Genomic DNA, 72089 nt, shown 5'->3' with positions numbered 1-72089 from the left:
TAGAGTTAATTATAGTATATCACCATATTTATGATAAGCCCATTTTTTAATAATTGCCTGGGAACCCTCCTTAAATTTATGATAGAATTATTAATTTTTGCAGTAGTATAAGCTATAGTGTCCAGATAACTAAGTGGTTAGAGCATAAGGCTACCGTGCGGAAGGTCGCTGTTCAAATCTCACTGGTGGCAGTGGGATTTGTATCGTGATTTGACTTCGAATACCAGTCGACTCAGCTGTGAATGAGTACCTGAGTCAAATCGGGATAATAATCTCGGGCGAGAGCAATGCTGACCACATTGTCTCCTACAGTATACTGTAGCGTACCGTTTCGGTCTTGAATGAAGTGCTCTAACACAATTCAAGGCCCTGATCCAATATGGATTGTTGTGCCAACGATTATTATTATATAGGCTATACTATAGAGCACGATATTATATGTTACTAAGAAATTTGGTGGAAATCGAACTATTACTAACACAGTTGAAATATGTCAAAGTTGTCTGTTTTGTGAAAATTTCTTGCTTTCTAAGACTAGGATCTCAAATCAAGGGGTTTTCTGGTCCTGGTGTCTGATGCTGGTTGGGATGGGACGCAAGTCTCACATTTTTCCTTGGATGTCAGTTTGGTTTTGGCGGCTGAACTTTTTGCCGTGCTTCCGACCATCAAGATAGCTACCAGGATGGGTGAGGAGAAGGTTGCTATCATTTCAGACTCTCTCCAAACTTGTAAATTACTCAAACAACCATCGCGTCATCGCGTCACCTAGTCTGCAAAAGACATTGTGCCCAGCGCACGCGGGGCACCCATTAAATGAACTCTCTCATGTAGAGGCCTGTAGGGCTCTGCGCTCTAGTCCCGCAAGTTTGGTCGGACCCACCCTGTAGATGTTCTAAAGGTAATTCAGGAACACTCCCATAGAAAGTGGGAGGATGACTTTTTGGCGATACCATGTACCAAAGGACCATTTTTCTCTAACATTCACGCTGCCTTTACTCATAATCGACCGCAGCTACACGTACGCTTATAGCTTCCGAAGAAAAATTACTGAATCGTCTTCAGACCAATCACATATATACAAAGTTTTCCTCAAAAAGTTTGGAAACATAGATTCGGACAAATTTAACACTTGCATAGTTAGGGAAACTAAAGAACACATAATCTTCGATTGTAAGGATTATACCCGGTATCGGGTTAAGTGATGATATAATAACTTTTTTAACTTCCAATTGAGAAGAGATCTTTGCATGATTGATGACCTTCTATATTTCTGTAAGAAGGCTAGTGTCAGATTATAATACATTTAGTTTCAGTTTCTTCGATGCACGGCATTTTTTGCCATCACCGTTCTTTTTCCTTGCATTTGTCTACCATTACCCTTGGGCGCTCCAATGATTCGCAACGTTTAGTCGAGTTGCGGAGAAGTATCTGATCCGCACAGTGTATATAACTTCAAACTACCGAACAGCCTCTATGTGTTCGTGCGTCGAGTTGCTGCCGGTTTTGTAGTATACGTTGGGGGTTTTTCGTATGGAGGATGCACACAGCCTTTTATTTCACTCGAAGGAATACTGAATCTTGGTTTTCTTTCCGCAACCACCCTCGAATCCTGTTTTTCCCGGAACTCATTTCTTTGTATACCAAAATTTATAATGGATCCTGGTCATCTATGATAATGACTAAAAAGCACTAACATGCATCATCATGTGAATACATTTTTTCAACGTAATTGAGTTCGGCTAAACATTTATAACCCAAAAACATTAATAACAATTACCTGTCAAGTTTGCAACACATATCCAGTCTGTTCGGGTAGGGTTTGACACTTATGTTTAACTTGGCTAATTAAAACAAGTCACGAAACGGGAAGCTGGACGCTTTAGGTATGAAAGTTGTTGTGCATTTATATTTTAGTGTGCATTTTCCCCTTTAATACGTAGCACGTAATATATGCATAGATTATGTGAGAATATCCACTTTCGGGTAATAATAACATTGAAAGTCTTGAATTTGCAAAGAAGCGGTAATTTTGACCTATTATAAGTTTGTTATGTAATAGAGCGATTTTCACCAAACCTAGTAAGAGCGACTTCGAAAAGTATCCAATCACTCATTTTATCAATACACTCACCTTCTCCGAGAAAAATGCGTGTGGCAGACAGACGGAGGGACAGACAAACAGACAGTAAATAAGGTTTTGTTTGTCAGTTTCACACTAAAGTGGAAGGTCTGATATACTAAATGCATAACCACATGGGACAAATGCCGCCCCTCCCCCCCCCCCCCCCCCACATGCCCGATCAGTGTACGTAACACCGCCCTCAGGTGCGTAATCATTCCTAGATCAAGTTGGTAAATTTCAAGTTAAAGTCGGAAAAGTATTGACCCGGTAAATTATGCAAGTGTTTGAGACCAAGAGATCCTTGATTTTAGTCGATGAACTTTCTTCCCAATGCAACAAATTTCTTCAGTTTGATAACGCAATGTCTTCTTAAGGTTGTCGCGAAAACTCTCCGCTCCCCCTTCTCTGTATTAATTTAGTTTCAGCATCAAAAAACCTTTTTTTCTGTTCATCTGATATGGATGCTCTAATTGCCCAATTGCTCCAGCTCATTACTGGCCTTGACTTTTCAGAAAATCCTCCCCTAAGACTCCATGGATCTCTTTGTCTTTTTTGCTTTCCTTATTGGCTTTGTTTAAGAGAAATTACGATATACTTTTATTTCTACCGATATTACCGCTACGTTAAGCATACTAAACGGAAATTTCTACCTGTTCAGTTTGCAAAGGTAACAATGTTTTCTTTCTCTTCATGATTTGCTGGTATCTCAAATGTCCACTTCTTCCTTGTCACAGTAGTGCAGTTTCCCAATACTGAGGTATCATGATATTTAAATATTGATGGTCGGAAACCCACTTGTCCACCCTCCACCAGTACTGGATTTTCAATATCCTTCGTAATAACCTCCTTATTTTCCTCCTGCTGAGTCATAAAATTAAATTAAGTTGGTGCAAACAACCTCAACCTTTGTGTGATAGCTGAGTGAGAATCTGCAGAACATTCGAGGACCAATGCCGACGTAACGACCGAACCACACCGGTATTATGGAGGTGCTACTTTGGAGAGCAATACATTAGGTAACACCACATAATTAATTAATTTCGGATCCTGCCTCTTGCGTTTTATACTCCACATGATTATATGCCGCGAAAAGAAATTATAAACCCCTCCCCTATTGCATGTATTGGTACATTGGTAATTACATTTACGAGGGAACGTGAACTAGGATTTAAGTAATTCAATCATTATATTAAAAGAGGAAAGAAATGTCAGCTTCCATGGAAAAATCAGACTGCCTTTTCCCGTTTTGTGCAATGTGACAGCGAAACCGCAAATCATAGAGCTATTTAACTGTTTCCAACCCTATAATCGTCCCCCCTCTCCCTCAGCTAAGCTAGTTTCTTTGGAGTCCCTGGCGATAATTCTAAGAAATTTATTTGAACATCCAATGAAAGCATCTAGAGAAATTACCTTCTATATCATCCATTTTTCCTTTGGAATGACAACTTGACCGACAGGAATCATATGACTTTGTCTTTCGCTAACGATTAAACGGAAATTTTCGGAAAACTTTGCACGAATGGTGCAACAAATTTCACATATGGATTACTTCACCATTCATAGCAAGCTTCCAAGGGGAAGTACTTGAATTGTTCACTACTGTGTCCATTGTATAGTAACTTAATAGAGACGGCTATCCATTTACGATACCGGTGGTATGTCTTGAAGTTGAAATAATTCTTAGGATATTGAAAGATAAACATTTTCTGATAAGACTTATTCAGTGGAGTCTGATCATGTAACTCTCAGAAGTTTTGTAAAAATATCCATTAGTTTACTTCATATTGATTAACTTGCAAATTATATTAATATCAAGTGACTTAAACTTGATGCATCCATCATATATGCAGAACGAGTTTGGCAATATGGAAATCCACTAACCAAATAAGCAATCAGTTAGCGTCCATAGCACAAGCACATAAATCAACTTTGTTAGCCTACATAAAATAGATTGGAACGTTCTTACTGCCACAATTTGAATAAAAAGATCCATACTACTCCAGCCGCTTCTCTATTATGACGGTATTTATTGTGGGTGGCAGCTGGTAGTAGCAATAATTTTAAGTATCTACATTTATTTATCTCTGAGCTAAAAAATGTTCGAAATCTTTTAAAGCAGTTTCCATAATCAATCAAGCATCATAACGACTCGAACAAATGGGTCCGATCAACTCGACGTGCCAAGTTTTTTTTTCTGGAAGTGATTTTCATTGGCTTGGTTGATTGATTGATGAACAATGGAAAAATCTGGCTAAATTAACATCTATCTTTTATTTATTAACACTAGAGAATTGCATTCTGTCAATGAACTGGAGTTAAGTTGATCTGGACTATTGCTAATCAAGTTTCTCGCTTAAATCATTTGTTTTCAATAACAAGTTTCTCGCTTGAGTCTTTCGTTTTGCAATTGAAATAAAATACCCCGGTTTGATTATCAACTAACATTCAGTGAACATTCCAAGAGCCAGTATGTAAAGTATTATTAAAGCTTTTTGAAACCTGTTAATTAAAATTCTGGAATTTGTTGTAAACTACATCCTTCACATATAAAGGTATGGTTAAAGCCAGGCATAAACAAAATAATGACCCGTTGCTGTACTAACGGATCGAGTGCAGATTATTCCCATAAATAACTTTCAATAAATTAAAAATAAAAACAACTCGACCACATAAAAGTCTTCCCGACAGGCAATCTGCCATGATATTCCCTAAAATGCCTCCACACATATGCGTAAAGTAACTCATGCAAGCCCACTACACCTCGTGATTGATTGATTGATTGATAACAGGAGAAACAGAACTCTTTTAGTTTCTTTTTTCTAAGAAAAAGTAACAAAAAGGCTGAACTAACTGTTGATAGAATGCGGTCACAACATGTTTCGGAAGTGGAGTAGGTACCTAAACCGTTCTCGCTAGGTAGCTACATACCTGTATGTTTTTATAATATTATAACACAGATGAAACATCTGCAGACATATACTATTTATTTAATATAGTATAAATTAAAGTATTGCACATTATTGATTGCTAGATACCTTGCTAAATTTAATATCTGTTTGACAGCACAAGTTTCGACCAATTTATAGCCGCTATCATTCATTATAAATAAAAAATTTTAGCAGTAACAAACCTGTAAAATACCTCTGACATAATATATAGTGGCTTTTCTGTGGAAAACTAGCATTTTAGAAGACCAGCCAAGTCTGTCGACACTCACTGCAAAGAGAAATAAAAATTTGCGTTTAATTGTAATCGTCATGAAACTTATTTGTAAAGTATTTATCAGACAAAATCAAAACCAGTGTATGAATTATTTTTTCACTATACATAGATTAAACAATTACTAAAGGCGGATTTATCATGGATTTTCTTAATCTCCTTCTTCAACAGAGATCTTTTAACATACGAGTCAGAATAGCTCTCTGAGACGACACGCTGCAGCTGAATTCCCGCAGAATATACCTTTGACGCTGTTATTTGTTGGACCCCCTTTGGGAGTTTGATTGTGGTTGTGATTATGTTCATATCAGGGCCAGAATTACTGTGGGATCTATGGGGTGAATTGCGCTTTACAACTCGGGAGTAAATATAAGAGACAAAATGGATGAATGAACCATATTAAAGGGAACACACTTGCTTAGGTTTTTCCTTCTGTTTTTAGTTAGTCTAGACAAGAGCATTCTGAAGATTTTGAATATTGGCACTGATTGCTTAATAGTCGTACCCTTATCCAAAAAAAATTATGATGACATATTACGACTCTGCCTTTTTGTTAGTGCTTAACAATAATGGTACCATCTTTATCATATCTTCGTACTTTTTTGCAACTTGTAAAGAGATTTTACTACATCAGAGACCGAGAAGCCAAATGAAGGGTTCTTCTCAATAGAACAAATAACAACAAATTATTTGCAGCTCCACTGAAATATCCCATCGACACGTGTTTACAATCCTCTGTTCTAAGTTTTCACCTATCTTTTGATCCTACATGTAGAACTGGACTAGGACCCAAATATGAAAAAGGATATCGGGTAAAGTTGAACCGTAAAGGGCGCAAATCTGAAAATGAAAAAAAACTGCGATTGCGCACGTAGAGCCGGACACGTTACCACTGAGTGAGACGATCGATATCCCTTTGGACTCAGATTCTCAGCAGACACGGTCTTGTGAGGTTTTCACCCTTTCTTGGCATCCAACGCACAACGCGCCTAATAAGCTGTTAGTTGACAAAACGGACGCTTACCATATATTATTGATGTTATTATCCCCTGTAATAGCAATCACCATCTTACCGCCTCTTCTTGCGCCATAGATTCATCGACCTTTTTTACAATACGCTCAAGTAACTGTGCAGCAGGTTGCAGCCCAGTACCGTTTTATTACTGGCTGCGACAAAATCCCAGCCGTCATCGGGTATGGGTTGTGTTGCTCGCGGTGGGCGCATGCAAATCAGCATTGGTAACGTCAGCAGAAAGGTCAAAAATAAAAAATCCATTTTACTAAATTTTGGAGAATTTTGGGGAAATTGCCGGGAATTAGGTTCAAAAAGACATAAACAGTTGAACAGCTCAAAGAACTAAAGGGGCTCTGGTCTAGGTGCACATAGCATAAACGTCAGCGCCAGTAGAATCTCGATCCCGTCCTCACTGCATGGATAACCTACCTTCTCCCCAAAAAGGAACACACTGCATGGTCCCGCAGACACAAGACCGATTACTTGCTTACAAACCGGAGTCCTACATCTGCATAGCATCGATCTCAAACTTATGACGCTTTTGGCGACAGCCATTGAAGGGTGGCCACCACTTCAGAATCCATCCGAAAACGGAGAGACATCTTCTAAACAGATTCATTGAGTCCTCTTTAATTTTGTATGGCTTGTGAATGATGCTAGAGGGCATGGTTTCCAATAAAATATTTCCTTCGTGCTAAGTGCGTGCTAGGACACTTAGATGACATCAAGTTGTATGCTGATACTGTGATCACCTTAGGATTCTGTCGAATAGTGGACATGTTCAAATCTGATATTCCGATGGAATTTGATTCAGACAAATATGGAATCCAGACCATCCGCAAAGGTCATCAGGAGCCGCAGGCTGGACATAGCATTGGTGGCCTCTATATCCAAGCTACGACTGAAGTAGATTTCAAACACCTATGAATTCTGCAAGGAACCCCCCCATAAGTTGGTGGTTCGAAAGATGCTTTTCTGTTCAAATTCCTACGACATGTGAAGCCGGTACGAAAGCCGTACCTCTTGGGGAAGAATAAAATAAGGGCTCTAAAGGTTTTCACTGCCTCTAGCAGCCGTTTGTCAACCTTCTTGTGTCGAAGAGATGGCTATGTGCTAGGGAGTTCTATGCTGAGACGAAGGGATTTGATTGTATGTCATTCAAGATAGCGCGCGCATGCCACCCGAGTCATAATAAAGGAACAGGTGAAGAACGAGCAGTGCAAAATGTTTTGTTCGGTGTTGGGAACATTGGATCATCTCATTTCTGACAGTACATGGAGCAACATAATGCTGCATACAGCCTTATATTCAAGCATAGACTGACAACGGAAGTATTTCCGGTTTACCGATATGAAACGCAAGTAGTAGTCGATAGTTCTGCTTATAGCATATATTGGCATAGATGTAACTGATGGGGGTATACACGCACAACAAGCCGAACTTGCTATTAGTTGATAAGACAGGCCACTTCTCGTATATTGTTTATATTGCTATCCCCCAGGTAAATGAAATAAATTCTACATCTCGCGAGTTTCATTGCAGTTCCTATAACATTGTCAGCTACAAGTATTGTACCTAAATCCTACACTGCTTCCCTTATTATCAAAAGAAAGTTTAGCATTTGCCGAGGTATCGCAGAACAATTCTAAAAAAAAGAAAAGAGTAAAAGTCCAAATTCGTCGAAATTCTCTTAATAAATTATTTCACGAAATCACTTCTGAAATCCTCGACAATTTTCTATCAACAGAAATATTACCCAATTGTTACCACTCAACATGGGCATGTTATATGGCGTGGCTATGCATACGGGGAAAGTAACAAATGAACAAGTTGATGATCGTTTCTGGTATTTGAAAATTTATGCATTGTCATTAAATAATGGTTTTACATAAAAGCTACCAAGTGAAATTAAAATTACCATTTCTGAATAAGTATTTAAGTATTGAATAAGTATTTAAAAACAGTTCCGCTCGTAACGTCTCACCATAGGGTCAAAGCTCTTACTGTACAAGACAATGATCTTGCCAGTCCTTGGGTTCTTAGCAAGAAAAATTGCGAGCTCTTGGCCGCATTCGAGAGAAGAATCCTCCGAAGAATTTTTAGCCCCCTACATGAGGATGGACGATTCCGCACACGAAATCTATGAGCGATTCCATGACCGTCCGGTTGTGGATAAAATCCGGCTCAATAGGTTACGGTGGGCGGGTCACTCAATCCGTATGGATGAGGATGATCCCACCCGGAAGGTCTATAAGGGCAATATCTATGATAGAAAAAAACGTGCCTAAGATGGAGCAATGGCGTAGGCCAGGACGCTAGACAACTTTTAGGGATATCGAATTGGTGGACCTCGGCGCAAAACCGGGATGTCTGGAGTTCCTTATTAAGGCAGGCCTAGACCGCATACCAGTTGTTGCGCCGTTGATGATGATGATGATTTGAAATACATTCATATTGAACAAGTCGCAGTGCTAACAAAGGAAAACAAAAATACTGCATGTAAGCGAATCAATCTATTCAACCGCTCCGTGTAAAACAAAAACGAAACGAAAGAATCAACATGCCGCAAAATAGCAGATACTACAGGGCAGCTGGCACTCCAGACGTTATCGAGAAAATATAACTGAATACCAAAATCGACGCGGCTACTACCAGGGAGCGAAACTGTGCTCTAACATGCTGGAAGACCCTGATCCTGATTTCTGATGGATTATCGCACCAACAATTATTATTATTATTTATAGATTTTGAATATGTCAAATTTGTCATTTCATAACTTTGATTGTGATCTATTTCAAACCTGTATATAATAATATTCTATACAGTTGAATTTCCACCAAACTTTCCAGTATCGCGCCTCATATTACGACTAGAATTGCTGACAAATTGTGTAATTCTGCGACGAAAGATTCCAATAGGAAAACATGATAATACTTCTTTGGAATGCTTAAAGTCTATCGCCTATATTTCATATGTTTGTAGAGGAACCGCATTGAGTTTAGAAGTTTATTTTGCTTTGAGTCCACATTTTTCGCTCCCTGCTTCCTCTCCGCGGCGGTCAACGTTAAAATCAGGACTTGCTTCACAAAATACTGAAAACTTCCACTTGGAGATCATATGACTATAATCATAGAATGAATGCTCTTCCATCGCAAATGATGTCATTCACTGCATCCGTGAAATCTCAAATGGAATGAAAATGATTTTTATGTGACCGGCAACCAGACAAAAAGTAATCATTTATTTAGCACCTATACCTTAGTCAGTGCAAATATAGACTGGATTTTATGCATTAAATGGAACACTTTATAACTATGGGCATACCTTTGTCTGGACCAATTTCTTAAATGCCTCCAGAGAGCGCCATCTTGACGTACCTCTTAGATCCCCTTCTGGACGTGATTACCTAAACTTTCAGGGCCGTCTAACTGTTCAAGTGAAGACACTAACTAAATTTGAATTTTTTACTCCATAAGAAATGTAACACCACCCCAATCAAGAGCCAACCACATCTTATATCTCAAATGATAAAAACTAACCATTTTGGTATTATGATAGTTGACGTTCAAGCACAGCTACAACCATCACTTATAACACCATAGATAACTATGGTGGCGAAGTGGCAGTCGATACCAATTTTACAGTCTAGTCGTCGTTGCCTTCCCCATGCTTAATATTCAAAATGCCTTTTTATGACTTTGATCCGAATGTACTCGATGTACAATGACCCGAACATCTGCTACTGGACGATATCGAATATCTGTCTGGGACCAGTCGGTACTCATTCAACCAATTTTAGATCATAGTCGCTGGTTTTTTCATCCATTTATATCATAAAGCTTGTCGGCGATGACAATATTCACTTCACTGGAAAGGAACCTTGTATTCATAATTGCATACAGAGATTTTCCTGTATGTATGTACAACCATATGTAGTCTGCGCTCACCTGAGTCACTAAATGCTCATATAAAAGTGGACATAGCTGCTCTGGGAATTCGCAAAAATCAAGTGATTGCACACGTCTCCTCAAATGTAAAACACGTTCCTAATGGCGTTGCATAAAGAATTAATTTCGTCCTATTTTTTGCATCTTAATAAATAAATTCATCAAATTTCCATCCAATCTGATTAGAAATTTCAACATCTGTTTTACTGCAAATAAAAAAACTAAAGACCTCATTCCGGAATTGAGCACAAAGTTCTCCTGCTCACACTATCTTTTATCTTGCTAACTCCTAATAAAATTTTACATGCAAAAATCCGATCAGAAAAATAAATTCTGAATACTGGGAACCGCTAGCGTTGACTACAAGACGCGGTCAGTGAATAATGAACCACCTGAATGGACGGAAAAGAAAGAGTTTCGAATCCAGTAATGATCTATGATATGCAAGACTAACGGTCGATTAAAGATATTTTAACATTTTAATTGGTTCTCTTTCAAGAAGAGAATTCAAAGGCAGATGTGCGATGGTGCCCAGAGTGAAATCGGTCAATTAGATGCGATATTATTTATTGTGTGGACTGTGAGGCTGTTCGGCATTATATTAGAAAATTTGCTTTGTAGTTCAAACAATACTTCCAAAACTGCAGGTTTTCGTGAGAATAAGGTTAAAGGTTTTTCGCTTCAAAATAATGTCACTCTGTAGCTTAGAATTTCGATTTCTTTTGGAAAATATTGGTATCATTTCACAAAATACGAATAGGTCAAAGTAGATGATGACCTGATAACACCTTGGCGACGAAATCTTCCATATTATTCATTTTGAATAGAAAGGAATTATCCATAGTAAATAAGTAGCAGATAATTTAAAACCATCCACAACGAGCGAAGGTGCTTCATCATAGAGGTGGAATGAAGTAATGAAGAGATGATGAGAATAATCCAAGCAAAGTACTCACTACTAACGATTAAAATTACCACCAACAAAGGCTATTGTAAAGAATGACCCACCACGGTAAAAACCACAAATGGTAATGGCCATGGTTTATTCTCTTTATTTTTACGATTATGGTGTAGAAACTAAAGCTTATTTGTAGATAAGCCACAAGACCAAACCAATTTTGAACATAAGCAGTGTTCCCTAAATCTATGTGTTTCTAATTTGAGATCAAGAACAGGACGAAACATATAAAAAATCATTCTGATGTTTGCTTAAAACTACTTTATTTTGTTGTATGTATATTTACGTTCGTCGTTTTATCAAGTATTGGTATTCATATTAGAAACTTACTCAATGGATCTGGCAAATTTATACATTTTCCAATATGCTTATCGCATCTAGCTAAAACCAAAGTTCTAGTAACCTGAAATAATATTCGAGCCTTTCGATATGAAACTTAAACAAATCATGACAATCATGTGTAATATAAAGTCCGCTAAAGGCGATCCCAAGCCTAGTTCATCTAAGATAAGAGATTTCTGGCCTAGCAACGTAAAAATCTAAAATGCAAGATCGAGATGCTTTGGATGCAGCTTACATACTCCGAAGGTAGAATGATTTCTCGGTCACATGATTATGATTGGATTCTAAAATATGCGATATCGAGATTCCGCACCACCCCCACTTGCTCCAATTCGAGTAATACAAGTTGACTTTCTGAGGTTAACTGAGTTAAAATGGTGGGTCTCGGGGGAGCACTTGTCTCCCTCGGGCGTCGTTGGCAAGTCCGCTGGAAGTCAATAATCTAGAGCCAATGCAAGGTCGTCAAATCATAGTAAGGATCACGCTGAAGCACGGCTAGCACAAATCCTGTGAGACATCTCCGGCATAACATCCACAGCTTTACAATCGAGTCCTACCTCCACCAATACGCGATGTCCACTGGGTGTTTTACCATCAAAACTTTACCAGCAGCAAAGAGCGAGGAAATAGAGAATTCGGTGTGACTTTAGTCATTAAAAGCACATTTGGACAACTGTAACTGATTTCAAACCGATTAATGGATGAATCTACTTAATCTGTTTGAAGATGAAGTTTTTTAATGTGTGTTATATCAACTGTCATGCACCAACGGAGGACAAAGAAGATATCATTAAAGACGAATTTTACACCCGACTGGAGAGAATTTCAAATGTTTTGTCCTCCAATGGCATCAAAGCATTATTGGAAGAATTCAACGCCAAAATTGTCAACGAATTGTTCCATAGAGACACAACTTCCTCGTCGGAAACAGAGCTGCCTCAAACATATTGGATGTGGGGACACTACGGGTGCTGACGCTTGGGCGCTTCACTTCCAAAATCATTGTAGAAAAGTAGAAAGACGACAATTGGTTTATATATTCACAATCAAAGCACCTTTCAACGCACAACCTCATGCTGGTCCTGAGCAAAGTAGTGACGAAATATAGTGAAAAATTATTGATGGTATCCAGAGCACAGCTAAAAACAATCTTGGGCATGTCGAACGAATGGTTCAATGATTACTGACAGCAACCGATTAACAAGAAAAAGGTAGCTTCCCGACTACTAATCGAAAGACGAACTAGAGCCAGAGAAGGCAATACGCTAAGATGATCTGCAGACGAGAACAACGAAAGTTCAATAACAACAAAATTTTAACACTTAATGACAGTAAAACTCCAAAATAAACTGACAAAAAGCTTTCTTGTAGTGGACTTAAGCAAGAAGATTGTCTCACCCCCACCCTCTTTAACTTGGTGCTCGAATATATCTTCAAGAAGGTGGCTTCAGTTGTTGTCAGAGGTATGTTAATGGAACAATCCGCGCAACTAGTGACGTACACAGACGACGTGGATATTCTTGCCCACTTGATGATTCGTACGAAGAAAATGTTTAAACTGTTCGCAGCATAATTTCCAATAGGTGGACTAATTCGCCTACCCCTACTCTCAAAGGGTGAAAACGATAAACACGAAATCCAAAGGCGGATTACTACTGCTCATAAAACATGTTATGCGGCCCTCCCCATAATGGGATAGAGAAAAGCACACAGGTGTGAATAACAATGCATCTACAAGACCCTAAACAAACAACCTGCCTATTACCGAATACTGTATATATCCATGCACGTTTATAAATTGATCGTACCTAAATTTCCGGTTTACTTAATGAACAAAAGTGTACATATGCACATATATTTTCAATATACGTATATTGAATACAGCTGGTATAATGTTCAAACATTTATCTGTCTCGATTAACTACCCACAAACTTCATTAGCACGCATATATACCTACATACACACATGTCTGTCTGGAGTAATAGATATTGGTATACAAACGACCCGAAAGCTTAAAATAAAATGTTTCTTTGTGATCCCCTATTCATATCAGCTGACTTTGTTGTGGTATTGACGAATTGATATGGGATGATGTAGACAAAGTTTCATCCTCTACAACTTTGTTAATAATAGTTGCATTTTCTTCAAACTTGACCAAATTGTGCCTTATGTCATCCTTTACACAAATGCAATTTTGTAGTTCCAGTATGAACTTAAAGGAGGTTTCGGGCTAAATCTGTAAAATATGCTCATATACAGGGTGCGGCAGCATAACTTCCTTTTTTCAAAACTCAATAAAAACTATTGTATGCATCGGAAAATATTTATTTATTTTTTATAATGTAGGTATATGTCTAAAGTTTTTATTTACATTGTTTTGAAGACCAAATCTGTTAGGTGATGTCCCCCAATCTCCATACATTGCGTAAACCGATTTCTGGCGTTTGTCATGACTCTTGTTAGCATAGCAGGTGTTATGTTGGCAATTTCTTCTTGGATGTTGGTCTTCAAATCTTGTAGGGTTCTTTGACGGTTCACATAAACACGGGATTTCAAAAACCTCATAGAAAAAAATCACAAGGGGACAGATCGGGAGAGCGTGCCGGCCATTTCAAATCGCCTCTAATTGAGATAAGGCGCTCTGGAAAGTGTTCCCTCAAAACAGCCATCGATGCTCTTGAAGTGTGTGCTGTTGCATCGTCTTGTTGGAACCAAGTGTCCCCCAAATCCAAATTTTCTAGCCATGAGAAAAAAAATTTTGTAGCATGTTTACATACCGGTCCGAATTCACTGTCACTGTAACCTCATTTTCCTCAAAAAACCAGGGACCAATAATTCCAGCTGAGGAAATTGCACACCACACTGTAACTTTGGGTGAATGCAAAGGCTTTTGATGCAATTCTCAAGGGTGGGTGTCAGCCCAGTAGCGCATGTTTTGTTTGTTAACCGGCCCACACAAATGAAAATGGGCTTCATCGCCAAAAAAACAATAGCACCCTCGGGGACGACATCAAGAAGAAGCTCACACGCGTTCATCCGAGAATTGAAGTCACATTCTGAAAGTTCCTGCACTATCGCCATCTTATAGGGATGAAAATGAAGATCATCACGAAGAATTCTTCGCACAGAACGGTCGGATAGTCCAAGGGCAGATGCGTGTTTGCGCGCAGAACGCCGTGGCGATCGCAACATTGACGCTCTCACTGCTTCAACGTTCTCAGGTGATCTAACGGACCGAGGGACTCCAGTTCTTCCTTTTGTCGCACTTGCAGTTTGTCTGAATGTAGTGACCCATGTAACAATTGATTTGCGGTCTGGGACGGGAGTAAACGGGGCTAAATTAAAGCGATTCCGAAATGCACGCTGTGTTGCAATAACCGAACATCCGCTTAAAAAGTAAACCTCAACGGCAAAGGCACGCTCCTCACTATTCCAACGCACGATGGCGACTGAACCGTGTCGGGACAAAACTTTACAGTATCCCCTCTTGAACGAGACCACTAGCGCTCCGCTATGACATCAACTAACTGAGTGGCTCGCATTTTAAAAAAGGAAGTTATGCTGCCGCACCCTGTACAATCATTAACTTTATTTATGCAGACATCGGAACCGGATGTATTTTGAAGCCTAGATTTCGTAGAGAAGGACTACTGTGATTTTTTAAGATTTTTCGGTTAGATAGCTTCTAAGAACGAGACCTGTTATACTTTTTGATGGTTATATTTTGAGCCCTCATTCCCCTATGTTTCAACCGACATCAAATATGCAACCTGTTCCGAAAAGTATTAATTAAGACCTTTCCTTTTATCACATTTTATGAAAAAAAATTGTACCCTCCATTCCCCTCCCTCCCCTAAACTTAAGAGAGTCTTTCCGTGTGTCGGGTTGGAGAAATGGATTTTTTGCAAGAATTGTATCTATATATAGTGGAGAATATGTGGGCAAAGTCATTTTTCGATATTCAGAGTCGTTCAGAAATTCCAGTGTTAAACAGGTAAGGAGTTTGCAGCCGCGGCTAGAGTACTCGATGAGAAAGAGCATCGAATCTTTTTTACCTGAGCCTTATAAATTCGAACACAGGTATAAATATAAAAGGATGGAAAACCAATCAATTGTCTAAACTCATTTGCTGTTTGGAATAAAAAGGATAATCCAGTCTAAAGTGAGCACTGAAAGGCTTTCAAGCTATACTCAATTATATTTTGTTGTAAGTATTGTGCTGTTTGTGTGTACACTGATTTTTTTGAATGGATCGTACGAAGGGAGATCCCTTTAACGTTCAACGTCATGCTCGCACTAAAAAAGGAGTATTTCATGGGAATCGATACTTATCAGAGAAGAAAAAGGACTTCGCTTCAACATCAGCAAAGAAACTTTTAGCAAGCATGAACATGGATGTTCCAATTGCGACAAGTGTTGTATATTGTATATTGGATTTTGCTGGAGTTTTCTCTGGTATTTCTGCAAGTTTCTGCAAATAATAAAATATACGTAGTAGTAAAAAAGGAATGCGTACGACATGTCGAGAAAAGAATGGGAACGCGGCTTAGAAATGCAAAGAAAAATCACAAAGGCTTTGGTGGAAAAGGGGCTGGAAAACTTATTGATTAGGTTATTAACGACCTCATTACATTTTTTGGGCTAGCTGTTCGTCGACAGGCAAATTCGATAGAAGGAATGAAGCAAGAAATTTGGGCAACTTTCTTCCATAAATGTTCTACAGACGAAAATCCTCAGAATCAAAATTGTCCAGCAGGCGAGGACAGTTGTTGCCAATGGCGCAAAGCGGAAGCTAAAGGAGAACTGGATAGTTTCCGCCACGAGAAGGCACCTTTGACTGAAGAAGTTCAAACAGTCATCAAACCAATCTACGAAGATTTGTCACGAGATGATCTCTTGAACAGATGTTTAGGAGCAGAGACCCAGAATAACAATGAGTCGTTAAATGCATTGATCTAGACTTTCGCTCCTAAACACCTTCATTCTGGGGCCAAGGTCGTAGAAATAGCCACTTTTCTGGCTGTAATTATCTTCAATGAAGAATTCAATGGCATTCTCAAAGTCCTTGTAACAATGGAATGTCAAGTTGGTCACATATGTCAGGTTTATGCCAACCGCCGTAATGAAGCGCGAATTTGGCGGTCCGAACGACGATCGACTGAACTCGCTAAAAGAGCCAGAATTGAAACCAGAGAGCAACAATCAGCCTTACAAGACTTTTTTGAAGAAACGGAGGGTGCTCTCTATTGGCCAGGTATAGCAGTTAATGGTGAGTTAAAATTTTACTGTTGATAATCACGTTTAAATTTTCAAATGTGTTTTTCTCGAAACTGCATCTTGAAAATCGGCTGCCACCATAGCTCAAAATCTATCCAACCAAATACTTTGAAATTTTTACGACTTCTTTAATACATATTTCTACGGTCTGCAAACTAGGATAATTTCAATCGGACGGATCGTTTTTTTTTTATTCATAAAAAAAGCCGTAAAAAACACCAAAATCCAAAAAATTAAGTTTAAAAGCCCACCAAAAGTTTGCCTTTTAATATTTTCTAATTATCCTAGTTTGCGGACCGTTTTTCCTCAGATCAACACAGCGCCCTCCAGTGTGGCAGCAGAAAAACATCTTTTTTTGGAGATGGGTGCATAAATTGACACGTATTCCGAAAACTAGCTACGATTTCAAGCTGAAAAAGTTATCACATATACTAGAGACATCAATAAATATATGGTGAAAACATCACGTTTCTATCTTTATCCAGTCTTCCAAAATAATTTTTCAAAAAAAGGCAAAAAACAGGGCCTTCACACAGGATGACCCCCTTAACACAAAATGGCTTCCCGTGCTGCATGTAAAGGGAACAACAGATCACATGCTCTTACCAATTTTCGTGACAATCGGTCTAGCCGTTTCCGAATAAATCGGGTGTGAGAGACAGACAGACAAGCAGACATCAACTCGATTCTAATAGTTTTTTGTGGTTACAGTGTGTGGTTGTGGTTTCAGAGAAACATTGGCAGGTCTCAGTGCGAGCAGATTGCGGACCAATTCTAAGAGTTTCTAATTGAAGGGCTCTGTGTTTTGATGGGTATAATTGGAGGCGATGCATTCGGGAGGCCTAGGCTTAGTTTGGGCTGTAGCGCTTCGAAAAAGAACTGCACAGAACGCTCTCAAAATGAGGCAGTATCAAACAGAATATCAACTACGAGATAAGGATAAGGAATAAAAGGGGCATTGACATGGGTCTTAAACAAGATAATCCCTTAATGATGGTTGCTTTTCCTTGCTCATTAGGTCCGTATTCAATCACAAGGGTAAAGAGCCTTAACGACCAAAGATCAACTTAGTCCGCTTCGTAATCTAACTGCTGTTCCTTCTGACCAGAGGGCAGGCAATTTAAAACGCTCGACGAGGCCTGTCGCATATTGTGCTATGGTGGGTGCTTTTTTCTCTGGTGCAAGTGAAGCTATTGACTGCATTCCAAAAAGATCTGGGTAGCTAATGAAACTCAGAACGAAAAGACGAGCGTAAGCGACTGAAGAACTGCGAATATGAAGTACCTTTACGAATAAAAATGAAATAATCTCGGCCATCAATAGATTCAAGCGGCGTATGCTCGCTGGAGTTGACAGGCTGCTACGGAGCAGAGGAGCCATTCGTGTTTGCCCCGGCAGGACCGCAACTCTCACTCAACATTTTCCATTTATAGAAAAATTTACCCAGTATCAAGAAAAGATGTCCTTATTGAACGGAATTGATCCGATCCGGTTTTCAGTCACTTTCTGGAATATCTTTAAAATAGATTGGAAAAGATTAATATTTTTGAATAACTTTCAAAAGATTAATAAATGAATTATAGTTTGGATTGCCAACTTTTATGATAGGGATGACTTTCACTATTTTCCAGTATTTGGAAAAATATCTTAATCCTATGCAAGCATTAAAAATTTGAGTTAGGTGCAAGCTTGCTTTCACCCTTAGGCCTTTATATGCAAAAAAGTACAACTCCCGACTTTTTAGTCTTCTGTTTCAACTAATATTGCAAAAAAAGTGGAAATTCTGCTTAATTCGCTTGTTTGAAATAGCTAATAATTTTTTCTCACATCTTACGATTTGATTATGCGATCGCATCAATCATTTCATAAAAATCGATCGTAGGAAGTTCCAGAATCCCGTGCCTAATTGCAGTCAGTTGACTTCACCTAGGGAGTGGTGCATGTGAATCTAATAACTACACATGAAACACACAGATAATTTGAAGAAAATTCGCCAAAAAATTTCAGAGACTACGGTTGTAAAATTGCCTATTTGAGTATTGAACGCATAATAAGTCAGTTCATAAGTGAAAAAATAAAGGAATATATTTGTTTCAATCTAATGTGGTCTTAATTTTGCTGAAGGTTTCATGTCCTGATTGGGGCATAGAGCGCCTAGGCGTCATCTTGCACGATTTGCTGAAATTTATTTCAGTTCAGTTCAGGACCTTGGAATTTCGCACTTTTAGCACGACCTACTCGTCGTCCATCTTGGTGTAATAGATTCGATTGTATAGCATAGTCGATAACAGATTTGCAACCCTTCCTTCAAATACAACCTTACCGCTGCCACTGCAGCTCTCACATCCTAATATATGAATATCCTGTCCATGTGTAAACAAAAGTTGCATTCGAAATTAAGTCACGTCAGAATTTCCGACGACACGATGCAGATACCTGTGGACGAAGTCTTGGTCAGTGGAGGTTACTTTTCATGTGCTATTACCATATAACAATACCGAAACTAGCAATGGACAGTCTTAAATTGATGTTGGTGTTGAAATAATTGCATTTTCATATTTTAGACAGAAGAGCGAAAGGGAACCTGACGCTGCTAATTCGTCGGGCGACATCCAGTTCAGTGCCATAGCCGAGAAAACAGCTCTTCCGAGACATAAGAATTTATAAACGCCTTCAATATTCTATTCATTAATGCAGTCTCCGACTCTACTTACCTCTTTCTCCAAGTCCATCCTTTTGACCAAGACTAGGGATTTCATTCGCGGGAGGCACGTCACGGGATGTGGTACAGTTGAGAATCGTAGTAAAGCACTTCTTTCACTTCTTCAAGTGCCCATCATCCTGAATGAGCAGTCAACCATTAATGGCCCCCTTTAGACCATGGAAAGCTTTGCAACAACATGCCAATTCTCGCGTGATGCTCTCGCACTGCTCTGCTCGCTCTGTGGCAGTCTGCTTCTCTTACTAACACAATTATAAACAGCCTCTTGTCTTGGCCAGGTCCGTATCGCAGTTAAATTATGACACATTCGCCATCAATGGCGGCGATCAGTAGAACCTTCATGCCTCTTTCTTGCTTCGATCCCTGGCAACGACCTGAGCAGTGTCGAGAAAGGTGAATTTTAATGGCGGCCCAATGCTCGTGAATATTGTCAAGCGAAGTACTCAAGGCGCCTGCTATCCTCGAAAAGACTGCTCTCTCACTGTTGAACGAGATCTGGATCATATGATGATTAGAGGATAACCACTTTTAAGGCCAACGTCAACATCCCTCCCGTAAACCACTATTATTAGGGTCCTCAAGGCCGAAAGAAAAGATTCCGTATCACATGTGTTGTCAGAATCCACCTTGACACTTTGACACAATTCGAAGCCTTCCTGGACTCTCATAATAAGCCTCCTTCTTCTCTGTATTGAAAGTCCCTATTGGTAGATACTAAGGTGCCTGGTTGTTACTAAAAATTTTAATTCAGCACTGAAGAAAGAAATACTCTCTAGACTCCCACCCGTTAATCTTGCTTAAATGTAGAATGCCAAGTTTGTAACGTTGGAACCCTCGTTCAAGTTAGAATAAGTGGGCACTATGGGGGCTTATACGTTGCAGCGTGCAATGTCGTCAGACTACGTGAGTCCGGATGCTGGGCACAACCACATGCTAGAATGAACTTTACGAGAAACTTTGCTGTGGATTTTCCAACCAGGGCAAAGTGGAACACCGGCTCGGCATACCCTACAATTCGCATTGCCGAAGCTGCGGAGAAGGAAAGGAAACCCTGATGCACCTTCTCTGCGATTGCCAAGCTTTAGCTGGAGTCAGGTTACGGAGATTTCTAGCTGCAGGGTGGAAGAGCTGCTTTCCTTCATGAGTATTACGGGCTGGCTCTGAAGATGCGAGCCGACTAGACACCTCCCAGCCCCCATAACAGCAGTCATGGTCTTAGAAGTTCGTGGCATCAAAACGGCGCACCACAGCGCTAATTGGGCTCCCCGGAGCGGTCGCTGATACCTACCTACCTACCTAGGGGCTTACGTAATATTTCGATAGCCGAAAGCTGTTGCCGGTGATCCATCTGGAGTTCATCCTTAACCGAGGCTCGAATAAATTTTCGAATTTTGCAAGCAGTTCAAATCCAAGCACGATAAGTAGGAAATGCTTTGAGTGATTTCTTACTCACCTCACTATCTCCGGGGGGTAATAGATTAATAAAAAATAATAAGACGAAGAGCTATTAAAAAGAAGTGTGATACTGGTTTGTGACCATCTTGGAAAATAGGCCACCAACAGACTTCAATGTCCATTTCAATATCAATAATGAAGTTTTCTATAACTTCTAATTGAGGTCTCAACTAAACTAAACTAACTAACTTAAACTAATAGACCTAAGCATCCCCTGGGTTTTCTATCTCTCAGAATGTTAAGTTTTATAACCTTTGCAAAAGGATTTTATGTACAGTTTTAACCATGCCTCTGTTATAATAGCTATTTGAGAAGATTCTTTAGAAATAAAATTAAATAATTCGTTTTTTTAGACTTGAGCAACGAGCATTCTACAGGAGGTCATCTATTTTTCTTCAGTCACAGACGTAATTGATTGTAATAATTGTCTTCCTTTGTTGTGCAGATTTTTAATTGCGTAATAAGCTCTTGAGTTATGATTAGCAGATCGTCATCCATGCTAAGCAACTGGAGGCAACGATAATGGATTTATTCAAGGACGGCTAAGAAAGCCAGCCGAGTTAAATTGGTGTACTCGATTTGACCGCTTTTTGATTAGGAAGATATTGCCATTTTTCTCTTCAGTTGCAAATATTCTCCGTATACGCTTGGATGGATGGATTATTAGCATCGTAGCTTCCGAAGCAATCCATGTATGGAATTTTGTGAGATTCACATAAGAATTCTTCTTTTTTAGCATCACACTTTAAGATGACATGACAAGGGATTGGCCATGGTCAAACATTTGGCATTTTTAGCACTACGTAATCGACTGCTCTCTTTTATTGAATACCTCACGCTTTACTATTATATTACATTGTATATTGTCTTTGCCTTCCTCAATTTATTCAGTTTAACTGCCCCTATTTCGAAAATCGAGATAATTCAGTAAGAATGCAAAACGAAGTTTTTTAGGCAGGAAAATCAGAGAGCATAATTTCTATCGACATTTCCAATTTCCGACCAAACGTGAAAGATCTATATTCTTAGATGCTTAATAATATCAAACACATTCCGCTATAAAATAACATAATCCCAATTGACATAAATTGTTATGATATCCACTGACTTTTATCGCTTTCAGAAATATTTCAATAGTACTTTTTTATATTTTTTAGGAATTTGGGAATCTTAAGCCCGCATCCACTTGATGCCTGACCGGACCAAATGGAGAGCAACTTGCCCCACTCTTTATGGTCCTGAGTTTAACACCCAAGGTTCAAAAAGTAAAGGAGGGACGTAGACGGTTACGGCTTCATATCAGGGCAGGGGCAACTCACCAGACGCTGCCTCATCTCTGCCCTGGAAGCAGCGTAACCCTTTTATAATTCGCAAAACATGCCAAGAGTGCGAATTTTATTCAACGTAAATCCGGCCACAGTTCGGACTAAAGCTTGATCCACTATATTCTCATAAGACGTCGATTTTACCAACGTCACTGATTGAAAATCCGTTCCCTATGAGATCATCGCACCTTAATATCGGCCGTTTATTGCTGTCTTGTGAATTAAGCTATCGATAAAACACCGTGAGGAACACACAGGCCTGCCACCCATTGTATGGTAGCGATTTCGTGAGAAGAAATAATCTTATTTATGTGATTATCTATCATTATGAATCTGGCAGAATCCTATAAGGAAATTGGAGACATAATCCACAAAGCAGCCTGTGCAACCCACGGGGTCACCAAACCAGGTAAGCCATTCATCAACTGAGATACTTGGCTTTGAATAACGGTGTTCAAGTGATGGTCCCTGAAAAGAAACGCATTTACCACAAGTTTTTCAACGATAAAACGCTAGCAAATTGGCAAATTTATAAGAATACCGAACTGGAACCAAAGAAAGATCTTTATGATAAACTGGACCCTCGAGATGGTGAGAGGGATGTGTACCAAAAGTCCACACGAACGCACACAGGATATAGTACACTTCTGTTGCGTTTACGACAAAGCGGTACTTTGCTTACCGACCATCGAGCCGTAACGCATAGATAGGAGAATGATAAAATTACCGTCCGATTCGGTTACTTTGAATGAAGATTTTTGAACACATTCTTGACATATTCATGAAATCATTCAAATAACGGTGGATCAAGACGAATTTGTCAAGAACTTTGTAACTACTGACGTAAAACACGCTGCGCGGCTACTCATAGAGATATACCGTCCGAAGCGTGGCTCCGTTTACATTGCCTTTCCGGATTTAGAGAAACCGTTTGACAATGTGCCACATGAACTCATCTGGTATAATCTACGAATCACTTAGTGCCAAAAGAACCCGTGCGCTGAATTAAATCGTTCTACTTGGTTCCGAAAATTGAACTTCGAAGCGAGACGTATGTACCAAGGAAGTGCCCTCTCGCAACCCCTCTTTGTTTTTGTTATAGACACTGTCATACGGGGCATCAAAGCCCAGCGCCCTATTCACTGCTTTATGCAAACAAGGGTTTCCTAGCATCTCATAACAAAAATGATCTCCAAGCAACTTGCCCAAAAATGAAAAAATAAATGACGATCCCTGTGAAACAGGCAGCATCACTGTCAGTGGTAGTGACCTGCCCAGAACTGAGCCATTTAAATATCTCGAGTCAATGCTGAAATTGCTTGACGCATTAGCACAACCTGGATGAAGTAGCATTCCACAACTGGTATTCTTTGTGGTCGGCGTACCAACGACCATTTCAAATATATAAATTTATTATTTGTCGTCAAACCTCTATGGTTAAGTGTTGGCCGACTATAAAAGACGATGAACAGTGTCTTGCGGTAATTGATCTCCTCAGAAAGTCAAGCTGTTTTGCTACAAACAGCTTATCCGTCCCCTCCTCATTTTCGGCTTCATCTTCTAGTCCGATGCTTCCCCTCACCAAATCGAACGAATCCGCTGCAAAGAACGCAGAATCCTCCGCCACTGCACCAACATATACAAGAACGAAGACCGCTCCAAATACATCTCCAACCAGATCCTCTACGACTCCTCTCAACCGCCCCGCATTGACGCCGTCCTACCCCGTCACGCCCTCAAATTCCTGGAAAAATCCATATCCCACCCAAATCTACTTATCTCCCAAGCCATGCAGATCGAGATCGTCGAAGAGAATCTTATCTCTCCAGTCCCGTAACCTCCTTTTCGACCCCCGCGGTAGAGTAATCTTCTACAACGGTATCTACTCCTCATCCCAGTTTTCAAAACCTACCCATCCTTAGCGCCACTCCTAGCTTCCTTTCCCAAACCTCTCCCGCATGCCTCCCATCCCAACCCACATCCTAGTTCCTTCCCCGCCCGCCCGTTTTTATAATAACATCAATGAGTGGAGGTTTTTTTCGACTTTTCCTCCAGAGAACATGTTATGTTTTTTTCCATTTATTCTTTAGTGATAAGTTAGTTTAAGCCATAGTTTGCACCTTAGATTAAGCTATGCTGTTAAGGTAGTACATAAATTAGGTTAATTTAGTCGTGTAATTTTATAGGTAGAATAAAAATGTTTGTTTTCGAAAATGTTTGTTTTCTTGCGGTAATCGAGACGCATCCAGAGTTGGACTAGTGATGTGACACGTTTTGATCACATCCGAAATGATATCCGTGATCAATTACAAGAATTCACTTGCTAAGATTGATCTGAACATCGAAGTCGATAGTAAGCGATCAAACGGCGGCCTAAACAACGGTGCAACGGTGGCTTGTTACGCTGGATGGGGATTTGAAAGCCTCGCGATTGCATCCAAATCTGACCTTTGATAAAATAAAATGGCGGAATCGACTGCGGTGAGTCGATCCCGCTTACGAACGGGACGGGCTAAAGAAAAAAAAGGATAGACAAGTAAACTTTTGTTGACTTGTTAATTTTTATTTTTGTGAATATTGGTGTTTTTCATCTCATCCCTACACCCCATTTGGGACATTCGATCTTTTGGCCTAATTTGAGGGGAATGTCGTCCCAGTTTATTTATATGAGAAAAAACTAAAGAAAGTTTGGATGGCATTTGTGCTGGAAAAAAGAAACACTTGAGACACTCCCACCATCTCAGTACCAACCTCAAACCATTGAATGAACGAATCTATTCGATTTTTGTTGTGTGTAGTTAATCAATTACCATGCGAAAGAGGCATCTTCGATGGTATGGTCACGTAATTTGCACTAACGAGAATTAACTTGCAAAAATTGGTCTGAACATTGAAGTAAGTGGTAAGCGACCAAAAGGCCGGCCAAAGCAACGATGGCTTGATACACTGGATGGGGATTTATAAGCCTCTCGGTTGCATCCAGTCAAGCATTTGATAGAACCAAATGGCGAAACCGATCGCTTGTGAACCGGACAAAGGCTGAAAAAAAGAAGAAGGTTCAATTACCATGCACCAATGGAAAGAGAAGAGGCGGAATCAAGGACGACTTTTATAATAGTCTCTTCGTCTATGGAGCTACATGTTGCAAATCTTACTTGAAACAACAGTGTCAATTTCGGCTATACACTCTGGGCCTAAACAAACTGAGGTGGTGAGAATCCTCCTCTTCTACTTCTCCCACCTACACGCCTGACAGTAGTACAATACTTTCGCTGGTAATTACTACAAAGCGTAATATTATGGCTTGAGGGTCGGTTTCTGATAAAATCTTAACTGCGAAATTCCGGGTCCGGTTAAGGAGTCATCATACGAGAGAACGATGCTTCCCACGAGCAACTGCGCGTAGATCAGGAAAGAAAGGTGATATTGAATTTGTTGTGCGATGAATTAGAAAATGTTCTTCCCGTTTTGACCCAAAAAAGAAAAAACTTTCTGTAGTTTGGAATACTGGTTACTCCACCATTGCAATTCAAAATTACGAACATTACCTTATTCAGGCTTATGATGGGGAGGTTGGAATTATTCATTGTAACTGCCGAACATTTGTAGCTTTTTGCAATATCTCATATTCGCTCTGCTGCTATATTGTTCAAGCACAGGGAGTGCCATTAGAGCAGTTGTGTTTCAACTGACGGGCTATCAGATCGATCATGTCGCGGTCGGCGTTAGCCTGAAGATTGTCCTTGTGATTATACATAAAGAGAGAAAGAGAAAACAATCTGATGGTGGCCTAGTTCTAAATACTACTAAGTGATATTTCATTTAATGATCATCCATATAATTTGCCTAAAATATTTGTTTTCAAACTCTGTCTATTAATTACTTACAAAGTCTGATGTCGGAGCATGTAAATAACAAAACAGGACACAATCATACTCACTAGGTAGACGTCAGCGAGAACTGAATTTATTAAATTTCTCGGTATTTTGTTTATAATTAAAATGATGAAATTTCGCTAAAGGAACGCATTATTTATCTAAGATCTTCGGGGCCCCCCGGATGTTACACGGTCGAAACATATTTACACTTCTTAGTCCCCAAAATATAATTCAACGGACTGTGGTTTAGCTCTTTTGCCTCTCTCCATTTTACTTATATTAAAAATGGAATAAACGGCTTACCCACATACAAAATTAAACTAGATTAATTTAATAATTGGTGGCACCCCCAAAGGATACTATCTCCGCTGAAACTAGAGATTCCCAGTATGACGTTTTCGTCAAAACTAGATGATAATTTGAATAGATTTGAGGTCTATTCTATAATCCTGCCAGGCTTCGACGCTGTAGTCGTTGCAATGGCTCACAGCGTGGGTCCCGCGAATATTCAACTGGCAATATTTTGCGGAACTATGGAAGATCTTCATGCTTCGTAATCAACAAATCTGTTAGTAAACTAGTTTAAGAATGGAGCTCTAAACAATATATACGTAATCCCCTATTTGTCGTTGCTACCTCTCCTTCACAAATTACAGCTGCGTCTTTCCTACCTAGCAGAAGTCTAGATACTCCTATCTCTACATATATCCGCTTTCCATTCCTCTGCCGTTCATGTGAATCGGTATCACTGCTCTTGGGTTTGATCCTATTAAATTACATTTTGCTTCAATTCACATCTACGTGAATGAATTTTTAATTTCCTTTTCCATGATAACCCGATACTGAACGCCAGCCGCGTGCATTTCTAAGGTTTTACTGGATGAATTAGTCAATGAGAAGTGAAAAATTAAGTTCGTGGCTTCAATTTTCCCAGCACCATTCAGTCGTTATAGAAAGACGCATTGCTTTGGTCAATTTATCTTGAGAAAGTGATGGGGTGTCAGGATTATGTTGCATCGAAACCATTTCAATTCTCAAAGTATCTGAGTGAAAGTCAAGGCACATTGCAGTAGGTGTAAGCCTAAAAATGCTGCCCTCAAAAGACCAGCTTGTGAATACTCTTCCTCCGTTTTCTACATACACGTTCCTGCAAATGTCCGTACAAATTGCTTACTGTTACTCTTCCCACGACATTTCTTTTGTTGACTTGATAGGAAAGCATAACTTATCATGAAATTAACTTGAAAGGGCTCAACCCCAATCTAAAAACCTATAATTCATCTTTTTAGAACCCGACGGCTCGTTTCCAGCACTGATGATCCGCCGCGAGCCGTGCTCATTGCGAAACATAAAAGTCATTTAATTACTTTCAAAGTAATGACCTCGTATGTGATTATTTCAATCAATCTCGTAACTGCATAAGATGCTGCTATTCTTCTCCCGTTGTCTGATTGCAATCCGGCAAAATTTAATTTCCGCTTCGACACCAAAACCAACTAACTAACTTGGCGAACATAGAACGACGTACGCAGGCCCCGACTCCGCCGTCTTGACGCAAAAGTCTGTAAAATGAAAAAGCGCAGGAACCTTCTTTCTGGCGAAATAAGAAGACATATCTAATCTCCGTGCGCGATATCTTCTAACAGTTCCCATTAATACATGTGCATCTGAATATCGAGATGCATCGGGTGATACGAGGAAGTGCCGGGATTAGAGTGAGATTCAGAGAAACCTAAATACGTGGATGGCATGATGAGTTAGTGGTCGTCAGTCGCAACAACCTGGAGGTACCGCAATAAAGAAATATTTATTACGTTTTAATTGTTAGCTACGTAGCACAAAAGTACGGATGCTTTCCTCAATGATAAGGGATTTCTGTGTGGGGCGTAAGAATGTGTTGATGTGCATTCCTTGAAAAACATTCGTAATTACGCAGAGTTAAACTACCAAAACTGCCCTCATTAGTTGCCAAAAGAATGTCATGTCGCACGCAAACCTTTCATACTGCGACGCTCCCCATAAATTAGTTCCCAGAAAAAAAATGCTAAAATTGATTTGTTTATCATTCACGGCTGTCGCCATTAAGACGTAAAATTAAATTTAAATGAGTTTTTAGAGAATTACTCTGCTGCCTTCCCTACAGGCATCCAAGTTGCAACTTTTTCTGGCAATTGCTTCACCTGGCTCACGTGAGTGAAGCGAATTGGGTACACAGGACTTGCTGACCAGCTTCAACATTGTAATAACTGCTCCCGGGGTATCTCCATGCAATACACTGTATGCAGTTTGGCGTGGATGAGTAGGTCAAACTGTATGAAAAAATATGAGCACATCGAAAACTAATAATCGGGATGCTTTCGAACTTGGGTAGGCGCAGATAACTCACCATTCACTGAGACGACAATCTTGAACCTTCTGAACTTGCTTCCAATGCACCCACGGCAAGTGCTTTCGCAACTACTCGCATTCTAATTAACATCACTTAATTCAATTAAAGCTGGTCCATATCGTGACGTCCGAAACAATCGCTATGCACCGCGAACAATACCATTCACCCTGCAAACACCATCTGCCGGCATGTATCTTCAGCAAAGCATTTCGAAACATGATAGTCCCGCAAATGAACTGCTGCCACTTTATGAAGTTCTTTGCATGGTTATGCAATCCACACCATAAACTTAGTTATAATACACAACGTATCTATCGCGCCAACATGCCCATAAGTCTTTTGCAAGAGTCTCACATCCACGGAACATACCCTTCGTTCCAGCCAATACTTCGGCTGCCAATAAATAACAATACCCTGCCAAGGTAAAGCTCCGTTGCGGTGCTCGAAACTCGGCGCTTTTCTTCTGAAGACACTAAAGTAGGACAATCTGCTGGCATCATATGATCTATGGTAAATAGCTCGTCGTCGACCGAAACCGCAGAAAGGAAGGAGCTGAAATAGATACAACGAGAAAAAAGCATACGTTGCAGATGAAATCCAAACTTATGGGAACGAATAGTTGCGATATGGAGTAAGAGCTACTACCGCTGGCTATGTGACGCCGCAGTTGAATGGCCAAAAGTGGAGCCAATAGCAAAGGTGGTTTTGACAATGATATCGGGGAAGATATTCCAAGTGCAACGCAAGATGCTTGTGTGGTTGCCACGATGTTATTAGTATTCATGCATAAGTGCATTGCGTTAAGGAATGATGCGGGAAAATTAAGGCCACAAGTTCAGTTAAAATTTTGTGGAAAAGTTCATACACAATGCAAGTTACATTAGAAGAAGAACACACATGGCAAATGCGTTTAGAAGCAGGTCTGGAGATGTGCAAGGAAGCCGTGAGAAATTTTAAAGATTTTACTTTTAGATCAGCATAACAACGCATGCCGCATTCTTCAAATTAAATGAAATTTTCATCAGATTGGTATTGGAGTAATGAACGTTTGTGTGCTAGTTAAAAGGCAGAATATATTTACTGCCAAATCACCACCGGAATAATTGCCCGCCCCGACACAGCCAAGCTAACGAAAAAGCGTTCGACAGCATCAACAAAGATGTATCTGGAGCGCTTTGTACAGAAGGAGCATTCACTCGCTGCATCGAAGGAAAATTTCGGAGGAATTTACAAGGCAAAGCCGAGTCCGATATCCGATACTATTTCTTCTTGTTATCGTGACGTTCTTCATACTGCTTTTATGTGGAAGCAGCATATAAAAAGTGACCGCTACTGTTACACGAATAGTATAAGCCTACTTTCACACATGTATGCACCATCTCATATGAGTTCTCTGGCAGCCCACGCAAAGGACCCCAGTATCCCAGAGAGTCAGACAACTGGGTCGCCCTAAAATATGTGGCGCAGAATAATGGAAGAAGAGAGTACGCTTGTCGGGAGGTCCTGAAGTACCGAGAATGATTGCGCATGGATGTGATTGCGTGCCCCATTGGGGAGATAATGGCAACTATATGTGTTTATATAAGTGGTAAGAATTCAAAAACTCAAAACCTACTCGTGATAATAGGCAATCAAGATATAGATTTGGAAGGATTCACCAAATTCATGTTATTCCACGGAGAAATCTGTGGGAGTTATCTTCTCTACTTGATAAAAAGCTTAGACTGGTTGGAATCATCCACAATGGAAAGCTCTACTAAAGAGAAAATGCAGAAACCGACGGCAGCATCTCTGCTGTGTTATTGCAACCTAAATTTTCCTGCAAGCAAAAAACAAAAAAAACTTCAAGCACCAAGAACTATTGAGGAAGTTGGAATCCTTGGACCCGGTAGATTCTTCAGACAGCAGCAACGTACTTACAAAACGCACAACCAACACATCAATTGAGGTTAAAGTATTGGAGAGCTCTACATCAAAGCTACTTCAACGGGATTCGAAGCTCTCTTTCTAGAATATGGGCGGAGCGGCAGACCCATTTTTAAGGTTTTGTGTAAACACAAATATAGTAAGTTACATCCTTTTACGTCGAATTTAAGGGGGGGTCCCCATACATGCAAAAGGGGGGTGTAAATTTTTTTTTCATCAAATATAGTCATGTGATATCAAATTAAAGGTCTCGATTAGTACTTTTTGAAGCCGGTCTTAGTTTTGACATTTGTTGAAAAGGTGAGCAGTGCAAGGGGTTGAAAGTGACCACTTTTTTAAAGAACCCATTCTCAGAAACTGCTTAACCGAAAAATCTGAAAAAAATCAGGAAGCTGCCACTATATGGTGCCTAGGCTCCGAAAAACTCTCCATACCGATACCTATTCAAATAATGTTAATAATAGTACAATACTATAATTTTTAGTAATTGACGGGAAAACCCCCCTTAAGTTCACCTTAGAATCACATGCAGTAATATAGGCTGCAGCATGGAGCATAATCTTGCCAAATTTGGTGAAAATCGCACTATTACTAACAAAATTATACTAGATCAAATCTGTCGCTCCTCTGCAAATTCAAGACTATGAATGTCAATATCACTTTAAAGTGGATATTTTCACATAATATATGCTACATGGGACAAATGCACCCTCAAATCTCTTTATAAAAGAAATACAAAAAACCTTTCATACCTGAAGCGTCTAGCTTCCGGTGTCCCGACTTGTTTATGGCTGTCGATAGAGATTCTCCCAAAGAGAGTAAAATGTCCATGGAGCAATTTATCAGCCTGTGTCCTGGATCAGAGGTAGAAGATTTCATGTTAGGGTTCATACTGGACCAAAAGAGTCAGGGGAGCTGAAGAATAATCATCTTATTATCTCTTTTCCCTGGAAAGGTTGAATTTTAAGTGTATGAGGAATCCGTGGAATATCATCTTGAGAGTGAAGAGCGATTGCAGGCTTTGATTCGAAAAAAAACCACAAACTCCAATATTTCGTTTCGCCTGTTTCACAATCTATCTTCACTCTGACGATATATATATTTTATTAGTAGAACCTCTGTATGAAATGCATCATAGAACACCCCTGATTTCGGATAATTGCGTGCTCTTCATCGATTTCGAAGGTTTTCGGTAGCATGAATAAGGAGTGTATATGGAATGCTCAACGCAGAAGATATCATCAGAGGAACATATGATGGAACAAATTGGTACAGTATTGCAATAAGGTTCAACTCGAAAGAAGTCCGAAGCAGAGTCCATAAGGATTGTATCTTGTAACCATGCGGCCTTGGGTGAGATGGAGAGTTTCAATGGAAGATGACATATTACCTCCAACACAATATGAATATTGGTGAAGTGGCTCTGAATTTGGAATAGGAGACTAACAGAAACTCGTATTTGCATGGGCAGAACATTGAAGGCGTAAATCAATTGGTGTTGTACATCTGAATAGCGTTGTTTCCGCTGACGAGATCACCGAACTCGATGTCAATCGAAGTGTTAACTACTAAATCTGCAAGCCCTGTTTTCTTCAAATGCAGCAATCTTAATATCAACATCAAGTTAAGACTGTTCCACGCCAATGTTCTCTCTGTGTTACTAAATATATAAGAGTAATACATGGAAATTGACCGCCACTATTATTCAAGCTCCAAGCATTAATAATGGCAGTAGATAGGTTACATATTAGGGAATAGCAGCAACACAATTGCGCATCATGGTATGGATCATGGCGTCAATGGAACCCACACAGCCTAGAACTGTGGGCAATGATTCCGAAGGTATGTATTTTGATAGATAATTGCGTGTTTAAGACCTACCAGTTTTCCTCTTGCAATACCAGATTAATGGCAAGAGAAGAAATGTCATAGTTGCATCTACGTGGTCACTTTTATGGTCTTTCTATGTCCTTTGCGATGAAGAACTAAATGAACTCTTGATATTTTGTGATGCAATTAAGGATAAAGAGACTGTTATCCAACGGTAGAACCCAAGGTTATTGGATTTGGCCAAATTTAGTGAACGCTTTGACAGTAAAATGCCTAGTCGAATAAAGACTGCTTTGGCGATATCAGAACAATTAAAAACTCTGAATTGTACACGTGCTGAGGAACTCACAACGTGAATATAAAAAACTCGTTTACAACCCAGAGCCCTTAAATGAGATGAGTCGGCCAAGCTGGATCCTCCTACAAAATCAAATGGTACTTTCACAAACTCCAGGGCTCTGTGCCAATTATCACGGAAGTAAATCATAAATCATCATGAAGTTACTCCTTTATCTATTAATTATAAGTTTCTTATAGAATGAGCCTAAAACTCAGGTAAAGTGCTGGAAAAGTACATCTGTTTCAGAAACTATGAAAATATTATGCGATTATGTCAATTGAGTTGCATTAAACTGAAGTACACGCAAAAAAGTCGAGTTTAAGGCAATGTACGCACTATCACAAACATCATTTTTCATAACATTATCCCTCGCATTACATATCACACTCTGCAGCCGATATTATCAAATATTGCTTACTACTAAGGTGATATTTACCCTGCGTGCTCGGCAACCGCCACTTGTTTTGCGAAGAACAAGGATTCTTCTCGATGCTTTATAATGTGATATCACATCGGTACGATCATTGCATATCACCAGAGTAAAATCATTTTCTCTCTATTGAAGCGATTATGTTCAGTGATGTTAAAATGTAAATGTTGCTGTGCTATTTGATGATATTTGGATGGTGCTTAGAGGCGCTACTGTGATGTATTACTTTACAGTGATATCACTTTTATGGTGTTACGTATATCACCACTCCATCTCTAAAGGGGAATAATGTAAGTGCAATAAAGGTGGTCGCTCAACATAGCTCGGATAACTTCATCATATTAACTCCTACCTAATATCGCGGTTCCATTAATGAGGTTGATAAGAACATTGGCCAGTTATGCAGATTCAAAGTTGCTCGCTCTGTTACCGCGTCATCACCAAATAGAACCTAACATAATTCTCTGGTAATAACGCCGCAAGCGAAATACGTTCTATTCCATTGGAGCCTGAAAAATGAAGTCCCTCTATAAACCATCAGCAATAAATATAATTTTATAGTAGACGAAGGAATATAGTTTAAATACCATTAGAACTTAGAAAAAGAATCTTTCCGTTTGTACATGTGAAATAATGTGAAAATTATTGGTGTTTTGGTAGATATTTTAGACTTTTTCTACTTCTTTAGGCTTTATCGGGTTCACTAGAAAAGCTTGCTTTTCAGATATTTGGGCTTCTGAGTTTCTGAGAACGAGTTCTTTAGCTTTCGACTCCGCACTGTTGCCTTTTGCAACCAATGTTAAAAACAATATCGGTTTCGGAAAGTACTAATCCAGACCTTCCATTTGACCATACTCCGAGAAAAAATGCTGCCTTTTATCATATACACCCCCTTAAAGTTATTGTGGAACTAGGTGGCTCCCTCCATCTAATGACATTTACGGGACCCGCCTTTTTACCAAATTTCGTATCAATAGTAGTAACCAGACAAACAGAGAGTGAACCGATTTTAATCAGGTTTTGTTTCACACAAAGCTAAAAAACGATTTCTACAATAGTTTGGGAAGACTTTCTGGTTCTCTGCCACTTGTCAAATTTACCACAAAAATTTGGAATGAAGAGTACACATAGGAACAGTTAGTGGCTACAGTCCTTATGATGCCTCGAATGAAAACGCCGTTATTGATTACACAGGTGGCACCAGACCTGACGAGGGACTCCCTCCGAAGTTTTCTTGAGGACCCGTAATAGAGATTCCAATAATAAACAGATAATAGGGAGCCAAGCCTCCCGAGACTGTTATAATTTTCACCACGGGCCCATATTTCCGCATAACTTTCACTCCGGATACGAATCGTCCCTCCACGGCTGTGGGTAGCACCAATCTAATCGCAAACTGCGCATACTTTCCACACAAACGCATCCACAAGAGGACATAGACATTCCTACATAACATTCCATTCAACCAATTACTCATACTATCATCCATAAAAGTCATTTAGCATCCTGGATGTAAGATCATAGCAAGTAGCGAACTGGGACTCGGACCACAACCTGGCTGAAACTTCATACATGTCGTATGTTGAAGATATTTGGAATAAATGGAAGTTCACTTAGCGAATTCCAAATATAAAGCCTGCAAAATGAACAGATCGAACAGATCATGCCTGGAAAAAAATTGGTTCCGATATTACAGAACATCTCGAATCAACCCATAGATGAGACCTGAACAGGACTAAAAAAGTACTCACAAATGGATAGCGTCCCGGTGTAGAACAAATAATTAGTATGACAGAAAATACCAAAAACCTCGCGCGAAGGAAAATACGAGGTAAAAACAGCATATAGAAAAACAGGCAATGAGAAAATTTAATAACAATTTGGCAAGTAGCAACAACAGACAAAGCTACAAAGCAGTGGAAATCCTGATATAAGCCAGATAGGCCAATTATCAGTAATGGCAAGAAAGCAGGGGAACGTTGGGCATCATATTTGACCAGCAAGATGGCTTCTTAAAGCAGCAAGGCTAGTTAATGGATTCATCCTCACACCCGGGAAGATATAGATTCAACCAACAAATGCCGGAAAAGCAATAAAACGCCAGGTGTTAATAATATCTCAGCGGAACTTATAAGCAATCGACAAAAAATGCCATCTTCAACCGAAACACTTGAAAAAAAGAACGAATGCCATACGAGTGATCACACACTGTTATGTGCCTTATCCTTGAAAACAGGCTGCAGTTTAAGGATTACTGCTTTTTTTATTATCTGCTTTGTAAATGCTCTAAGGTATTAAAAAAATAGAAAGTAAGATCAAGTATTCCGATAAAATGATGAGGATGATGGCCGATGGAGCATTGTTGGAAATTTAATATTGACGTACAGAAGTATAGACGGGAGCGTATTATACAAAATAATTCTCGCTTTCACAAGCCAGTTTCGCGCTTCAGGTATGAAAGATATTGTTGATTTTTTATGCAAGAATGTTTGGGTACAAGATGGTTCCTTTTATACATAACTCATAGTGCAATGTGGTGACAACGGCGAAGAAAAATAAACGAGCTTTAAGAAGTGTGGATTTTTTCCATGTAAACGATGGTAAATTCTTGAAAGGATTCCTGTTGACGGCTCATTCAGAGCTGGTTGAGAAAATAGTAAAGGAGAGCATCACACTTCTTGCATACTTGTTCGAAAGTAAAAATATAAACAACGCAAAAGAATTTTAACCGAAAAAATCCCTTTCCCGAAAAACCATCAACACAAAAGGCTAAGATGTCTCCATACTAGATCCGAAAAAGAATGGCCCCATCTCTTCTAATTCTGTAGTACTAATTCAAACAGCCACAATTCGCTCATAACTCAATCAGTTCTGGTGAAGAAAGCTCGGTGGAAACAAAACCAATAATTCAAACTGATGGAAGTCCCCGAATTTGCTTGCTAGAAACTTTATGGTTGTTAAATTGAACGGGAAAACAAAGTGCTTTATACCAAGTTTATTTATATTTTATAATTTCTAAGTATAAGATAAGACTTTTGATGGTACAGATTCGCTATACAGTTCTCAAATTAATAAATTACAATAAAAATTTTGAATCTAGTATTTTACAGTCCTTTCTGACTAATTTTACTTTCGGCAGAAGAGATCGTATTAGAAATTTTAATGAGAAACACGTAAGGTTGGCCCATTCACCAGGTAGGTCTGTCCACCAACTTTCTGAATGTGCACAGAAAGAAAAAACAAGAAAAATATATTTTAGTAGCGTGAATCAACCTTTTAAACTCTGATAGTGAAGTGAATACAGAAGACAAAAGGTTGATCCTTATTCGAGACCTGGTAAATGTTTCATTAGCAATAAATGTATTCTGAAATAAGAAGGTAACCTGATCACAAATTTCAATTACTTTTACTGGTTTTTAATGATAAGCCAGTAATACTTTGAATACATTGTTAATGGCAATAAATGAGATCCACTACTAAGTAGGTAGGTAGTTAATAGTATCTCCTGCTAGAGTTAATAACATCACCTATTAGACACATGTAGGCCACTCTGCCCACGTGCTCGTTGCAACACCTAAACTTTTTTTTCGGAAGCTCCGAGTGTAATGACTTTTCAACCAACTTTTCCAATAAGTTGATACTGATTTAAGATACAATACACTCACTATAAATTAGCAAGGAGGGTTCCTACATATAGGTAGATACCGTATGACTCCACGTAGAATAAGATATGTAACTTATTAAACTCAAACGCAATGGAGGATGCTTACTGTTAATAATTGGCCTTCCCAGTAATAAAAGAATAATGAGCTATATCGAAGCAAAGTATCCCTGTATTTAGAAGGAACAATCAAACTAATCATAATTGGTGGACCTCGGCGCAAAACCGAGATGTCTGGAGTTCCTTATTAAGGCAGGCCGGATACCGGTTGTTGCGCCGTTGATGATGATGATGAATCAAACTAATCAGTAATGAAATTATGAACAAAGTGCATTTAAGTTTCGTAGGCTTTCTTACACATTTCCATAATGTAATTATTCACCTGTATAAGGTCTTTCCTAATTTTTGTATATTTGGTTTTTACTTAAACGAACTAAACAGTTTACTTCAGTTAAACAAACTTTGTATTCCCAAGTTTCGATAAAACCAATAATGATCCATTGGATTAGAAACAAAAACCACAAATTAAGTTCAACAAGAGTAATCCAAAGTTCGGCGAAAGGAAACCACCAAAGCGTAATTTTTTTATAAGCCTTAGCTTGCAAGTTAGTTAATGTTTACATTATGTAATCAATGTTGATGCAATGGCAAGCAAATATTTCACTGTTAGGAAAGTGATAATTGAAACTTAGCAAATCTACCAGAAATATTGGTAACAGCAGACCCAAGTAGAGGAAGCATCTGATCAGATCAAATCTAATAAGTCTTCCTGCTAACACTATTATTTTATTCTGTTGAAAATCATTCCAAAGGCCAAACAAACCTCTACAAGTTATGATAGGAAAATTCCTGGAACATGTCAGATCATCTTGAAAAAAGTTCATGATGCATATCACTTGATTTTTTCGAAAAACTTCCGAAAAGGGCACTAGACCTTAATATCGTTAACATTATTACCTCTAAATATTTTCCACTTTGCAATACATACCCTCAGCAATGCATGCTATTTTCGTCTGCTGCCGCGCTGCGCACTCTTTCCCTAAACTTGAAGCTCCTCGGAATGATGTTTCGTTTGCATGAGCAGAATATTATGGTGTATATATTTTAAAAGAGTTGCAAATAACTCACATCTTCAGTCGCGGCTTTGTTCACTTTGTTGTGGTTCACACACAAAAATTCCATGTCGCGGGCAGCGCACAAGCAGTAAACGTGAATAATGTGAATAATGTTTTTCGGACCTCCTCCTTTTAGGAGTCTCAGTACACACAACAAGTTACCGCTGACGTTGCTGCGCTGCTCAAGCTGTTGCACAGTGCCCGTGCACACTGCAACTGCAAATGCAACTTCTTCTTTACAATTTTCTCGCCGCTGTGACCACTGAACGAATAAGGCGAGATGAAAACGCGGACGCGGCGCAGTGCAATGCAAAACTTCTTGCTTCTTACTTCTTCTTTCCCGCGACACGGTACATGGCCAAACGACAATCTTCTCCACTCTGCCTGTCTTATGACCGCCTATATTCTTCTCCTACGTCGACGACAACGACGGCAACGACAACGACAACACGATTTGCGACAAACGTTTTCCACTTATGCTTTTATTTAATTTCACGTACGTTCATTCGATGTAAATTAAAAGATTTATTGAATTTTCACAGTACCGGAAGATTTTCCCTGGCTGCAGACATGGGTTCCACTGAGCAACCTCCGCTGGCAAAGTGACAAAGAGAAAAACTGCAGAATACCTTAAGTACTTAACTCTGAGTTATGGGGAAGCGAGCAGCATTCCTTGATAGCACGAACGACGTTATTCAAATCAGCCTGAATTTCTAATTATCACCTCATTTCGCACTAAAACTGCAGCACCCCATATGCAACACTCAACAAATATATTATACAGAAAGGTCATATGCCGATGTTCAATTTCGTTTATCATCAACAAAAGCAGTTTCGAACATTGTTTGCCAATAAGGAAATCTTTAATAATACACAAAGAACTTCACCTCCAAAATCACCTGTGCTGCACTGAAAATTCACACCGGAAAAATCAAATTCTTACACTTAGGAAATTGACGAAAGAATTCCCTTTTTCTTCGAATAAAAGAAGTCTTAATAAGTGTTGACCGGTTGAACGTACGTTGATATGTGTTGGCCATCAAGTGTTGGCACAAACTGACTGACTGCTGAGTCTTAAGAGCCTCGCACGACCGTCGATGCTCAGATCTTACCGCCGACAACCAAGACGACTACTTGGAGTCTTAAGACTCTAAGTACTCACTCAAACTCGCCAAGCTTAAGATATGGACTTGAGAAGCTGCTCCACTATCCGGAGAAGCCAAGAAGAAATTGCGATCGCAATAAATGGTAGTAGCCGCAGTAATGCAAACCGTCCAAAGCGCACACAACCACATTATTTACATCTTATAGCAAAATAATGTCCGATGTTGGTTATCTTATGCAATTTATACATTTTTTATTGACACAAGATACTATGCTTTAAAGCTTTTTCTGTGATGAAAAGTATCCGTCATCTAATCTAAAGTTTCGTTATTCTGAAGACTTCATACTCTAAATCGAAAGATTGAAGCGAGCAACCTGGTTTAATTCAAGAATATTTTAAGTTTGATAGTGTGCAAAGCAATATCTTATCAAAATTGTATATTATTTTGCAGTAGTCTTATTATCCTTCCGCGCACCCATCTGTCTGTCTGCCTACCCCATTTTTCTAGGAAAGGTTGCGTTCAGAGAATTTCATATCAATAGTTCTAACTTGGAAACCCAACGAATATGAAGAATCGCCAGATTTTGTGCTGTGCTCGAAGGAAGCAATGTGCACGGAAAGGACGACCAAAGAATATGTTCTCCAAATATGTGAGGCATAAACTTAATTAGCTTCTTCCAAATAAATTTTGCTTGCTGTTCCGTATTATTTCAAAAGACCCTGCTACGTCAAACAAAACTGGTGGTAACTGGTTTTCACTTCAGCTCAGTATATCAAATATTTCGTGAAACGATTTGCAGCCCATTTTGGACGTGTTTCCTTCAAAATCCTGGTTACAAATGATTATTTGTTAACAGTATAAACTGTCAGTTTGCTGGATGAATAAGAATGTTTTGTATAAAATTAGGTTATATTGCGCGGATAACCCAACATGATGTAGGAAACTATTTCATCCTCTTCATGGCAAAGTCCGTATATTGGGTTTTTATTGTATTTGTTCTCGTAGAAAAGAACGACCGGATCGGACAAATGCCCTCGTTTTCAGTTTGGTTAGTGTCAACTGTTTTAATCCGCTCTCTCTCTTAGAGTACTTTGCTATGCTAACAGCTTACTAATGCCTCACTTCGATAAACTAATAACTCGGACACTAAACAAAATGAGTTTGAGAGAGCTGTAGCTCCAAACCCTCAAGCCTTTTGATAGATCCATTTTATTCAATTGCCTATCGTTTAGAGTTTTTGCAGGTTTTTACGTTGCATCTCAGATCACTCTCGATAGATAGAGAATGCGGAAATTATCAGTTGAAAAAGGTATCTTCGTCTGAGGGCGGTCTTTTCCTCCTCCTCACATTGGCCGCATATAGTCAAGATTATCACTTCAATTTTGTCCATGTGGTAGTTTAAAGAGCAGTGTCTCGTTGAAAGCCCTACTGAGGTTTTCAGTCCCCCTTTCTTAAGAGGCAACAAAAATGCCACTCCAGCGGTCGAAGTTTAAATTTCTCGATTCTTCTACGCGAATCCTTGTAATTTCACCCTTCAGAATAAACTTGGCAGTAGATGTCCGAATACCCAAAGGTAGTTCTGGCCTCACCATTGTCGATCTAGAATTCTGTGATGTTTGAGTACCCTGGCACCCACATAAGAAATGTTTCGGTCAGTCGGCCACCTAGTGACAACTCCATCCTAACTGGGTAGATATGTCTCTACTTCGCCTGACTGTCGGAGCAGATTCGAATAGTGAGACCCCGCCTTTTTTACCGCAAACATTCTTCTGCTGCCCATGAAATTGCAAATATGTTCGCCTGAAATATGGTCGTCATTATTTCTATAAGTCGGGCCAGTTCTATAATCGGATTTCCATAGAACGCCACTGCGTTCTATCCGTCTTCCATGATCGACCTGCCGCTGAAGATTATTAAGTCTGTAATTCGAAAAGACTTGTGGCCATTTATCGACCATTTTTAAGGTTTCGTGTGAAAACCTTATTAGGATCGAGTTGATGTCTGCTTGTCTGTTACACCCGATTTATTCGGCTGGGTCCATCGGAAGTTGGTGAGAGCGTGTGGTTTTTGTGGCAATTGGTGAATCTGTCGGTATGTAGCATTGTACAATTGTGATGCTCCTTAACCTGGACCGGAATCTGGCAAGAAGTCTATCAAAAACCTGCTCCATCGGCAGAAGAGCGCATCTTGCGGTAGACATCAGGAGCAACCCGATACTGGATTCGGGTGTACTGTCACTTAGCTTTCCAGAGTACACAAACACATTGCCGCAAGAGGGAGGGGAGCACTCTATAGAGTCTTTCTGCCTTACTTCACTTGGACCCAGAGTATCCAGCTTACATTGTTGGAATTCCCACTCGAATTGGATATATCAGCCCACCCTTTTAGTCGCCCTTTACGAGGCATCTGAGCCCTACAAAGAGAAGAGGGGGATACAACACGGTGGCCCAGTGAATTCTTTAATTGGGTTATTCAGGAAGGTAGAACAGCGAGAAAGAAAGGTAGTCCAACAGAATGTTCACATTACCGTCCGACCCAATTACTATCCCGTACCATGAAAATTTTTTAACACTTTTTTGACACCCGTATTCGCGAAATCGTTGAAATAACCGTAAATCACGCCGGATTTGTCAAGAACTGCCGAAATACTGACGCAATACACGCTGCGCAGTTACTCATGGAGAAACACTATGAGAAGCATCTCCCTCTTTACATTACATTTCTGGATCTAGAGAAAGCGTTTAACCGTGTGCCACACGAACTAATCTGGTATGCTCTACGACAACACTTTGTGCCAGAAGAACTAGTGCGCCGGGTTAAATTGCTATACCATGATCCGAAAAGTTCGCAGTGTGGCGGGTGTATAAAAACCGCTTCGTGTCCCTGTTGGTTTTCATCAAGGAAGCACCTTCTCACCACTGCTCTTTATTCTTGTTGTGGACACCGTCACACGGAACATCTATCGTCTAGCGCCTTATACACCGCTTTATGCAGATGATGGTTTCCTCTCATCTAAAAGCAAAAGTGATCTCGGGCAACTTGTTCAAAAATGGAATGATCGCCTCATGCAATCTGAATAAAACTGAATTTTGACGACCAGTCCCCATGAAACAGGCACAATCACTGTCAGCGGCAGTAACCTGCCCAGAACAGAGCGATTTAAATACCTCGAGTCAACGCTATCAGCCAATGGAGAGCTGTCAGAATGAATCCAAAAGAAATGCTCAACTGCTCTGCGGTCTCTCTGATGGTTAATTTGCAGTTTCTGGCCAACACTTCCTTCACTTTGTGACCGTTTTCTTCAGATTTCGATGTCGATGGCCTGCCGCTGCGCTCATCGGCGATGCACTCACGACCTTTTCTGAACGGTTCGTGCCACTCGAAAATGGCTGTTTTCTTTAAAGCATCGTTGCCGAGACACTTTCTCAACTTTTGCAAGGTTTACGTACCGTTAAAATCGTTTTTAACACAAAATTTAATGCAAACTCGCTGTTGCTCATTCAATCAAATATCAGTGACAATTAAGCAACGCACACACACAAAGAAGGACAGCCGAGTGCTAAGAGCGCCACACGGCGATCATTCCGGGAACTTTTTGATCAAGTATTTTCAACAATAAACAGATATTATTTATTTTCGTAATGAATTCCGGGAATTTTTTGATCAAGATAGTAGTCTCTTCACAAACTGTAAGCCGACCTTATACTCTTCTTTAAAGTTTTCTGATCTCCTTTGGGCGGATTTTAGTTAACAACTGGATCAGACTTGAGTGCTTGAATGAGGAACACCCCTGTTGTTCTCCTGTGGTTTACCAAATCCGAGTTCCAAGTTTGTGTCTAACTCTTCTCGGGGTCTTCAGAGGGACAACTTTTTACGAAAGCTTCTCTCTCGTGCTAGTTGTGATCATCTGGGTTATTTTCTCAATTCCAGCAGTGGATTTAATACGCGTCCCAAGGATCATAACTCGGGCGATCAGTTCTATTTTGCAAGTCACCCAATCTGCCTTGCGATTATTTTGAATGAGAGTGGTTGGAGGTAGATCCATACCTATTACGAAATCAATGCACCCGAGAGTCAATGACCTCTCGCCTGACCACGTTCAAAAAATTCCGTCCTACTAGATACTCTAATATTCTCAATCCTCTGCCGTTCCCCAGCATATATGGTGGACATTAGCATCACACCTTGCAATTATTTTTACTTTACGGGTAAAAAGAGAGACGCCTTACAAGGTCCGATAAGTAGCTGGTTTCCCCATGGACCCTGTCAAAGCAGATATTCCACTTTCCAATCCTCACACAGTGCTCCTCGAAGATGATGCTTTGATTGAGTCTCCCAAAAAAAACTTATCTCCAGCAGCTCACTTTAAAGTGTGTTTGTGGCTATCGACATTTTATTGGAAACTGCCGAGAGTACTTATGAAGCAGTCGTGGTATCGGTCTACTTTCTAGAAGACAATATCCATTAAGTCTTAATAAATTGCCAATCTGGTGAAGAACTGCTAGAGGAAGCCACTATTTCTGGGTTACGATGTCAGTACAACAACAATAGTTTGTTAAAAATACGCAATGCAGAATATACCTCAAAATCCGCGATTAGTAACAAAAAGTCCTAGAAGTAACACTTGAGAGTATTCTTATGAATGGGTTTTTGAGGAACTCTCCGAAACCTTCTATGTCTACCGCCAGAATAATCAGATTTGACGTTACGGGCAACTCTGAAGTAGATGGAATGATAAGAACTCGTAGGAGAACCAATTGGAGTGTCTATATATATACGCATCTACCCAGACAAGAACGTTGCCTCATCGAGAAATCCCACAGGTGGCAGTGGGATTTGTATCGTGATTTGACATCGGATACCAGTCGACACAGCTGCGAGCGCAATGCTGACCACAATGCGTCTTATAGGATACTGTAACCCAAAAGTGTACCGTTACGGTCTTGAATGAAGTGCTCTATCACACTTCAAGGCCCTCATCCAATTAGGTTGTTGTGCCAACGATTATTATTATCCCGAGTTTTCACAATCTAGGCATATGCCTAATGATGCCTAATACTAGCACTAAGTGCCAAGCATTTAGGCTCGGATGACCTTATCTACTTAAAATCTAAAGGGGTGCTGGTGGTAGTGGCCGTTGGTAGGTCAGTGGGAGAATCCATCGAGAACTCCCCGCAACGTCGAGCACGTACGCAGAATGGTGTGCTTCTGCATGGTTTGAACCAGACCGTGCCGAAGTCCCACGAGATCAAGTGAAACCGTGAGAGATTTAGGCACAATACCTGTAGCTGACAATATGATGGGAACTACAACCACCCGCTCGAGACGCCAAATTTCTTTGATTTCCCGAGCCAGTGACTCATAGTTCACCTTCTTCTCCACATATTTCCGCTCAATGTTGCTATCATATTATGGGGGATAGCAACATCAATAATATAGGCGGATCGCCCCGTCTTGTCAACGAACAGTACGTCAGGCTTGTTGTGTAGACTGTGGCGATTAGTCAGAACTTGCCGGTGCCAATACATGCTGTAAGTAGAACTATCAAGTACTGTTTGCGGCTCATATCGGTACATGTTCCCGTGATCATCCCATGCTTGTATGCAAGGTTTTGATGGATAACCTTGCATACAGCATAATGCTTTATGCCTGGTGATGTATTGCACCGGCGCCATAACAGTACAGCCAGAAATGAGATGGTCCAACGTCTTCAACGCCGAACCACACATTCTGCACTGGTCGTTCCCCACACCCGTTCTTTCATGATGGGCTTTTTATGAGCTCGGGTGGCGACCACGCCCTCCTGAATCGCACATATGAATCCATCCGTCTCAGCAAAGAGCTCCCCAGCACACAGCCATCTGTTCAAGCTAAGTGGAGCCCATAGTCTGCCTTACAGACTGCCGCATGTAACGGACTCGCCTGCTCTTCGCAGTAAAAATAAGCGCGCAGCGAGTCGACTTGGCGATGATGTTACGCCGCGACGTCAACCACACCCCTACCTCCGATATCACGAGACAGGTTCATCCGCTCTACGGCAAACTTTGGATGATGCATTCGGAATTTGGACATAGTTGCCCGTATCCGCCGCTGGACGTTTTCCAGGTCGGTCTTCGTCCACGGCAATATTCCGAATGCATAAGCGAGTGAAGGGATAGCGAATACATTCAACGCGCTCATTTTATTCTTCCCCGTGAGATGCGATTTCAGCACCAGCTTTACACGTCGCAGGAATTCGGACAGCAGAGCTTCCTTCAGATCACCAAATCGAGCATGGGTTCCCTTTCAGAGACTCAACCCCCTGGAAGATCCCCCTCCATATACGGATTGCTCTGAGACATTAGTACCCTCAGATGTACGCACTGATAAGGTGGTATGCCACCCTTTCATGACTGTCGCCAAAAACTTTATTAGTTTCGAATCAATGCGATACAGATATAGGACATACGATACAGATATAGGTATGCCGGACGCTATCAAATCATCGTCATCATCAACGGCACGACAACCGGTCTCCGGTCTAGACCTGCCTTGATAAGGAACTCTAGACATCCCGGTTTTGCGCCGAGGTTCGCCAATTCGATATCCCTAAAAGCTCTCTGGCGTCCTGACCTACGCCATCGTTCCATCTTAGGCAGGGTCTGCCACGTCTTCTTTTCCTACCATAGATATTGCCCTTATAGACTTTCCGGGTGGGATCATCTTCATCCATACGGATTAAGTGACCCGCCCACCGTAACCTATTGAGCCGGATTTTATCCACAACCGGACGGTCATAGTATCGCTCATAGATTTCGTCGTTATGTAGGCTACGGAATCGTCCATCCGCATGTAGCGGACCAAAAATTGTTCGGAGGATTCTTCTCTCGAACGCGGTCAAGAACTCAACAATTTTTCTTGCTAAGAACCCAAGTCACCGAGGAATACATGAGGACTGGCAAGATCATTGTCTTGTACAGTAAGAACTTTGACCCTATGGTGAGACGTTTCGAGCGGAACAGTTTTTGTAAGCTGAAATAGGCTCTGTTGGCTGACAACAACCGTGCGCGGATTTCATCATCGTAGCTGTTATCGGTTGTGATTTTCGACCCTAGATAGGAGAAATTATCAACGGTCTCAAAGTTGTATTCTGCTATCCTTATTCTTCCTGTCTGACTAATACGGTTTGATGTTGTTGATTGATTGGTTTTCGGTGCGGACGTTGCCACCATATACTTTGTCTCGCGCCGCCTGCTCGATCTGAATGAAAGCAGTTTGTACGTCTCTACTTCTTTGGCCTTTAGTTGCTTAGCCTACAACTACCGCGCCGATAATGAGTTGTTCTTTGCAACCCCTTGGCCCACCTCGGCAGCCCTTTTGCTCCTCGGAGAGAATGTTGTTGGTGTCGACGTGCGCATTGACCATTCCACTAATAATGGGCGTTATAAATTTGTAGAAGGTTGGTAACCGAGTAATCGGTCTTGTGTCTGGGGGGTCTTGCACCGTGTCCTTCTTAGGGATAAGGTAGGTAATCCCCTCAGTGTGGAAGGATGGAAATTCCTCCGTCCGACTCATCACCTCAATTATGCTGTATGCCAATCGACTGTGTACGCTGGTAAATTTCTTATACCAGAAATTCTACATCCTATCTGTTGAGCTGTTTATGGCTCGTCGAACTTCCTTTTCGGTACCATCCGGAAAATTCATGCCAGGCATATTGGCATAGCGGGTCCCTTCGACGGTGATTCGCTCAGCATGCTCAGCATCGGAGTTCGAGCGGATCACGGTCGCCATCGCCTGCAGCGGTCAGAAGAGCTATCAGCCTCTTCTGTTCATCGATCCGCTTCCAAGACACCACAGTCAACCAAATCTTCTGAAACCCTTCGGGACGTGGCCGACGACCTGTGCAGCACCTGAGAAAAGAGCATTCTTTATGGCAGCCCAATGCTTATCAATGTTCTCAGGCGCGTTACTCAGCAGATCTGCTGCTCGATCAACAAGATAACTTTGCCAATGTCGAGCGCCAGCTGGTCATACAAGCGGTCGATTTGGACCTTGGGGGCCGCAGCTCCCCAACCCTGCTAGAAGTGGCGGACGCAACACGCAAACGAACGCGTCTCTCTTGTTACGCACATCCAGAAGACAACTCCTAAATCTGCTACTAACCGCAGGGTGGACTATCTGATTACTGGTATGGCATCGGTCAGTTGAAACCGATCCGACCTTATGGCTGGCTCTGTGGTCGAACAATGTGCCACCAAGAACAAGGCGATAGAAATTGCAAATATTCACGAAACTCCCACCTTTACCGTTACGGTCGCCAAGACCGTGTTTCCCTATCACATGTCGGAGCAAGGTGATCTCATCTTGGCATTCAGATCACTCATCACGATCACAGTTTCGCCTTTAAGAAGCCGCCCCTGATCCGTATGAATGTACAATTGTGATACTCCTAAACGTGGACCAAAATCTTGCAATTAGAAATCTGTCGGAACCCGGTTCGCAGGTCAAAACAGCGCGCTTTGCGGCAGCCGTCAGAAGCAACCGTTCCTTACTTCGCTTAGGCTATATCGCTAAAAGTCTGGCTGAAATTGGAGAAAGCGAGTATTTTGAGCACCCTCGCCAGCGTTGTCGAAGTCCGTTTTCGATAGCCAAAAATCGTTCACGTGAGGTCAATTCCTATCCGAGGCAATGTTGTTTCGGTAGCCTACAAATTTCTATCCCTTTTAGTCGCCCCTTACGACAAGCAGAGTAGGCTTTGAGAGTTTTGTTAAGCCTCAACTCACAGGGTAGATCAGGCCTATGACCGAACAAAATAGTTCAGGATATCAATGCGACCCGACCCAGCCTTCTGAACAGGACAAGGACTAAAAAAGAAGCTCTTAAAGAATAGTGTGTTGAGTTTTCAGCTAGATACAGCTGGATCTATCGTACACCCAAAGTTTCTCATATCACAAAATACAAAACCTTTCATATCTGAATTGCAGCTTGCGGTTTCCCGACTTATCTTTATTTATTTGTATTAAACACTTATGAATGTTTATTTGTGAATTGTTCCTGTAAATTTTATAAATACATTAAGTGCGACTTAAGTTCCATACAAGAAATTCGTCTGGTATAATCCGCTTCAATAAAAGTTCCACCAGTAGCAATGCCGCGGATGTTAAAATTCCAACTGTGAAAGATAAACAAACGAATGTCAAGGGGAGTCCGGATGATATCTCATCATCATCATCATCATCATCCTTCTGAGAATTATCAATGCATCGCCCAATACTACCGCTAGTGAACCCCATAATCACTACTCACCTTCGAGAATAAAGAAAGCGTTCATGACACCATTCAAAGTAACAGGATGCACAGTAGATCCTGATTGGCATCTGGGCTTCTCAGGTCGATGCGCCCTCAACTCGCGGCTTATAAGACCAAGCTCACGAGCTCTATGCAGTCTGCGTCGTGGGTCCAAACATCCGAAAATATTCAGCGAAAATGTGATAATTTACAGAAAAGATAAAAAGTCAATAGTAGCCAGTCAAATCCCTGAATCACGACCACGATGCCACTCGATTCGAATGTGCGATCTGTACTGTCAGGTAGTTTATTGACCAAGTATGCGCTTACGGACATACTTGAAATCTACTCTGGATCTCAAGGCCAATTGATTACAGAAGCAGTGGTTAGAGTTAAACTTCTCTTCCGCTTTTTAGTCACTTAAAGCGAACCTACCCTGCGAGTACAGAAACCACACACCCGATGAGAAATCATCCATACTTACGCAATTCGGAACATTTCAGTGTAAGTGCTTCGCTTAGTTACGACCATGGCGATAAGCTGAACATCAAAGAATGCAGGTAACGATCGTAAATCACAAATTTCGTTAGGATCGAAAACTTTGGCGATTTCTGGGTATGCATCCATTACTTCACAGTGAAAAGCGTACCTGCCTGTTTGGATGTAAGGCACAGCATCCTTAACAGTTGTGTAGGCAGGAAGCATGCTAGGCGGACGATACGGCTCTACTCTCGTATGATAGATGTGCTTCAAGAGCGACGAATTTGCTTCCTGCAAAATATAAAACTATTTCAAGAAAAATTTCGCATCTGCAATGTAAAGTAATTACTCTAAATACAATTTTATTATATCCAACATCTTCAAAGGATAATATCAGAGGACTGGCGGCTAGCTCCGATAAGTTCTGTGGTCCTTTAACTCGAGTACTTAGCAGGCCACCAACAACCGATGAAGTGTAGAAGTTGTACATTATCATTGAGAATAGCAAAAAGGCGAAGGATATGATCCTCGTTGATGTTCGCTCTGGTGTTTGATTTAAACCTTCGAGCAAAAAAATAATTCCTTTTAGTTCCATGAAGGTGGACAACATTTTTTATTGCATTTTTTACCTTGTTGGCATACTATACTTAGAGCATTAACAACAACATTGCATCTCTTTTCCAATCTACAATGGTACTTTTCAAGAAATACGATAATCTTCCATGCTAAACCCATCAATGCCACGAATACACACGACACGATCCAAACGTTATCATCAAACGGAAGCAAGAAACTGCCGCCACTTTTTTGACCATCCTTTAATTCACCTGTCATCCGATACAGGAAAGCCAATTCCAACTTCCAGCTTTCATGGATTGTGTCGAATTCGGGGAGGCGATTAATCCGATTGAACATACCGCTTGCGGCAACATCCGCCTCGTTTCTCTGCACCACCCCCAAAAGCCCCAGACGAAATTGTGAACCGGGTAATCGTCCTGCCCAACCATGAGTGATTCGATAATTAACAGAAAAATTGTAGAATTGCTGAAGAATCTTAACCAAATTATAATGATATTTTGAGAATGCAGTCACGCCAACTAGTTTCGATGGTGTTGAAAGTATGTCATTGGCCTGGGTGGGCTCTATATCATCCCTATCAATCTAAAAAAGAAATTTTAATTTTGATAAGAATAGCGTGTGTACTCGGTAATTTTAACCTGCGACTTACCACAACCACCCCTCTTAAATTTTGCCCGTGGAAATTACGTCTATTCTGCACTCCTTGAACAAACTCCATTGGGAAATCAACAGCAAAGCCTTTGTTTTCAGACCATCTCGCATATTCATTTGCAATCAGCGGAGCCTTGAGATGTTGCCCTTTGGAGTGCAGGTCATAGAGAGAAAACATTTCTACTGAACTTGTATTCCCGTAAGTCACTTGCGCGTTCAACCCTATTCCGTGTGTAGCATTTTTGAAATTGATGAGGCCAATATTTTCAGAATCAACGAGGAGCCACTGATAAGATTTATTGAAGTATCCATAGTTACTTGCCTAAAAAGTATGGTATAATATTTGTTCATAGCAAAAGCTTTTATCCAAAAGAAAACTAAAGGAGAATGAGGAAATGCTTCCCTCAAATAGTACGTAGAAAATTTCCCAGTTTCCTGCTTTAAGCCAGATAGAATAGCTAAACTCAATACACCGGCTTACATAACCGAAACGTTTGTATTGTTAACGGTCCTGTTTTTACTGCCCATGGCTCAATATTACTCCCAATATTCAGAAAATGCCTCTATTACTTCAGCTCCATTTTGAGGTCTTCAGGAAACGGGAATCATGCAGCCACACACACACAACAGTCGTAGTCATGGTCGGATTGATTCGAGGAGGCGGTGCGTACCGCTCAACAGATTCCCCAAGGACTGTCCCCTTTCTAGCATCATTACAGATCGATTCCCCGTTCTTTGTAAAAACGAAGTGGCAGAATTTGTTTTCCCCGATAACCTACTTAAGTGTTGAAACATGTTGGACTCGTATTTAGCATTCGCAAGTTCGCGGATGAATACTCTGTTCGCCGAATTTCGTCGCCATCTTTTAGAACTATTATACTCAAACAATTAATCCAGCTTTATTTCCGCTTCAAGTTTCTGGACCGAATCAGTCTATCTTCAGGTGTAACCTGATATCATGGGGGAATGTTGGCTTTGACAAGGTTAGTACTTCTGCGTGTAACAGTGTAAAGGCATCGGTGACGAAAATAATGCCATTATTGTTGGTTGCTATATTTTTCAAAATCATGCTAATTCAAATTGGTATTTGTCCCGGTTATTGTGTGCGAAAAATCGGTTTGATTTCATCTAGCCTCATCATCAACGACGCAACAACCGGTATCCGCTCTAGGTCTGCCTCAATAAGGAATTCCAGATATCCCCGTTTTGCGCCGAGGCCCACCAATTCGATATCCCTAAAAGCTGTCTGGCGTCCTGACCTACGCCATCGCTCCATCTTAGGCAGAGTCTGCCTCGTCTTCTTTTTCTACCATAGATATTGCCCTTATAGACCTTCCGACCACCATAACCTATTGAGCCGGATTTTATCTACAACCGGACGGTCATGGTATCGCTCATAGATTTCGTCATTGTGTAGGCTACGGAATCGTCCATCCTCATGTAGGGGGCCAAAACTTCTTCGGACGATTCTTCTCTCGAACGCGGTCAAGAGTTCGCAATACTTCTTGCTAAGAACCCAAGTTTCCGAGGAATACATGAGGACTGGCAAGATCATAGTCTTGTACAGTAAGAGCTTTGACCCTATGGTGAGACGTTTCGAGCGGAACAGTTTTTGTAAGCTGAAATAGACTCTGTTGGCTGCCAACAAGCGTGCGCGGATTTCATCATCGTAGCTGTTATCAATTGTGATTTTCGATCCTAGATAGGAGAAATTATCAACGATTTCAAAATTGTATTCTCCTATCTTTATTCTTCCCGTTTGACCAGTGCGGTTTGATGTTGTTGTTTGGTTGGTTTTCGGTGCTGACGTTGCCACCATATATTTTGCTTGGCTTCATTTCATCTAGCAACAAGAATAAATCAATGATGTTGGTTAATTCGACAATAATAAATGAAGGTAGATTGACATGTAAAGGTCGTGGATCCATTTAAACAGAGTCTTCCCATTCTGACTAGCAGTTAGATCGTCCCAAGAAAGGTGCCTTGACCTCAAGTCGCGAAGGAAGATGAGGTGTTTGAATTTTACCTGGAGACTTCCCAAGATTTTCAAACCATGGTCGAGTTGCTACAGACCAAGCTACACGAATCCGCTTATTACCAGTATGAGAAAGTCAACTAACAATTGGGCGATGGTACGTTGGACATGTAACTCAGGGATGCAACTCATAATTTTGATAGCAGTGAACTGCCGCTATTTATTAGTTTGAGCTGAAGCATTTGGCTTCAACCAAATTTTAAAAGGCATGAGAACAAGGAGCAGAAATGATTTTCACTGTAATTTTAAGAAGAGGTCCTTCGGAGGCTTGTGCATAAAACATTCCGACCGTCAGGGAAAATTATCAGCACTAAACAGTAGTATATCAAGCCAGTTGGTGTGGAGTTGTCACCAGATGCTGTGAAACTTGGCCAACTGAACGAAAAATTCCAGGTGTGGGGAACAGAATGACTATACGCCATTGCAGCGTCTCAGGGGCTAGGTGAACAGTTATGTCTTACAGATTACTCACTGAGGAAGATGTCACCACACCTGGCAGCTGGTGTAAAGTGCAAACCTTAAAATGAGGAGAAGGAAAACTTTGAGGTCCGGTACGGATAACGGGCGGGAGACGTCTGATTTGGTGACTGTTTCGGGCTCCTGTAATGGGCAATACGGCATCGAAACCACTAATCGCGGGGCGGTTCGGCGTCTACGCACCACGATGACCAGAAGCAGCCTGCTGCAGCTGTTTCGTCACAATCCGTGACAACCACCTTAGCAGGTTTGCAATCTGAAAAGTCGGCGTGACTCACGAAAGCAGGACATTGCTAGGCTAAGTCAAATCAGCTTTGGCAATGCCAGCAGACGGGTGAAGAATAAAGTACCGATGGTCTACAGAAACCATATCATCCCCAGTGAAACATCCGTACTTGAAATTCTGGACACACTACAGCAAAAACGCAAAGAACAACTCATTATCGGCTCGGTAGTTGTTGGACAAGCAACTAAATTCCAAAGAAGCCTTTTTAGTTGCTATATCGATTATGGCAAGGCTTTCGATAGCGTCCCACACACCTGGCTAATCGATGTCTTACATCTATATCGTACCTTATCAGTGCGGTTATCTGTGGATACCAATACCTCAGAACCCATCCATATACAGAAAGGTATCTTCCAAGAGGATTCACTGAGTCCCCTTTGGTTGGCACTGAATCCCTTTTCATGGCTATTGAAGGATGCTAGAAGGCATGGTTTCGCAATCAAATATGGCCTACTTGCAGCTGAGATACTTAATGAACTTAGAAGTCTGCTACGAATAGTAGACATGCTCACCAGTGATATTCGGGTGGAATTTGGATTAGACAAGTGTCGAACCCAAGTCATACGCAAATGTCATCACAAGCCGCATGCCGAACATAACATTGGTGACCTCCACATCCAACCTATAAACAAGACGCACTTCTACAGATACCTAGCAATTCTGTAAGGAACCCATGCTCGGTTTGGTGATCTGAAGGTTGTTCTGCTGCCCGGCTGCACTATAATGGCACCGCTGCAAGACACGAACAGTTTTATGTAAGGTGATTCATAAAAATTTCGTATATAAGCATGGCCTGATCATGGAAACATATCCGCTTTACTGATATCAGCCGCAAGCTGTACTTGGTAGTTTTGCTTACAGCATGTATGGAGACCAGCAAGTTCTAGCTGGTCGCCACATATCAAACGACAACCCCGACGTGTTGTTAGTCGACACTACATTTTTGATGTTACTATCTCCCATAATAGCAACATTGCATGAAAATACGTGGAGGGGAAAATGAACTATGAGCCACTGGCTTCTCGGGCTAGTAGTTCGAGTTCCCATAATATTGTCAGCTGCAAGTATTGATGTCCTGGGACTCTCACACAGTCTGCTTCAAACCATGTGTGTTCAGTTGATTAGGTCCCATACCAGTGCGGAATTTACTTAGTAGGACCTAAGCGCCTTAATTAATAGCCACTTGGCTGTCGGTTGTAATAGGAATGTTCTACCCCCTATAGTTCCTTTCGAAGTTGGAGGAAGTACATCTCTCTATGGCGTATATTTCCACTTAAAATATGCTGGTATGCTTAACTGCATTTTCCTTGGACCAATGACTCCAGCGCCTACTCACACTGCCGTAAGGGATCCATCAGAATCAATTACTGATTTGAGCCGTATGTCAATGCCACGCTCTCCCAGTTTGCCGTGTTGCTCCAACGTGTTTCAAACTTCTTATCGAAGTGGCATGTTATCCTTCGGTGTTAATAATTCCAGATACCATCTAGAAAGAATACCAATTTTCCTTCACTTATACTCCCGGACATTCTGAAGGTCACCCTCCTTGCCTGTATCTTTATGCACAGATAGAGAGGATTGAATCCCAGAAGGACTTCTAGGAATGCCGTTGGTCAGATTCTCATTGCTCCACTGATACACGCGCAACTCAATCATTGGCGTTTGTGTAACTCCCTGGCCATTGTGCTGAGTTCAGTTCTTCCTGCCTAGATGCCCTGTTGGTAATCATTGGTCACACAACTGCAGTATATCACACCCGGAAAGTCTATAAGGGCAATATCTATGGTAGAAAAAGAAGACGAGGCAGACAGCTGTTGCTTAAGATGGAGCGATGGCGTAGGCCAAGGTGCCAGACAACTTTTAGGGATATCGAATTGGTGCACCTCGGTGCAAAACCGGGATGTCTAGAGTTCCTTATTAAGGCAGGCCTAGACCGGATACCGGTTGTTGCGCCGTTGATGATGATGATTGCAGTATATATCCAGTGCAGCATTTTCGGGGTGCATCCCAATTTTTTTCCTCCTATGGACCTTCAAGTCATCAGAGTTCTTGAGTACAACATATGTTTTCCACATGTGTCTTTCAGAGTAGCTTTTGGTCTAGTATGCTTCCAAATATTTGACCTCTGTTACTCGTTCCACCTCCATGCCATGTAATTTAATTAGGCCGAGCTGAGGGCGGTGGCGAATATGAAACACCAATGGGTTTTACCTATTATATGAACCAGAAGCGGTCATCCATATTAAGATTCGAAAGTTCCACTTGGCAGACAGGCAGGCTCAAAGCCAAGGTGGAAGGAAAGCGACCACCAGCAAAACCCCGGAACAGATGGACAACTCAAGTTACACACTACTCGGTATGCGTAATTGGAGGGTGCGGTTGCTGGATTCAGGAGATTGGAGACGAAGACATGTAACGTCCTAGAAGAAGATCTGAATACATGATGATGAAATTACGAAAAGTTAAATTTGGCAGTTAAATTGACAAAATATCGAAAAGAGTGATTGTGCGAAGTTTTCCCAGGATCATGCTTGGAAAAACAATAATGGAAAATGCAACAGGTTGAGCCCAATTACCAACAGACAAGAGTTCATGCAAGAGGATCAATACGGATTTCACGCTGCCCAACCACGATAAACATCATTAACGCTAAGTTTAACTTAGCTGAAAAAGCAACCAGAGACTAAGGTGGGCAGACGGCATGAAAAATTCTACTGCCGTCAGCTTTGGTGCAAAAACGCCTCTCACTTTGCTTAGTGGAAACAAACCATAGGGTTTCTAAACAGATCGGATGTTCCCTCACATATATGCATATACGAATAACCAATCGTTAGGGATTGCTACCTAAATAGGGATCTTCTCTATAATAGAGAAGACCAGGTGAATATGGAGTAACAAGTAGAGTACCTCAGGAAACTGCACCGGGTTCATTACTTTAAATTGTCACAAGAAGCCCTGTACCAAGTATCCAACTTTTGTTGCTGGCTACACTTTTCGATTATGCCAACGAAATTACAACATTTACTGGAGTTGTCAGAATAGTTAATAGTCGGAAACTAGAGAAAATCTGGAAGTTCCAAGAACTTGATAGAGTCGCAGCCATATATCAAGTACCTTGGCGCAATACTAGCTGAACATCGAAAAGTAGCTCAACTATGAAAACGCTTCAAATTTAATTATTTAACCACTATTTCAGCGCGGATGACAAATTAACTCGCTATTCGTTTACAATTAGGATCATTTTGTTGCATATGTATTTACTTGTAAACTTATCAATATTAAATTTCATTTAAAGTCACCATTTCAAGAACTCGGCTGACGCTAGGACAATCCAGGTTCAAGACCACGCAAGTAACTACGGTGATGTGTCTGGTCAAAGTGTTATTCAAGTCAATTTCCGCCTTCCCTAAGTTAACGAATCGTGCCAACAACACTCGTTCGACTAACTTGTGCACTATTTCAAAGATGTCATTTTTATCTCCAAAACAAGAAAAGATAACAACTTGTTTAGCCTTAACAATATTCGCACAAAATTCCATAACCAGATCAGATTTCCTGATTGCCATTGAAGTGGAGAAATTTGCAAGGATTAAGAATAAAAACAGCCTCGCGGACATTTTTGCACACGCTTTCCAAATGAACTGCCAATATGCCAACCACAAGACCGTGTAGACAATTGTTTTATACGCTCCTAAAATTACTCGGTCACCATATCCAGTGCTTTGGAGGTTTCGTAATAACTTTGTGATTGACACACATTCGACATCGTTACAGTGCAATTATGCAAATGGCAAACATGTCGAACATATCCGTCGAAGGACTCTCATATGCAAATCGTCCGCCTGGCTTTGATGGCAACAAATCATGTTGTTAACGTTTCTTTCAGTATTTTGTTTTTGGAATAAAAAATATGGAAGTAACTGATTTCTCACGGCTACGAAATACTCTAGATGGCTGCACTAAGATGGTATCACTCTGGGGAATTGGAAAGTCTATTCATTTACGAGGAGCATAGAGTTGCTTCAGCCACAAGCTAAGTCCATTACAATGCCAAAGGCGAGATCAATATCATTCAAAAACTATCCTAATAAACTCCTCTGCGCGTTAACCATCGGCAATCGTATTTTGAGTAACACCAACGTCTGAATAAATCATTTCACCAAACGCAAGCGACTCCACAATGTTATTTACATAATGTGCTCATTCCTAGCCCGAATAAAAGAGGAGGGTGTGAGACAACATAGTTAATACTATCCTCGCAAAATAAATATGAAACGCTACGATCAAGGAACGAGACAAATACAGTACATATAATCGGAGTTACTCCACTATACTAAAGCCTACCTAATCTCCCTTTGTGGCATGTCCCGCAACAGATCGGCTAGGAAAACGCATTCAATGTCATCACAAAAATCATTCCATTAGTCGAATAGGTAGGACGAGCCCCGGTCCTGCCAAGAAATCAGCAAGAGTTCTTGACGCATCGACCATGTCAGGACGTCATCGGCAAGACGGTAAAACTTGCAAGAGGCCTTCGGAAGAGGCGCAACTATTCTGCATATGTACCAGTAGTGTGCCTTTTATAGTCGACTCAGAACTATAGAGGGCGACTAGGCGAACAAACTTTAAATTTGAGACTTACGTTGATACAACTATCACCAAGAACATTAGATGTGGAACGCCACTTCATATAAGTTGCACTAATGTGTGTCCGTATTTGAGACGGGGAAGAGGCAAAGCCTCTGACCACTCAGACCCAAGTGGTCCATTGTACTCGATTCCCCCGTCTAACGGAATACTCCGGATCCGTTTATATATCGCAGGATGTCCGTTGGTGCATGTGATGCTACCCGCTGGAGGAGCACATCAGAACCAACAATATGGTGACTGATGCGTTCATAGGCAGGACATTCACATAGAAAAAGTTCTGCGGATTCCGCTTTCTCATTACAGGATGGACACGGATCATCTTCGAGAATTCCCATTCTGAATGTATGCCCAGCTAGTAAATTATAGCCAGTCTGAATAGCCACAATACTTCAGCAAGTCTTCCTGCTTTTCGACAGGATAAACTTTGTAGTATGTTTGTTTAGTTCTGACAGGAACCACCTGTCATTATGGGAAGCTTATTCCCAATTTTTGATATCAGCATTAGCCGATGCTACTGACACCATAATTGCGGGTTCTGGACCGGGCATAGCGGAAATTGAGCCCCTCTTTTGCTAAAGCACTCGGATTTCATTCCTCTCTACACCAAAATGATCGGGTACCCAGAATAGTTTCACCGTATTAATATCTAATATCTAGAAACAGAGTTCAATCGATTTCTACATTCCTGGACGATTTTTGAAGTGATCAAAGGACTATTCAAAGCTTGACTATCGCCACAGATTGCGATGCGCCTGCCCTTCAACAGCTCGTCATCCAGGTGCCGTCCTTAGGATCGCATGCACTTCAGCCTGGAACGGCTGCATATTGTCCTAAGGGGGAAGCTGGAATAACTGCCAGATTTTTCACTTCTTCAAGAAATTGAAGGACTGTACGCCTCATCTCTGGAAAGCAAAGAAAATTCATTTTCCTCCTTTTTGTAAACAATACCATTGTGATTTTATTTGCATTTGCTGAAAGCCCATGCCTGAGGCACCAACTGTGAATCAAATCAACGGCGCATTGTGTAAACAGTTCCGAGATCTCGACCAACAGCTAGCACATCCACGTCATCCAGATGGTATACTTCCAAGAGAGTCTGCATGGACTCAACTCTGGAGCTCGAGAAAAGAACCATCCGGTTTTCTAAGAGAGTCCAACCTGGCCGGCTCATCCTTATCAAGGCCTTTGCACAGTATACTCTAAACGAGTCTCGAACGAATAAAGCAATTTGATAACGCAGTTCTCCATTGACTGATAATATGAACCCGAGATATTTAAATGGCTCAGTTATGGGAAAGTCACTGATATTGGCAGTGATAGTACCTGTCTCATAGGGATCGGTCCACATAAATTTGGTTTTATTCAGATTCAACCTGAGACGATCACTTCGAACTTTACTTTTTGGATTGCGGTAAAACAATTAAACCCAACACACGAGTTCTTCTGATACTAGGTGTTATCGTAGCTCATACCAGATGAGTTCGTGTGGCACACGGTCAAACGTTTTCCCAAGATTCAGAAATGCAATGTATTGAGAACGACGCTTCTTACGGTGCGCAGCATGTATTATATCAGTAGTTCCGTAGCTCTTGAGGGACCCGGCTTGATTCGCGGTTATTTGAACAACTTCGCGAATACGGTTGGAAAGAATGCGTTGAAAAATATTCATGGTGTGAATTGGATAACAGGATCGGACTATAATTTGAACATTCTACTGGACAAAATTTCTTTTTCCATTTTGGAATGGTGGTGCGTTCTTGCCAGTCAGATGGTGTTCTACCTTCCTCAATAACCGGATTGAAGAATTCGCTGAGCGGCAGTATATGCTCTCAGCTCTTTGCTTTATTAGTGGCTTGATGCAAAAGACGTAGATCAACGGCCGATGTTGAGGTGCGATAGTCACATAGGGAACGACTTTGCAGTCAGTGACGTTGGTAAAATATCGACATATTATCAGGATACAGTCGATTTGCGCTTTACTGTTTCCACTATAAAGTGTAGTGAAATGAGATAATCGTTTGATGAACCATGTATTCACAAGTACAAAATCGTGAGTGTCCGCAAAATCGACTATATCCTTGCCACCGTTATTGCGTGTTCCAAACCCTTTTCCGCAGTGGCACTTGTTGCCGTCTGACTTCTCACCCTCATGACCACTAAGGTCGTCCACAGTCTTTGTATCGAGAAGTTGGCAGACAGCATCTTTCTCGGCATCGGGTGGGTCTGTCTGTAGTGCCTATGCGGTGCAGAATTGAATCATACGATCAGCTGATATAATGGTGAGCTTCATCAGCTGGTCATCAAACCGATCGACTTCTTCAATGACATCCCGGAAACACACAGAGATGGAACTGCCTACACCGTATTTTGTGTATGGGTTACCAAAATAGATAAATGTGTAACCATTTTTGCCGCGTTCGCGTTCTATGTTGCAACTTTTAGCACCCATCGGGTTTCTTGTAAAATACATATATGAATGAGCTTTTTCCAGGGCACTCTTGCGAATTCCTCGGTCTTTCCAATTTTTAGCACTCAGATACATATTTGCCCCGTCCTGCCACGTCGACTGAGGCAAACATCTTAGCATTTCAATGAGGCTTTGGATCTCTCAACGCCATCAATTTGTTTTCAACGACATTGGATTCATTTTCTTGGTGGCCCTGTCGCAGAGCCTGTCACCAAGAGAAATCAGGTAGCATAATAGTATGGTAAAATAACTATATCGTATTCATCTCTTTCCCTGATCTCAGCATTTTATTTTTGTTCTACTGAAGATAGTACACATTAGGTTGCCTCAAATCTGCCTTCTCTATATGGGCTTGAGACGAGGATGCTATTTAAATAACATGGCAGAATTGATTCACAGACCACATGTTCTCACCAAATTTTCAGATAACAGTTTTAGCCGTTTCTAAGTAAATCGGGTGTGACAGACAGGCAGACAGATATTGAATCGATTCAAATAAGGGTTTTATTTCACTCATGTATTGGCATACATGGCACAACAAATCAACTTCTACACCGTTCACACGACCGCCATGAAAATCGGGATACATATCTGGTTTTTAATTAAAAATATTTTGCTGCTGTCCATGCTTTTATAAATTGCTCTGACGTCACAATGAATGAACTTAAACAATTTTCAACGAGTCATCATCATCATCATCACCAAAGATGCAAAAACCGATATCCGGTTTATACCTGCCTTGGTAAAGAACTCCAGACATCCCGGTTTTCTGCTGAGGTCCACCAATTCGATATCCCTGAAAACTGCCTGGTGTCCTCGCTTACGCCATTACTCCATCTCAGGCAAGGTCAATCAAATCTAATTTTCTACCATAAATATTGAACATATAAACTTCCCGTGCTGGATCATCCTCCACATACGGATTAAGTGACTCGCCCACCGTCGGATTGCTCATAGATTTCGACTTTATACAGGCTATGGAATCGCCCTTCCTCATGTAGGAGGGTTCTTCTCTCGAACGGAGCCAAGAGTTCAGATTTTTTCTTGCTAGGAACCCAGGTCTCCGAGGAATACATGAGGACTGACAAGATCATTGTCTTATACAATAACTGGATTGAGAGAAAATTACTGAAAATTTCACATAAGAAACCATACCTTGTATGCCATTCCAATAGAGTTGCTGAAATATCTTAAGAACGAGGCTCACGACTGTAAGTAGAGAGAAAGAATTAAAGCAGAAGTCAATCAAAACGAAAAGTTCGAGTACAAAATGCATCGAAATGTCCTCATTGATACATATAATATATATATGTGCCAACACCGTCTCATTTTGAAATTTCAGTAAGAAATGCCTGGCATGTGTTGCTTCACTGACAAGGTTAATTTACTAACACTGACTGACCCACCAGATCCAGTTCTAACTCATATTGCTGGAATTACTCAGGGATTCAAACATTTTTTATAATATATTCGGAAAAACAATGCATGCTTTCAAATGGCATCGTTTGGGGTGACGAATATTGCAAAATATGATAATGTCATACTCTATTCGAATTGCAAAGACATGAAAGTCCAGGAAGTTCAAAGGGAAATGCCTGTCATGTAGGCATAATCCTATGGTCCTCTTCAGACACGATTGCTTTGATAGACCACAATCATGGTGCCGCCGAGACTGGCAAAGCGGTATTGGTCGGGTGCATGAGAAACCTATCTAATAAATCTGCCGCAACTAAGAGGTATGGCGCCCAAATTGTACAACCCAACTACACACTAGAATCCACAAGGAGCTCTGTTCGCCATATAGGCACAACCACCTTGAAACTCCTACAAGGGGGCCAACCGCAAAAAATCGGGCCGGGAGCACACCTCAAGAAATTTTCTGGAGTATATGCTTCAGACGGTCATCTCGGTTCCGATGGTGTTAATTAACCTCCGGTAAGCTTCGTGGCAAGAACCGCTTCATATGAGTTGCAGATTCAGGTCTGATCCCATTCCTTGAGTACGTGCGGCCGAAATGAAATGACAAGTGTATCGTCTGATTTGTTTATTTCTTCCAGTACTCGAAAAAAGTCCGCAGTTTTTGCAAATATAATATGTTTAGAGTATCCGGATGGCTCAAGTGGTTAGAGCGCTGTGCAGTCCTAACGGAAGGTCACGGTTCCTGTATCACTGGTGGCAGAGTGATTTGTTATTGTGACTGGATGTTGGATACTACAAAATAATAATCTTGGGCGAGGGCAATATTGACCACATCGCCTCCTACAGTGTATTGTAGAGTATAGGTTTTCAATGAAGTACTCTAACACATTTCAAGGCCCTGGCCCAATATGGATTCATTCGATAAAAGAAAACAACCATTGAAAAAACACTTTGGTCGAAAGTTGCACCCTGTTGCAGGGCGAAAGGCAGAGGCAGCAGTTCTTCAAAAAAACAATTATCGATGTTGCAATTTATTCGAGTGAGCATTTTTTTAGGTATATTCGTTAAACTGAGACAACCTCGGTCCTGATACTCCGGATGGCTGAAGATAATACTGATGATGAAATGACGGCCCGAAGTGGAATTATATACAAACACGCATTAATAACGTGGCTCCTTCTACATCTCGGCTATTACGACCAACGTACAAAATCTCAATCATATATTTTAGATATAAGATCTGTATTCCACAGGCTCTTGAACTATAGAACTACATGCCGCAGGACAGTAGAAAGAGTAGCTATAAACTTATCTGAGATGCCTTTATCTACTAGTGCACCCCAATTACTAATAAGACATTCAGTGCAGTAACACGTCAGCAAAAATAGTAGTATTCAAATATACACATTGTTGTGAGCACCAATATTCTGCAAATTAATACAGATTGAAAAAGTGCTATGAAAATTCAACTCGTAGAAACCTAAGCCAAGCAAGATTTTGAGACTCTGGAGAGTACTCCTCTCCCTCTTATGGCACTGTACCTTTATACTCTCTGTGATGGGTAATCTGAATGCTAAGGTGGGGCACAACACGCCTCATAAGAACTGGTTGACTATGAACTCATGGAAGCGGATCAGTGAATGCGAGGGGTTGAAGACTTTATTGACCGCTGCGTGTGATAGCAAGCATGACACGATACCGAAATCAGATACCGTACAAAATCCCGAAAAGTTCAAGTTATTGTATTCCGTATCGAACGGAATTTGCAGCAGTAATTTCGGAGCTGCACACCGCATTACGAAAAAAGTTGCACGACGAGCAGCTACAAAAAAGGAGAAGAAAACTTTCCCGCACCTCTTAAACGTATCACCTCCTGTTGATGAAATGGCACCATAACATGCGAATATGGACGGTTCCTCCAAACAGAACATAAATCTTCTCGGCCTGGGGTTGACGGTCACTCCGCAGAATTATTCATCAGTGTTCCTTCAGTTCCTGCAGATTTACCACATCAATAGCATGCTGATTCCATGCCCAGGTAAAGGAGGAGGGTTTGTAGCAACGTATTTTGTGTACTATATTAATAATAATAAGAATCGTTGGCGCAACAATCCATGTTGGGTCAGGGCCTTGAAGTGTGTTAGAGCACTTCATTCAAGACCGTAACGGTACACTAGGAGGCAATGTGGTCAGCATTGCGCTCGCCCGAGATTATTACTCTGATTTGACTCAGGTACTCATTCACAGCTGAGTCGACTGGTAACCGACGGCAAATCACGATACAACACGCGACCCTCCGTACGATAGCCTTGCGCTCTAACCACTCAGCTATCCGGACACTATAATATATTAATAAAACTAATAAAATAAAGTTTAGTTGGAATTATTCCATTATCCTCAATCCTACGTGATTTCACTTGGTGGCAGGTGCGGCAACAGGCCTACCGAGAAAAGGAATCAAATGTCGTTAAAAACAAAATGATCTATCAATCCTATGCTTTGGAGAAATGCTAGGGCGACACGGTGTTATTGGCCCCGACCCTGTCGAGAAATGGGGAAGGGTTCTCGAAGCATACACGGCGTCAAGGCTTAAGTAAATTAGTCCGAGCGAAACAAATACGTGTCTGAACGTTAAATATTGAAAAGACCAAGGAAATCGCAAGAGCCCTTCGGAAGATGCGCTTTACAAAAAACCCGATGGTCTGGTGCCAGAACATAGAACGCGAAAGCGGTAACAATAGCTAAAAACTTCTCTATTTTAGTAACCACACACTCAATATGTTGTAAGCATGTGTTTCCAGGATGTCATTAAAGAAGTCTAACGATTGGATGACCGGCTGATGAAGTCCACCATAATATCAGCCGATCCCACGAATCACTTTTGCACCGCATACGCACCACAGACATGCCGAGATGAATGCCTGCTGGCAACATCTCGATACGAAGACCTGTAATTTGCGTGCTGATGATTGCATCATCATTGCAGACGACCTTAATTGTCATGTGGGTGAAAAGGCAGACGGCAACAGATGACAAGGGAAAAGGGTACAACCCAAATCGACTATATTCTGATAAGACGCAAACAATTTTACCACCGTCACTGACTGTCAAGCCGTTCCCTATGAGACCATCGCGCCTCAATACCGGCCTTTCATCACCGTTTTGCGAATCAAGCCACCGATAAGACAGTGTGAGGAAAGCACTGGCCCGGAACGCATTAAATGGTAGCAATTCCGTGAGAAAAAAGAAGAAATGATCTCAATTACACTATTACCAGCCATTGAGTTCTGAAAAACGAAGAGCTGCGTTCCAATACTGTCGTTCAGTGAATTCTTCAATCGAGTTATTAAGAAGGCACCACAATTCCAATATGGGAAAAGAAAGCTAGTCCAGCAGAATGTTCAAATTATCATCCGATCCGGTTGTCCACACCATACTATGAACATTTTTGAATGCACTCTCCACAACCATAGCGGTCAAATAACCGCGAATCAAGTCAGATTTCTCAAGAATTACGGAACTACTGATATAATACACGCTGCGCCTTTATTTAGGAAAAAACACCATAAAAAGCGTATAAATTCTCTTTACATTGCATTTCTGGCTCTTTAGAAAGCCACATGCCACACGCACTTATCTAATATGATCTACGACAACACTTAATACCAGAAGAACTGGTGCGTTGGGTTCAATTGCTCTACCACGATCCCAAAGGTAAAGTTCGAAGAATGGCGAGTGTATCAAAACTGCTTCGTGTCTCTGTCGGTGTTCATCAAGGACATCCAACGTCCAGTGCTCTATACACTGCTTTATGCATATAAAGTTTGCCTAATGGCAAAAATGTGCAGCTTATCCAAAAATGGCATAATCGCCTCATACAATATCGTTTCAGATTGAGTCTAAACAGAATTGTTGTCGACCGATCCCCATGAAACAAGCACTATTACTGTCAGTGGCAGTGATTTAAATATCTCGGGGGAATGTTATCAGCCATTGGAGAACTGCGTTATGCGATCGATATGGGGTTGCACCGAACGTGAAAAATTTGCGAGAGAGGCGTCTTTGATGGTATGGTCGCGTAATTTGCACTAACATCAAATGACTTGTCAAGATTAATTTGAACATTGAAGTCGATGTTAAGCGGCTAAAAGGACGGACAATAGTGGCTTGATACGCTGGATAGGGATTTGAAAACCTCGCGACTAGATCCAGATCAGGCAAATGACAGAACAAAATGGCGCAACCGATCACAACGAACCGACCTCGCTTGCGAACGGGATAAAGGTGAAAGAAAAGGATTAAAGAAGAATCCGAGACCTTTCCCAGAAAGTGCAGAAATGAGATTTACATTTAAATTCCAAAGAAGGGAGTGCGATAATAGAAAGGGTCCGTGCTCCCTGCCGCCGTAGAAATAATAACTAAAACAATCCTGAAACCTGTCATGCAACATGTCGAATGCTTGATCAACAGAGGATAGGTTGGTTTCCGCTCCGGATCCTCCTACATTGACCACATCAACACTTTCTTATTGATTTCGAGGAAGCTTTCAATAGATCATTGATTATATCTGGCGTGCTCTACGCAGGAGCGCCACCCTGGAGAAACTAACAGCTATTATCAGAGCATCATATGATGGCGCAAAATGTCACACGCTGCTCTCAGAGGATTTTGAGCGGAGTCCGCCAGGGTCTGTTTACTCCCTAACCGAGTCTGGTTCTGGATTTGCAAAGAGAGACAAGTAAAGTTGGATTGAAGATAAGCACCAACCCAACAAAGGTTCTCAGTGTGAAGGGTCATTGCACCCTCCCTCCCAGACCATCGAAGGCGTCGATCAATTTGCACGTCTTGGAGGAGAGGTTTCTGCGGCCAGTTTCACCCAACTTGATGTCATTCGATGAACTAGCAGCGCTAGATCCATTTTCGCGGTCTTGTCTAAATTCCAGAAATACAGTTATCTCGAAGTCAAATTCAAACTGGAACTTCACTCTTCTAAGGTTTTCTCTGTGCTGCTGTATAGGAGTGGCATATGGAAAGCAATTACAACTGTATAGTGAAAAGCTTCATCATTTTTCTGCGAAGGGTAATGATGAAAAGAAAGCCTCACAAGTCAACAAACCATTCACCGCTATCCCTTATCTTTTGATGGCACTTTCCCTCTCTTAGCATTATTTGTATTAATATAGTATATAGAGAATGAGGAAATATATGGGCGCCGCTTACCAATCTTCTGCCAGTTGTAACTATCGATAAGTTAGTTGAAACATTATGTGATCACACTTCCAAAACGAACTCTCTCATTCTCGCTAGCCACTTTATAGATGAAACAAAACTGAATTTTTGACGACCGATCACCATGAAACATGCACAATCATTGTCACTAGAACTGGGCGATTTAAATACCTCGGGTCAATGCTATCAGCCAATGGAGAACTGCGTTGTGAAATTGCTTCACGCGTTAACGCAACCTGGATGAAGTAGCGTTCCGAACTGGTGTTCTTTGTGATACTAAAACGAACGTCTTAAATCTAAAATTTACCGCAATGTCGTCCGTCCTGTTGCTCTCTATGGTTCTGAGTGTTGGCCAACTATAAAAGACAATGAACGACGTCTTACGGTAATGGAGACGAAGATGTTACATTGGTATGGTCACGCAATTCGTGCTAACGAGAATTCACTTGGCAAGATTGGTCTGAACATCGAAGTCGATGGTAAAAGACCAAAAGGCAGGCAGAAATAACGGTGGCTTCATACGCTGAATAGGGATTTAAAAGCCTCATGATTCCGCCCAGATCAGGCACTCGATAGAGCCAAATAGCGAAACCGATCAAAATGAGCCGACCCCGCTTGTGAACGGGAGAAAGGCGTAAGAAAAAGAAGAAGACTTTATAAAGGAAACTCTTTCTCCTCCAAAAACACTATCAAAATCCTGAAAGAATGCAGAATACTCTAATGTTGTGTGGTATGCAAAACCTAGGAGCTTCTACTGAAATGGATTCTTTGAATATATATATTTACTCTAAAATCGATTTTGGCGTATAAACACATTGCCTGATGACCTAAGTTAAATGTAGCAGTAGAAAACTGGCAGGACAAATAAAAAGGACAGATATCACCTAGAGAAAATGGGAATGGCGGGTTCAGCTGTATATGTATGTGAAGAACTCTTTGTATTTCAGATATGATACTTGAAAACGTCGTAAAGATGAAAGTATCTGAATAGATGCACCAATATATAAAAAATACTGTACAAAATACGACCTGAATGGTGTTATACATTTGAGCAATGGCAAATCTGTCTTCTGATTATAAATCAGAGACTCCCCCAAAAACAGACGCAATGAATGGCAAATGGTAATAGGTACAAACCAACCGATCGATGTTAAACATCCCTTTCAGAACCCTCATATATATATTGATATTGATATACTTTGCTTAAATACAGTAAGAAACTGAAACGAAAAGGACGAATTTCCAGAATTCACTTCATTTTTTCGAATCCTGTTCATTATTGACTATCACTTCTAATGATTCTTCAGTCGAACACAAAGGAAATATGGAAATCGCAAACTTAAGAAGAATCCAACAACAGGTGACGCAACCGGAAGCAGAAAATGAACGAGAATTATTCACATAGAATAGCAACAAGCTAATTAGAACCACCTCGCTACAAAAGTATCCAATTTTCATGAACTTAATACACTCCGATGGGCCCACCTAAGTTTATGCATATGTACACATTGTATATAACATAAACACGGTCTGCGATTAATGCATTCAACAAGCTCAAAACTTCCATTCATGTCATTAATTCAGGGTATAGACTTTCTATAAGTCATTGGAGCAGAATCAAGTTGTGCTTTGTCTACCTCCTTCATCCAAATTTAATAATGTCAAGCCAATTAAGTTGTCAATTTCATCGAAACATTCTTTTTGTTCTCGGATAACTGGTTCCCCGCATTGTCATTGACCGGACTCTCGATTCTCATTAAAATTGCACCCCCAAGCAACCACCATCCATATTTTCAGGAAATTTGTTTGTTTCCGACACTTTTGGAGACATACTTAGCTGGCAGAGCTCTCAGCCGTCAGAATTGATGGTCCTCTGCATATATTTCAGCAGTGACTGATAGCCATGCGGTTCAATAGATCTTTATATATGCAAATTACCACGCAAAGGTGGAAACCCAGTGAATCACTGAATTCTTTGCAGTTTGGGTGAGGCGTCTATTTTTAGCCCGAAATCTTCAACGCGTGTTTGCAATTTTACAAATATCGGAAGATGGTAGAAGCATCTCAAAGACTTGATCATTCAATCAATAAAAATATGAGTTGAAAAGCAACAATGAAGAGAAAGAGGAGCCACTACTTAACTTCATTTTGTCTGATATAGTCTTTCAAGGAGGCGACTACCCTGCAGTGAACTAAATTATGACAGTTTAGTGCAGAGCTGAAGGGGAAGAAAATATGTATGTACAGCAGCAATCCGCGAATCTTGTGCGTTTCGTTCTTGGACGTTCCGGGCAAATTGTTCATTTTCAAAATCTTGTGTGAAACAAAGCCTTATCGATTAAATGTCTGTCTTCCCGTCTGTGTGTTTGTCACATCCCATTTATCCGAAAACTGCTGAACCTATTGTCACAAAACTAGCCGCGAACGTGTGGTCTATAACTCCCATTACATACAGCAAGTGGTTCCATTTTCTGTTGCGTTTGCATATAAATTTTTTTTTCTTATTGTGTTCACCATGTTGGGTATCAATTGAAAGGACTCAATTAGTACTTTCCGAAACTATTTTGATACCTAGAGGTGTGTGTGTGTGTGTGTGTATGATGGGGGAGAAGCTACAGCTTCTGAGCACTCAGGCTTAATGGAATATTCCGAATTCGTTAACGTATCGCAGGATTTCCGTTAGTGGATCGGCACCAAACATCTGATGCCTGATGCGTCCATAGGCGGCGTATTCACATAGGAACTACTCCGTGGATTCCGCTTCTCCATTACAGGAAGGACACGTATCATCTTGAAAAATTACTATTCTGAACATATGCACAGCTAGTGAATTATGGCCTGTCAGAATGCCCACAAAACCGTTGCATGTTGTCCCAACGGAAAAGCCCACATCTCGTTTTTATTCTAGAGGTAGACTCCGGCTCCAGAACCCTCTTCTGTTTTTGAGCCATCGGTGTAGAAGACTTCCGTATATCCCGCATTCCTCTGAGACTTCCCAGTCCTCTCTACGCTTCACGGTAACTTCATATCTTCTACCAAACAGATGTACGGGGACTCGAGAATCGGAAGGCATTGTAAGAACTGGATTCAGTCCTCCCAGTAGCTCTTCCAATGCTCAGTGCCCCCACATCCGTTGTTTCCCCATAGATCTAATCGAATGAGCTGCTCTCATTGCAGTGCTTTGAATAAATATATCCAGGGGTTGCAAATCGAGTAGTGCATTCAGAGCTGCGTCGGATGTCGTGCTCATGACACCACTAATACCCAGACACACAGTTCTTTTCAGTGCAGCTAGTTTACGGTGAAAACCTTTTTGTCTCACCTCAACCCACCACACTACGGATGCACATACGAACAGCGGCCTAATAATGGCAACGTATAGCCACATTACCACATGAGGCCTGAGTCCCCATGGCGAGGCAAAGGTCCGTCTGCATAGCCCATAAGCTGTAAGAGCTCGTTTCATCTTTAACTCTACATGTTTGTTCCAAAGAAGTTTTTATCTAGAGCGACTCCCAGATATTTCACTTCTTCGGAGAGTTGGAGGGTAGTACCCCTCATCTCAGAGAGGCGAAGTCCATACAGTTTTCTCCTTTTTGTGAATAAAACCATTGTGGTTTTATTTGGATTAACTAACGACCATGTCTGAGGCACCAGCTGTCTATCAAATCAACTGAACACTGCAAGATCCCGATGAACAGCAAGCACAGCCGCGTCATCAGCATAAGCTTGAGCGTGTATTGGCAAATTTTGCAGTGCGCATAATAGTGAGTCGATCAGTATACTCCACAAAAGTGGCGAAAGCCACCCCTTGGGGGCAGCGCTTCGCTGCTTCTGCAGTCAGGTAGCGATCGACACCCACCTCAATGCATAGCAATCTCTGCGTTAGCATAGCATGGATCCACTTAATGAAAGCATCATCAACACTATGCGCTCTGGCAGCATCACAAAGTTTTTGAAAAGGCGCACAGTCAAAAGTAGTGAAAGTACCGTCGGATTTTCTAAGAGAATCCAACTTGGCTGACTCATCCCTTTTGAGGACTCTGCAAAGCCTTGAAGTCTCCCTTGCGCGTTTCAGTTCCTCACAGTACGCTCTAAAGGAGTCTCGGTTCGAACACCTAACGAGCCTCTTATATCCACGCTATGAGTTCCTGAAATTTAACCAGTGTTCGTTCTTGTTACTCTTGCAAGCACGGTTTAGAAGTCGCCTGGTTGATTTCCTGAGTTTTTGCAGTTCTCGGTTCCACCAAGGAACCGTTTTACCGCTTTGGCTTCGATTTATAAGACAAGCCTCTTCATAGCTCTCTAAAAGTGTGCAGTTCAGAGTTTTCAATTCATCTTCTAGCAGCAAAGGAGTTCTTAGTCGCCTAGGGAACTGTACTTTATTGCCAAGAAATTCATTGAACTTTGTCCAATCCGTTTTCCTAGGTTTCCGTCTTTATACTGACTGATCGCCCGCAATAGTAAGATTGAATTCTAGATATCGGTGATCTGATAGTGAGACCTCATGTGTAATCAACTCTAACACTTTCGAGGTACAGATTATTAGGTCAATTACTTCGCTTCCCCTCGGTCCCACGAACGTAGGGGCGCACCCCACGTTTGCAGTCATAAGACCAGCTGAAGTGTTGAAATCAAATAGCTTCTCTCCCCTTGGATTGCATTTGCTACTGCCCCAACAAATATGTTGAGAATTCGCATCGCAACCTATTAAGAGCTCGAGACCACTTGATTCTGCATACAACACCAGATCCCTAAGCTCTTGCATCGGTTGAGGATACAAAGAATCATAGGGTAAATAAGCGGAGGCAACTATGATGTTTTTCCTCTCGCCATTTATCTGGTATTGTATGATGACCGTAGTCCTGGAAACAGTACTGTCTTAACACGGTTGCCTCTAACTGTATTGACATCAGGACGCAAGCTCTCGGCCTTATGGATTTTTCATCGTAGAAGATCCTAGCCCCCTTTACTGACCCAATGCCACAGATTCTGTTAAATCGAACCCACGACTCTTGCACCAGAAAGATGTAGGGAAAATCCTGTAGTTTTGTCATTCTCGCTGTCAATAGGTAGGAGGGAGTTGTGGCATGCTGCAGGTTGATTTGACCAATCTTTATGTTTTTCGACATAAACTTAGTCTATTGTGTTATGGAAAACAATTAGAAGCGTATGCGGCAGTCCGCGCTTGACGGGGTTTCCCTCACACCGTACCGCCAGAGACTCGACCCCCTCGTGTTTGATTTCTCTGAGAAAAGCACCACTTGAAGGTACCGCAGTTCCCATGTTCTCATCCATAAAAAATCTCATTTCATCCCGCAGAACATTCGTCTGTTTTCCACTTAGCACCTTAATTGATTTACGGCGTCCAGGTTGCATAGATTCGAGCAGCCGAACTGGCATTAAGTCAGTCCCGTTCGCGTCTCTGGCTTCCTGTCCTTCCGCTTGTTCCTTGGAAGTGTAGGAGAAGTTACTAGCAGGTAGGATT

The 72089-nt window shown here is 41.0% G+C and overlaps 1 protein-coding gene across 2 annotated transcripts; it reads right to left on the bottom strand.

Moving 5' to 3' along the window:
* Window positions 1-48025: 48025 nt before the first annotated feature.
* On the bottom strand, window positions 48026-56499 carry LOC119651108. 2 transcript variants are annotated; one of them, XM_038054472.1, is made up of 7 exons: window positions 56136-56499; window positions 50037-50360; window positions 49438-49969; window positions 49158-49369; window positions 48813-49099; window positions 48347-48486; window positions 48026-48212 (listed from the first exon to the last, which is right to left on the bottom strand). In XM_038054472.1, the coding sequence occupies exons 1-7, from the start codon at window positions 56451-56453 to the stop codon at window positions 48115-48117; spliced, it is 1911 nt and encodes a 636-aa protein (XP_037910400.1). In that variant the 5' UTR covers window positions 56454-56499; the 3' UTR covers window positions 48026-48114. The 2 variants fall into 2 exon arrangements, with proteins under 2 accessions (XP_037910400.1, XP_037910401.1); XM_038054473.1 differs by having other exon boundaries at window positions 56340-56499.
* Window positions 56500-72089: the final 15590 nt, after the last annotated feature.

Source organism: Hermetia illucens, chromosome 3 (genome assembly GCF_905115235.1).
Source record: "Hermetia illucens chromosome 3, iHerIll2.2.curated.20191125, whole genome shotgun sequence".
Classification (NCBI taxonomy): domain Eukaryota; kingdom Metazoa; phylum Arthropoda; class Insecta; order Diptera; family Stratiomyidae; genus Hermetia; species Hermetia illucens.
The sequence above is the reverse complement of the archived record's forward strand: the minus strand, read 5'-3'. Positions and strand labels throughout refer to the sequence as shown.

What these genes read in the sequence shown, in the direction of transcription:
- LOC119651108 (XM_038054472.1), bottom strand. Translation starts at nt 56,453, where the DNA reads ATGTCCGCGAGGCTGTTTTTATTCTTAATCCTTGCAAATTTCTCCACT. An exon ending in ATTTAAGAGGGGTGGTTGTG is followed by an intron (nt 49,970 to 50,036) that starts GTAAGTCGCAGG and finishes TTTCTTTTTTAG; the next exon opens with ATTGATAGGGATGATATAGA. An exon ending in ATAATAAAATTGTATTTAGA is followed by an intron (nt 49,100 to 49,157) that starts GTAATTACTTTA and finishes TATATTTTGCAG; the next exon opens with GAAGCAAATTCGTCGCTCTT.